This window comes from Helianthus annuus, chromosome 12, assembly GCF_002127325.2.
Source record: "Helianthus annuus cultivar XRQ/B chromosome 12, HanXRQr2.0-SUNRISE, whole genome shotgun sequence".
Classification (NCBI taxonomy): Eukaryota; Viridiplantae; Streptophyta; class Magnoliopsida; order Asterales; family Asteraceae; genus Helianthus; species Helianthus annuus.
The window spans coordinates 80,326,981-80,399,069 of record NC_035444.2 but is presented as its reverse complement, the minus strand read 5'-3'; the positions used below and the strand labels follow the sequence as shown (position 1 = coordinate 80,399,069).

General features: G+C 37.1%; 3 protein-coding genes across 10 annotated transcripts; 2 read left to right on the top strand and 1 right to left on the bottom strand.

Annotated features, from left to right (window-relative positions):
- Window positions 1-22,105: 22,105 nt before the first annotated feature.
- LOC110912020 (mitogen-activated protein kinase 9) lies at window positions 22,106-25,952 on the top strand. The gene is made up of 11 exons (XM_022156685.2): window positions 22,106-22,365; window positions 23,302-23,721; window positions 23,816-23,943; window positions 24,018-24,077; window positions 24,170-24,319; window positions 24,409-24,564; window positions 24,669-24,806; window positions 24,893-24,966; window positions 25,070-25,171; window positions 25,315-25,555; window positions 25,685-25,952. Exons 2-11 carry the CDS (start codon window positions 23,316-23,318, stop codon window positions 25,742-25,744), a joined length of 1,515 nt encoding a protein of 504 aa, XP_022012377.1. The 5' UTR covers window positions 22,106-22,365; window positions 23,302-23,315; the 3' UTR covers window positions 25,745-25,952.
- A 1,617-nt stretch (window positions 25,953-27,569) lies between these two features.
- Window positions 27,570-39,767, top strand: LOC110912019 (ATP-dependent DNA helicase homolog RECG, chloroplastic). 8 transcript variants are annotated; one of them, XM_035981111.1, is made up of 23 exons: window positions 27,574-27,810; window positions 29,594-29,705; window positions 30,674-30,765; window positions 30,867-30,936; window positions 31,430-31,550; window positions 31,804-31,884; window positions 32,530-32,612; window positions 32,703-32,838; window positions 32,926-33,423; window positions 33,497-33,609; window positions 34,123-34,357; window positions 34,922-35,085; window positions 35,190-35,271; window positions 35,355-35,444; window positions 35,529-35,762; window positions 36,895-36,966; window positions 37,058-37,210; window positions 38,037-38,180; window positions 38,284-38,442; window positions 38,515-38,598; window positions 38,675-39,247; window positions 39,329-39,508; window positions 39,600-39,767. In XM_035981111.1, exons 7-22 carry the CDS (start codon window positions 32,608-32,610, stop codon window positions 39,419-39,421), a joined length of 2,835 nt encoding a protein of 944 aa, XP_035837004.1. In that variant the 5' UTR covers window positions 27,574-27,810; window positions 29,594-29,705; window positions 30,674-30,765; window positions 30,867-30,936; window positions 31,430-31,550; window positions 31,804-31,884; window positions 32,530-32,607; the 3' UTR covers window positions 39,422-39,508; window positions 39,600-39,767. The 8 variants fall into 8 exon arrangements, with proteins under 8 accessions (XP_022012371.1, XP_035837004.1, XP_022012372.1 ...); XM_022156680.2 differs by having other exon boundaries at window positions 32,523-32,612; XM_022156682.2 differs by lacking the exon at window positions 31,430-31,550.
- Window positions 39,768-39,991: 224 nt separating this feature from the next.
- Window positions 39,992-42,724, bottom strand: LOC110912018 (tetratricopeptide repeat protein 27 homolog). Its single transcript, XM_022156678.2, has one exon. The coding sequence runs from the start codon at window positions 42,662-42,664 to the stop codon at window positions 40,136-40,138; it is 2,529 nt and encodes an 842-aa protein (XP_022012370.1). The 5' UTR covers window positions 42,665-42,724; the 3' UTR covers window positions 39,992-40,135.
- Between the last annotated feature and the right edge of the window lie 29,365 nt (window positions 42,725-72,089).

Genomic DNA, 72,089 nt, shown 5'->3' with positions numbered 1-72,089 from the left:
CCTTACCCCAAGCCCGTATAGGGAAAATAAGTTAAAAGTATTTACCTTAGTAAGTATGAATCACAATTGGCAAGTGAAGGTAGCTTTTACTGGGCCTCCTATTCTGGAACAAAGGTTTATAATAACCTATTAGATTCCTAACGGGTCTTTTATTTAAGCCTAAGCTTGACCGGTTAGTTTTAAGGACGATACGGTTCAAGCGCACGATTAAGCGAAGACCGGATAGAATGTGATTTAGACCCGACAAGTTTGAATACTTGTATAATATGGGTATACTAAATACATTCTGGATTTTGAGACAAAAATGATAACGTTTGACCCGTTTCGGTCAATTTATGCAAACTAGTTACATAAACCGAACCGAGCGCTAAAAGAGCGTTACGGGTAGCCAAAAGAGTCATATGCAAGTTCCCTGAGATAATATGCTTTACATATGATATAATATCAGCAAGTTATGTTCCATTATGCCCCGAATGAATTTAAACTCAATTTATGCCTTATAAGGGCATTTTGGTCATTTAAAAGATTATGAAAGGGTTAAATTGGAAATCTGAGTTACAGGTCTAATTTATTCAGTAAATATACTTAATTTGACATATTATAACAGTAGGGTATGACCCCTATACAAAACTTATCATTTAAAATCAAACTATGCACCTTAGGGGTATTTTGGTAATTTCACAAGGGCTAAAAATGTCAAAACTGGAAATCTGAGTTCAAAAACTTATACTTACTATTATTTTATAAAAATATGCTAAATACATCAGTAGGTATAATCCTTATATGTTTGTTGGTGCACTTGTGTCTGTACTTTGTCTGTATTTTGTAATGTATAAAACGATGTCTTTTGTTAGTCTTGTTTACGTTTTGTGTTTGATTTGTATATGTGTTGGAATGTATGTTTGACCAAGTCAACCATCCTCCTGGTTTGACTTGGCCAAACAGTCAACACTTAGTGTGTAAGATTGTTATGCTTCGAAGGATGTCATCGAAGGATGGTTTGTATCCTTCGATGACCTCGAAAGACAAACCTTCGATGGATTCATATGGACCTCGAAGGATACATCATCCTTCGAGGTATGTCTGGATCCTTCGGAATCTTTCGGTAGATATTCTGGTCGATAGATGATCCTTCGACCAGAACTCCTTATCCTTCGAGCATATTATCTGTTTATGGTATATATATACCATGTTATGGTTCAGTCCACACAAGTCTCAGAAGTGTTGTTGATAGTGCATGAGTGAACCAAGGTCTTGTAGAGAGCATTTCAGTTTGGTCAAGGGCTGTAACCGTGTCCACTGAAATACAAGAGAAAACTTTGATATATTGTGTGTCTACTCTTTCTCTTTGTAACTTGTGCTTTCATCTAAACTATCGGTTTGCACTCTAGCTTGGATTCCGCACTTGCTAGAGTGTTAAACATAACAAGGAATAGGTTTATCCTCAACCTCCGAGGGACCTACAATTGGTATCAGAGCCATGGTGCCCGATTTAGTAAATCTAACCGTTTACTAAGTCACATGTGCTCTAGATCTGTGATTTTTGTGCCTTTTGTTCAAGATGTAAAAATGGTGAAAATCAAGAAAAACTCAGATCTGGACCCGAATATTCAGATCTGTGCTGAAACGAGTGTTGGGTTTTATGTTTTTCACCTAAATATTCAAGTAATCATCATCAAAAATTGTATACAAAGTGCTTCATCAAATCTGCAAATTTTACACAGTCGCTGTGTTCTTGATGTTCTTATCATCTTCATATTTCGAAAGATCAGACAAATTTCGAAGGATCATCTATCTTTTCGAAAGGTCATCTTTTGTTTCGAAGGATCATCTATCTACTTCGAAGGGTCATCTCAAATCCTTTGAAAGATCAGATGACTTCGAAGGGTCATCTCAATTTCCTCGAAGGATCAGATTTGTTGTGCTTCGAAGGATCAACATCAACAATTTCGAAAGATCCTAATCTTCCACGATCAACAACATCGAAAGATTCCAGTTTTCGAAAGATATCTGGATCGATAGATACCTGGTTTTGAAAGATACCTGGTTTCGAAGGCTCATTAATTTCGAAAGATCACCTTTGTTGTGTATCGAAGGATCAGCTTTGTTCATCGCAGAAAGAGAAAAGTCAGACATGAAAGTTGTTGTCGGCTGAGTGTGTATCGAAAAAGCTGAAGAAACAAAGCTAGGTTTCCTTTCTGTTGGACCCACCATGGTTATTTGTTCACAAGATTGGGCCTATTTTCTTAGAATGATGATGGGCCTTTAATTTAGAATTGGATCTTGGAAGTCCAGAGGATTGGTTTGGGTCGGGTGTTCGCGAAAGATGTTTGAGTTGATTTTTAACGTCAAATTTGTACGGTTTGAGGGCGCGCGGGATGATGATAGATGATGAAAACTTGATTTTTGAAAAATGTGGGGTAGTCACGGTTACCGATGCAAATGGCAAAAATGGTGACGCGACTATAATGGGCCAAAAACAACACGGTATGTTCGCTTCCGCACGTCAATATTTATGATTGTTACCGGTTATTCGTAAATGTTCGAAAGCATTTTGTTTATTGTCATATTCTCGCATTTGAAAACGAACGTATGAACCTAGAACGCCAATACCGGTCCTAACGAGTTCACAAAGTCTTTGGAGGGATACAAGTCGGATCCTACGGGGTACTAGGCGAAATTTCTTTATCAACTAGAATATGCAACGAAGAAATATTTTTGTTTATTGTCATATTCTCGCATTTGGTAACGAATGAATGAACCTAGAATGTCAATACCGGTCCTAACGAGTTCACAAAGTCTTTGGAGGGATACAAGTCGGATCCTACGGGGTACTAGGGGACGTTCTTATTCAACTAGAATATGCAAAGAAGAAAGTCGTTTTCGTGAATTTTCGGAACCGAGAACATTCAATGAAGATTGATGACAGTTCCGCTCAGTGGAGGGAATTGGTGAACATTTGAAGATAAATTCTACTCAGTGGAGAGAATTTGTTATGTGAAATTGACGACAGTTTTCTTTGAAGTGGAAAGAATCTGTTAAGGTTTAGAGATTTTACCAAAGAAATGGGGGGATAAAAATTTTCATATGTTGAATTTCTTCGGTAAATTTCTAAACGCAATCATAGGTGGTAGAGTTTGTGATTTTCTGGTGATACAAACGGTTCTACGTGGAATGTTTTGCACAGACACATATTTGAGGATTTTAATTAATTCTCCAGCCAGCGTGAAGAGTTTTGCACGGAAACATACAGGTATCTAAAGTCGACAGTAGTGTCAAAGCGCTGTTTACTGAAGACCTGGGGAATCTTTATGGAAGTTGATAGTTCAAGGCTGAAGACTTGCAGGATTCGGTTTTGGGTTTGATGTTTCTTTGGGATTTTACAGGGATCTGGGGGTAACTCAATTCGTTGAGTTTGCAAACGATGTACTTGGTCAAGCTGACTTCCTGAGTACTGATGCTGAAGATCCGTAGTGCATTACGTGGTCAACTTCACAAAGGCGAGACAATGAGATCTGGATGTAGTTCAACTAAGCGTGCCGTTTGGTTGAGCTTGCAAGGGATACACTTGGTCTAGCTGACTTTCCTGAGTGTTGATGCTGAAGATTAAAGTGCATTACTTGGTCGATTCCACAAAGACGGTTTACAGAAGACAGTTCACCAGAAATCTCTATCAATGTAGTATGCTTGAAGATCAAGACTTGATGCAGTTTTTAAAGAATGGAACCCTTATCAAATGCCGGTTGGAGTATTGGAAGATCAGCGGAAGATCGGTCAATTGAGCCTTTTTGAGGAAATTGCACAACACCCAACACGGATACGCGTACTTTGAGGGGGAAATATTATACAAGGAGCATCAAGATACTACTTACCTGGATCATCGGTCAAGGGGGAATTTGTTAACACAGAGAAGATGAATACTTGACTGAAGATCGATTGCAGTTGCATTTTCAGCATTCGACAGCAACGGACAAGGGGGAATTTGTTGATGCAGATTTTGTGTCCGATGCTTGTCGAATAGATTAGTTATTATTGTACGCTGAATTTGTAATAGTTAGTGAAACGGTCAAACAAACGTGTATAGACCCGCTCGTTTGAAGTGGTCAAACGAGAGGGTTATTTGGTTGACCATGTGGGTTTTGCTAGACAAATTATGGTTGTATAATGTTTGGTGTCGAAGGATAAGGCATCGAAGGATTGTGTATATCCTTCGATGAGCTCGAAAGATATCCATCGATAGATGAAGATGGACCTCGAAGGATATGTCATCCTTCGAGGTATATGTGTATCTTTCGATAGCTGGATGATCGACAGATGATCTATCGATCAATCAGTTAGATCCTTCGACCATACAACCTTGTGTTGGGTATAAATACCAACACTTTGTCATTTGCAAGACTAAGAGAGAATAGGGGAGCTCATTTGAGAGTTCCCTGTGAGCTTCAGTGTGTCTGGGAGAGATCACCACTTGTGTGACAACTCGAAATCTAGAACCTTTCGTTGTAACTTGCTTGTATGTTATGTGATTAGTTGGCCGATTGAACTTAATGATAAACGTGAACCTTTTTACATGATATGTGTTTGTTATGTGTGCATTGTATATATTCATATGTATTATAAGTGAACCGAGAACCCGACACGAAACAACAAGGAACCCGACTCGAGACCATGAGGTCTCGAGTGAATAGTAATCGGTTTTGGGCCTTGGGCCGAGAACCTAGTGGCCGGTTGGGCCTTTGGGCCGTGAACCCCCACTCGAAACCCACTAAGGGTGCACACTTGGAACTTGACTATAAATACACCACCCCTAGTTACTTGTTACCACTTTGTTGAACATTAGAACACACACACACTTCTATCTTCTCTCCCACTAGAACTCTAGCACACAAACACATCTCCAAGACTCTCGGATCCACTCGGTTGACACAAGAAACTCTCGGATTTGGACTTTGGATCGGCACACACACACACATCACCAACCGGTTAGTATTTTTATGGTTAATTTTTGTTGTGTTTGTGCTTGAATGGATGTATGCATAAGATGATGTCTATAGTTAGAGATTACATGATGTTCTTGATGTTTATGATGATTCTAATATGCGCCATGTTGATAACCGGTTAACATATATTATATGGCAAGATGTGATATGTTGTGTCTAAATGAAGTTTGAACCACTTATGTTGATGAACATGAAATCGGGTTACATATGTCATGAAATCGGACTTGTATGAAAACCGGGTTATGTGTTATGCTTAGTGTTTTGATGCTTGTTCATAGTGTTGATTGAATAAGTGGTTAAAATGTTATGAACTTGATGAAGATGGGTTTGAATATTTGAAGAACACTTTGAATGATAGTTGAAGATTGAAAACCCTTGTGATTTTGATCCACATTTGACTAATAGCCTGATTAGGAAATATGTTAGTGAAATTCTATTGGTCATTTCCGGATTTGGGCCTGATTATATTGTACTATTTGGCTGATTACACCTGCATCAACACGTGAACGTGAAAATGACAGCTTACCGACTCGCAATCACCCGTTGCGACTCGCAACCACAGCGTGATGACTCGAGACCACGCGGTTGCGACTCGCAACCATAACAGGACAAGCCGAAACCACAGGTTACGAGTCCGGTTGCGACTCGAGACCTTAGCATGATGAACCGAGACTACGGTTGCGACACCGGTTGCGACTCGCAACCATCCATGATCAACACACAGCATGACTCGAGACCATGCTTGCGAGTCCGGTTGCGACTCGAGACCACACTTTTGGGCCTTAGTTAATGGGCCAGACTGATGGGCTTCTGTGTTAACTGCTTTTACGTGTTTGGGCCTAAGTAGTTGGGCTGAACTTGTGAACCGTATGTGCTACTGTTGACTGTTAACTGTTACTACTAAACGTGCTTGCCAAACGTGTTGAACATTTGTGCACTACTTGGTTCGAATCTGATTATATATCCGTGTTAGGACGTTATTGACTACTTGCGACTTGATTGACTTTCTGTGTTTGACTGCCGAGCAAACCAAGGTGAGTTCACACCCTTTACAAAGCATGGGATTCCCTGGGTTGGGAATGGGATTCAGGAACATGGGTTCCTCGTCTACCATTGGGTAGGACGTCAGTGGTTCAGGAATGTGATTCCTCGTCCGGATGGACGGATAAACGTACTAGACTAAAACTCTATCACGAAGTCCCTCCTTTTTGTATCGACTAATCGCCGGGCCAATGGCGAGCGGGTCATTAGTTAGATAGCGCTATTTAGGTCTGACAAGCCTCACACCGTGCCGCAGAGGACGGGCGTGAACTAATGGATCTGGGGCACGTCAATGATGATAGACATTGATGTTTTCAGGGCACATAAACATGACTACAGTCAGCAATCGATACGGTAACGAGTCTAGTATACACATGGGGTAGCCCCCACGGCTGGAGAGCCAGATGATGTACATGGGGTAGCCCCCACGGCCGAAATGCCTGATAACTACATGGGGTAGCCCCCACGGCCGGAGTGCCGGAGTAACTGGGAACGAACTGGTCACGTTTTTTAAAACTATGGGGTAACCCCCACGGCAGGATGCCAGATAATGTAAACTGTTTTCGAAACAACTAAAACGAACGCCCACCCGTGAACTCACTCAACTAGTTGTTGACTCGTTACTACATGCTTTGCAGGACCATAGGTACTCAGTGGGAGCTTGCATGGAGGAGGATCGTTGTGGGACAGGGATTGCTACAAGACTATGTTAAACTTGAAACTTTTGGAACTTATGTTATAACTTTAAACTTATGCTTCCGCTTGCAACTTAAACTTATTTGTTTTGGAACACCAATCGTGATGGTTAAACTTTTATAACTACTTATATGCTTGTTCAGTATGATTGGTGGCTGGATCCTGGTCAGTCACGCCTCCATGCGGTAGTACTCCGCAGGTGGGGTTTTGGGGGTGTGACAGATTGGTATCAGAGCCATTGGTTATAGTGAACTTGGTTTTAATAAAGGAGAAACGATTTTGTTAAAACCAGACTATAACCGGTTTAGTGCTCAACGGTCCACAACGACACTTCGCTCCTCATGCAAGGCTCGACGTTCTAGGTAATATGATGTATGTATATTGCCTACTTGTTAGTTGCGTAGTACATTGCTCATGGTATGCTTGATTAGTATAGCTACTGTTGTTTGAACACGTGCGTGCTTACTCTGTCTTACTATCGTGCTTTCGCGAACCTCTCTCACACGTATTGCTTTTATTATGAAGAACCATGTCTGGACGCGTTAACATGACACAAGCCCAGTTGACGGCTTTGATCAACGAGCGAATTGACGCAGCGCTCGCAGCTGCACGCGCAGGAGGTATATCCTGCAGTCCGAAATTGTTCTAGGATCGTTTGGATCCTACTCTCGTGAACCAACCTTTGTGTTAAACTCTGTCTTTTCTTCCACCTACCTTAGGTCAGTATGCTCAGGCACCGGTGTGCACTTTTAAGACCTTTATGGACTGTCGACCCACGACTTTTAGCGGCACTGAAGGAGCAGTAGGTCTCCTACACTGGTTTGAGAAACTGGAGTCTGTGTTCGAAATGTGCGAATGCCCTGAAGCGCGCAGGGTGAAGTATGCTACTGGTACTCTCGAGGGTTTGGCTCTCACGTGGTGGAATGCTCAGGTGCAGATGTTAGGGTTGGTTGCTGCCAACGCCACCCCATGGGAAACTTTCAAGGAAATGATCAGGGAGGAATACTGCAGTCGTGACGACATTCACAAACTGGAAGATGAGTTCTACAATCTTAAGATGTCGGGGTCAGAAATTGAGGCATACACTAAGAGATCGCATGAGCTTGCTTTGTTGTGTCCTACCATGGTGGATCCTCCCTACAAGCGAATTGAACTCTATCTCAAGGGCTTGGTGCCAGAGATCCAAAGTCATGTGACTTCAGCGAGGTTGACTACTATCCAGCAGGTTGTACAGTTGGCTCACCGTCTCACTGACCAAGCGGTGGAGCAGAACAAGTTACCGAAGCGCATAGGTGCTGCAACTACTTCTGGTGCTTCTAGTGGGGATAAACGAAAATGGGATGGAACTTCAAGCAGGGGTTCAACTTCAGTGCAAACTCAGTCTCAGCAGAGAAAGACGGACGATCACAAGAGCCCCAGTCAGCAATCGTCTGGTGGTCAAAGTCATGGTGGGTACAAAGGAAATCACCCCAAGTGCAATCGCTGCAGCCTACACCACAGTGGGCCATGCACCAGGGGCAACTGTCATCGATGCAACAAGCCTGGTCATGTTGCAAAGGATTGCAGAAGCGCATACCCCGTCAACCAGAATCGTCAGCAACCTCAGCAGAACCAGCGACAGCAGCAGGGTAACAACAAAGGGTGCTTTCAGTGCGGAGCTGAAGGCCACTTCAAGAAGGATTGTCCCCAACTGAACCAGAACAACAACAATCAGGGGAATGGTAACAATGGGAACAACAACAACAATGGTGCTAGGGGACGTGTGTTCGTGATTGGTCAAGGTGAAGCGAGGAATGATCCCAACGTGGTGACGGGTAAGTTCCTTCTCGACGACTTTTATGTTACAGTCTTATTTGATTCGGGTGCCGATACTAGCTATGTGTCACTAGAAGTTAGTAAGATGCTTAAGCGTATTCCTACACCCCTGAGCGACAAGCACACTGTCGAGCTAGCTAATGGTAAGAGTTTGGAAGCCTCACACGTAGTCAAGGGTTGCCAGCTTATTCTCGCTAACCAGACTTTCTCTATCGATCTTATTCCTATTGTCTTGGGTAGTTTCGACGTTGTCATTGGGATGGATTGGCTATCCCAACACCGAGCAGAGATTCTTTGCAACGAGAAGATCGTTCGTGTTCCTGGTTTAGGTGGTGAACCTCTCATGATTCGTGGCGACAAGAGAAGTGCTGTTGAGAACATCATCTCTCTTCTTAAAGCCCAGAAATGCTTACGAAAGGGCCACACTGCGATTTTGGCTTTAGTTACTGATACCACAGAAAAGGAGAAGAAGTTAGAAGATTTTCCCGTTGTACGCGACTATCCTGAGGTATTCCCTGAGGAATTACCTGGTCTTCCGCCCCATCGCCAAGTCGAGTTTCAGATTGATTTAGCTCCTGGAGCCGCGCCTGTAGCCCGTGCACCTTATCGTTTAGCGCCATCAGAGTTGGAAGAACTCTCCACGCAACTACAAGAACTCTTGGATAAGGGTTTTATTCGTCCTAGCTCATCGCCTTGGGGAGCTCCAGTGCTTTTTGTGAAGAAGAAGGATGGTACCTTCAGAATGTGTATCGACTATCGCGAACTCAACAAGGTGACTGTGAAGAATCGTTATCCTCTACCGCGCATTGACGACTTGTTCGACCAGTTGCAGGGGTCGAGCTACTATTCAAAGATCGATCTGAGATCGGGATATCACCAGCTGAGAGTTCGGGAAGAGGATGTCTCTAAGACGGCCTTTAGGACTCGATATGGGCACTATGAGTTTTTGGTCATGCCGTTTGGGCTGACGAACGCACCGGCAGTTTTTATGGATTTGATGAATCGAGTGTGCAAACCGTATCTGGACAAGTTTGTTATAGTCTTCATCGACGACATCCTGATCTATTCTAAGAGCAAGGAAGAGCACGAACAACATCTACGACTTATTTTGGAACTCCTTCGGAAGGAACAGCTTTACGCAAAATTCTCGAAATGCGACTTCTGGCTTCGTGAAGTCCATTTCCTAGGGCATGTGGTGAACAAGGATGGGATTCACGTTGATCCATCCAAAGTGGAATCTATTAAGAACTGGCCTGCGCCTCGCACACCAAAGGAAATTCGCCAATTTTTGGGATTGGCAGGATATTACAGGAGATTCATTAAGGATTTTTCTAAGATCGCGCAGCCTCTCACCTTACTAACGCAGAAAGGCGTTGTTTATCATTGGGGAAATGCACAAGAGTTAGCTTTTCAGCATCTAAAGGATAGACTTTGCAGTGCACCTATTCTTTCACTGCCAGAGGGCACAGACGATTTTGTGGTTTACTGTGATGCATCAATTCAAGGTCTTGGTTGTGTATTGATGCAACGAGATAAAGTCATAGCTTACGCCTCACGACAACTTAAAGTTCACGAGAAGAACTACACGACACATGATTTAGAGCTGGGAGCTGTTGTTTTTGCACTTAAACTATGGCGGCATTACCTGTACGGAACCAAGTGCGCCATCTACACCGACCACAGAAGTTTAGAACACATATTCAAACAGAAGGAACTGAATATGCGGCAGCGACGATGGGTCGAGCTGCTGAATGATTACGAGTGCTCTATCAGGTATCACCCGGGCAAGGCCAATGTTGTGGCAGACGCCCTCAGTCGAAAGGACACTACGCCTAAGCGTGTAAGAGCTTTACAACTCACGATACATTCTAGTCTACCTTCGCAAATACGAGCTGCTCAGATAGAAGCACTGAAACCAGAAAACGTTAGAGCAGAAGCTCTACGCGGGTCAAGGCAACGCTTAGAACAGAAGGAAGACGGTGCTTATTATGTAACAGGACGCATTTGGGTCCCACTCTATGGCAAATTACGAGAACTTGTGATGGATGAAGCGCACAAATCTCGCTACTCGGTACACCCTGGTTCGGACAAAATGTACCACGATATTAAAACCACGTATTGGTGGCCTAGCATGAAGGCCCACATAGCAACGTATGTCAGCAAGTGTTTGACTTGTGCGCGAGTCAAGACGGAATATCAGAAACCTTCAGGCCTACTTCAGCAACCAGAGATACCACAATGGAAATGGGAGCAAATTTCCATGGATTTCGTTACTGGCCTACCTAGATCCCAGCGCGGAAACGATACTATCTGGGTGATCGTGGATCGACTCACAAAATCCGCACACTTTTTGGCAATCAAGGAGACGGATAAGTTCTCCACTCTAGCGGAGATATACCTCAAGGAAGTTGTTTCGAGGCACGGGGTGCCCACTTCTATTATCTCTGATCGAGATGCACGTTTTACTTCGGAACTGTGGCAGGCAATGCACAAGTCTTTTGGCTCACGTTTAGATATGAGCACAGCATATCACCCACAGACGGACGGGCAGTCCGAGCGTACTATCCAAACACTAGAAGACATGCTTCGCGCTTGTGTAATCGACTTTGGCAACAGCTGGGAAAGGCATCTGCCACTCGTAGAATTCTCGTACAATAATAGCTACCACACCAGCATTAAAGCTGCTCCGTTTGAGGTATTGTACGGACGTAAATGTCGGTCACCCCTCTGTTGGGCAGAGGTGGGGGATAGTCAGATCACTGGTCCAGAACATGTGGTAGACACTACTGAGCGGATTGCTCAAATACGACAACGCATGGCGGCCGCTCGTGACCGTCAGAAAGCCTACGCCGATAAGGGCAGGAAACCACTTGAGCTCCAGGTTGGGGAGCGGGTATTACTCAAAGTTTCACCCTGGAAGGGTGTGGTTCGTTTTGGTAAACGAGGGAAACTCAAACCACGGTACGTTGGACCTTTTGAAATCATCGAGAAAATAGGCAAGGTGGCCTACAGACTGAAATTACCAGCAGAACTCGGTGCAGTTCACAACGTTTTCCATGTGTCAAATCTGAAGAAGTGTCTGTCAGATGAGACGCACGTAGTTCCTCTGAAGGAACTCACGATCGACGAACAGTTGAAATTCGTCGAAGAACCTGTCGAGATCACGGACCGGGATGTTAAGGTCCTCAAGAGCACTAGAATACCTCTTGTTCGAGTTCGTTGGAACTCACGTCGCGGCCCAGAGTTTACCTGGGAGCGCGAAGATCGGATGAAACAAAAGTATCCCCAACTGTTTGAGAACAGTACTAACGCTACTGAGGCTGAAGCTACGGAATTTCGGGACGAAATTCCAGATCAACGGGGGGTGGATGTGACACCCCAGGAAAACCGGGAAAACCTTGCAACCTAACTAGCTTCCTCAGTGAGTGCTATCAAATTTCGGGACGAAATTTCTTTCAACTTGGGGATGATGTGACAACTCGAAATCTAGAACCTTTCGTTGTAACTTGCTTGTATGTTATGTGATTAGTTGGCCGATTGAACTTAATGATAAACGTGAACCTTTTTACATGATATGTGTTTGTTATGTGTGCATTGTATATATTCATATGTATTATAAGTGAACCGAGAACCCGACACGAAACAACAAGGAACCCGACTCGAGACCATGAGGTCTCGAGTGAATAGTAATCGGTTTTGGGCCTTGGGCCGAGAACCTAGTGGCCGGTTGGGCCTTTGGGCCGTGAACCCCCACTCGAAACCCACTAAGGGTGCACACTTGGAACTTGACTATAAATACACCACCCCTAGTTACTTGTTACCACTTTGTTGAACATTAGAACACACACACACTTCTATCTTCTCTCCCACTAGAACTCTAGCACACAAACACATCTCCAAGACTCTCGGATCCACTCGGTTGACACAAGAAACTCTCGGATTTGGACTTTGGATCGGCACACACACACACATCACCAACCGGTTAGTATTTTTATGGTTAATTTTTGTTGTGTTTGTGCTTGAATGGATGTATGCATAAGATGATGTCTATAGTTAGAGATTACATGATGTTCTTGATGTTTATGATGATTCTAATATGCGCCATGTTGATAACCGGTTAACATATATTATATGGCAAGATGTGATATGTTGTGTCTAAATGAAGTTTGAACCACTTATGTTGATGAACATGAAATCGGGTTACATATGTCATGAAATCGGACTTGTATGAAAACCGGGTTATGTGTTATGCTTAGTGTTTTGATGCTTGTTCATAGTGTTGATTGAATAAGTGGTTAAAATGTTATGAACTTGATGAAGATGGGTTTGAATATTTGAAGAACACTTTGAATGATAGTTGAAGATTGAAAACCCTTGTGATTTTGATCCACATTTGACTAATAGCCTGATTAGGAAATATGTTAGTGAAATTCTATTGGTCATTTCCGGATTTGGGCCTGATTATATTGTACTATTTGGCTGATTACACCTGCATCAACACGTGAACGTGAAAATGACAGCTTACCGACTCGCAATCACCCGTTGCGACTCGCAACCACAGCGTGATGACTCGAGACCACGCGGTTGCGACTCGCAACCATAACAGGACAAGCCGAAACCACAGGTTACGAGTCCGGTTGCGACTCGAGACCTTAGCATGATGAACCGAGACTACGGTTGCGACACCGGTTGCGACTCGCAACCATCCATGATCAACACACAGCATGACTCGAGACCATGCTTGCGAGTCCGGTTGCGACTCGAGACCACACTTTTGGGCCTTAGTTAATGGGCCAGACTGATGGGCTTCTGTGTTAACTGCTTTTACGTGTTTGGGCCTAAGTAGTTGGGCTGAACTTGTGAACCGTATGTGCTACTGTTGACTGTTAACTGTTACTACTAAACGTGCTTGCCAAACGTGTTGAACATTTGTGCACTACTTGGTTCGAATCTGATTATATATCCGTGTTAGGACGTTATTGACTACTTGCGACTTGATTGACTTTCTGTGTTTGACTGCCGAGCAAACCAAGGTGAGTTCACACCCTTTACAAAGCATGGGATTCCCTGGGTTGGGAATGGGATTCAGGAACATGGGTTCCTCGTCTACCATTGGGTAGGACGTCAGTGGTTCAGGAATGTGATTCCTCGTCCGGATGGACGGATAAACGTACTAGACTAAAACTCTATCACGAAGTCCCTCCTTTTTGTATCGACTAATCGCCGGGCCAATGGCGAGCGGGTCATTAGTTAGATAGCGCTATTTAGGTCTGACAAGCCTCACACCGTGCCGCAGAGGACGGGCGTGAACTAATGGATCTGGGGCACGTCAATGATGATAGACATTGATGTTTTCAGGGCACATAAACATGACTACAGTCAGCAATCGATACGGTAACGAGTCTAGTATACACATGGGGTAGCCCCCACGGCTGGAGAGCCAGATGATGTACATGGGGTAGCCCCCACGGCCGAAATGCCTGATAACTACATGGGGTAGCCCCCACGGCCGGAGTGCCGGAGTAACTGGGAACGAACTGGTCACGTTTTTTAAAACTATGGGGTAACCCCCACGGCAGGATGCCAGATAATGTAAACTGTTTTCGAAACAACTAAAACGAACGCCCACCCGTGAACTCACTCAACTAGTTGTTGACTCGTTACTACATGCTTTGCAGGACCATAGGTACTCAGTGGGAGCTTGCATGGAGGAGGATCGTTGTGGGACAGGGATTGCTACAAGACTATGTTAAACTTGAAACTTTTGGAACTTATGTTATAACTTTAAACTTATGCTTCCGCTTGCAACTTAAACTTATTTGTTTTGGAACACCAATCGTGATGGTTAAACTTTTATAACTACTTATATGCTTGTTCAGTATGATTGGTGGCTGGATCCTGGTCAGTCACGCCTCCATGCGGTAGTACTCCGCAGGTGGGGTTTTGGGGGTGTGACAACTTGATCTCTCCCCGAATGTATACTCCTTTGGTATTAGTTCGGTTATCATGTAATCGGGCCGACTTGTAATGTTATACTACCGGATTAATACAAAGTTGTTTGTTTATCATCTCTACTCTCTTCCCGTCTTGAACATAATCATGAAAATCACGGTTTTGATCCCGAAACCCGGACCTACAATGTTTAATATGGGTATAACGCATACTATGCGTTAAAAACGCTTAGAAAGGCGATTTAGAGCCGTTTCCGGGTTTTCAAAAGAAAGCTGAGATTTTTATATTTCCAGAATGCTCAAAATAATTTATTTAACAAATAACATCAGTAGAAAAAGGTTTGGGGTCAAAAGGATGCATAAAACTCATTTTATGGCTTAAAAGGTCAAAACCGGCATTAACCGAATCAACTTAGAGACCTATGATACGATCAGCCAAAAAATTAAATAAAAATCTTCAAAAATCCCAAAATATTATATAACATCAGTGGTTAAAAAGTTTTATATCAAAACGTGGCCTTAAATAGGTTATACGCCAAATGCGCCGTTTATTTAACATAAAGCTTTAGTTTTACGATATCGGCCATAACTTTAAATCTGGACCTCCAACTGATATCAAATTTTCGGTGCAAGTTTATAAATCAGTAATAAAGGTTTCTACTCTTTCACTTTTCCAAAAATCACGTTTTATAGCAAAAAGGGCAAAATAGTCAACTTTAAGCATAAATCGGAAACATGCATATGAATCGGTTAAGCATGGAATCAAGTTGTAAAATTCCAGAGAGTTATACATAAATAAAAATGGTCCAAAATAAGCTCTAATACAGATCTCAAACATGCATGCACGGATCCGAATCGAGAGTCAAAGAAAAAGTCGTTTTGTAAGACTTTCGGTTCCGATCCGAGTTTATACTAAAGATTGTCGAGTTGATTATGATAAAACATATTCTTACATTCATTATAAAGTTATTTTTGATGATCAAACTGATTGCATGTCATCTACATTACCATTTATGCTATATTTTGTAAAAACAAGTTCTGTTGACTTTTTAAGAACAACTTTGACTCGACAAATAGCATGCTTAGAGTGGGAATCAGAGAATACCATTTTGAGGGTTTGTTTCCCACATAAATACCAACTTGTAGGTACTTTCAATTTGAGAAATGACTGAGCCATTTTCGTTTAATCGAAAAGTCAAACTAAAGTTACGACCGATTGACTTTCGGCTAATATTCTAAGCTAGAACGGATTAGAGAAGGTTATGAATGCTTACAAGAGTCCTAATGAAGCTTAGTGATCACTATGAGGTTGCCTTGTCGATCAGAAAGCTCCAGAATATCTCTTGTGAATTTTTGAAGTTTGTATGTGTTCTTGGTTACTACTCAAGATCTCAAAAAGTGAAGAATTGATCTGGTTTTAAGGTGTTTCTGATGTTGTAAGAGTGCCACAGGTGTCCCAACATGCATGTCCTTCGATTGGTGAGTTTTGGAGGTGGTGCAAGCTGTAAACCATTCATAAAACGGACCCAAACACTTCAGTTCGCGAGTTTCTGCATCTGGGCTCGGGTCGCGGCCCGCTTAAGGCAGCCCAGGCGGGCCGCCTGGGGTCTGCAGCTCCCAAACATTTGTTAAATGTTGCAGTTTTGGTCCCTGTTCTTTGCACGCGAGGTTTTTGCCGTTTATCTTGACTCGTAAACCTTCAAACTTGATTTTTAGGAACCTTGGGACTTTTACCAACATGGTAAAGTCCTCGGTTAACTTTGCGCTCACCCGAAAAGTCATGAAATTCGACGTTGACGCTTTTAACCCTTCAAGTACGGTTTTGGCCATAACTTTCTCATACGATAACGAAACTTCATGAAATTTTTACCACATATTCTAGTGAGTATATTTTATCATTACAAAGCTTCGGGGCTGCTAAAAGATCACTCAGAGGTATAAATTCAACATGTTGACACTTTTAGTCCCTATAGTTTGTAATTCCTCACTTTCGTGCATTTTCCGCTTCGTATGATCCATGATCTATCCGTTTAGAGTTATAAACACCATGTAGGGTTATTATAGAGTCTATTTATCCATTATTGACACTTCGGACCCTTATATTCCATAGTTTTCACTGTTTGTCAACTTTAGTCCCTCTAAAGTATGTTTTCGCATATGCAAAGCCTATGACACGTGTCAATGCATTATTGGACGTAAATTTTCGAGGTGTTACAGATGGTACCACACCTTCCTCTCCTTTCTATGTTAACGGTCGACATTACAGACGAGGCTTTTTTCTTATGGATGGTATCTACCCGTCTTGGTATGTTTTTGTGAAAGCTCCCTCATTTCCTGTCGAGCATAAAGAAAAGGTGTTTAAAAAATTGCAAGAATCGGCAAGAAAAGATGTTGAGAGGGCATTTGGTGTTTTAAATGGTAGATGGGGTATACTACACCGACCGGTTCGTGCTACGAGCAAGAAATCAATACATAGCATAGTGTATGCATGTATCATATTGCACAATATGATGATCAAAGAAGACGGACGTGCAATATCCCCGGATTGGGTGCCGGATCCTCCTACTCAAGTTCAAGTTCCACAAGATATCCATTTACAATTGCGTAACGAAGAAACTCACTTTCGGTTGAGATACGATTTAATCGAACTAGTAGGTTCTCTAGGTTTGGAGTTTCCGGATTCGGACGAGGAGTAGGTTTTTTTTTTAATTGTATGTTTCTAGTATGTTAAATTGAAGTAGTATGTTTTAAATTTAATGAAATTTTTAATTTTAGTGTTTTATTGTTAATTTCTAATTTAAAATAAAAAATTAAAAAAATTAGTGAAATTTATAATTTTGTTTTAAAATAAAATTAAAAATTTCTAATTTTAAAATGAAAATTAAAAAAAAATTAGGAGTGATAGAATTCCATCACTAGTGATACCACCCCCCCTACATTTCTATCACTAGTGATAGAAATTTTGTTGATGACATGGCATGATTTTATTGGACAGTGAGAGTAATATAATCTATCACTAGTGAACCACCCCTCCTCCCCTTAGTGTGGTTAGTTGATAATTGATTGTTAGTGTTTGTTAAATAGGTAAGAAAACAGTTCTGTTATTCATTCGAATTCTTTTCTGTTTTTCAAATTCTCTAGTAATGATGGTATCAATCCAATAAAAGTGTAATCATTGGTGAATCATCTTCTTCTTGTTGTTCTTAGTTTCAATGTCGTTTATATTTTGGTTAACACATAACTTAGAGATAAATATGTTTTTTTCGTTAAATTATATAGATGCAGATGTTCGCTCCGATGTTGTGATAGCTATAGGCCACTGCAAATGTCACCAAAATCAGGGAAGCATTGCGGGACTAGACGCCGATTCTTGATTTGACACTATTGATGAATTAAAATACTATAAATAAGCAAAATATTTGTGTTTATGGTTGTTACGGTATGCGCATATAATGTATATATATGTGGGCCCTCGGGAGGAACGAGCAAAAGTGAAAGTGCACTAATTTTAACGCTATTCTACTAATTTCGTGAAAATGACGTTAAAAAGCGAGGAACGGTTAATCATGCATCATGTGGTGGCTTTGATAATCGAAAGACAAGGGGGTACATTCACTAATCGGCTTTTGTCCCAATTGCTGAGTGTTATGTGTCTTATGTCCAAGGCTTGATGCAAAACTATTATCGAGCCGGGGGTCTCACTGGAAGCAGCCTCTCTATTCCTATGGGTAGAGGTAAGGCTGTCTACATCTTACCCTCCTCAAACCTTACCTTAGATTTGCTATTGGTGTGATTTACTAAGTATGATGATGATGATGTTATATTCTTGGATTTGGGAATTTAAAAAAAAAAAAATTTGGATTTTTCCTTTCTAACTCTAAAATTTCAATCTTTGGCAATGTAACTCTAAAGTTTCAATCTTGGGTAATATAACCCCTCTGATTAATTTGTTTTTCACTTCTAATTCAAAAGTTTTCATCTTTTGTAATTTTACCCCTTTGATTTATTTTACTTTTAACCTAAAATTTTTCATCTTTTGCAATTTAATCCAACACTTTTTTTTACTTTCAACTTTGGTCCCTTATACTTTTAACCTTTCGCAAGTTTAGTTTAACGTTTCGTTCTACATTTCCCGAGTCAACACGCCGCAACTTGCGTGTGCGGTTTAACGTTTTTTCATCTATTTTTTCCTGTTTGACAGGTCCGTCGCAGCGCGTCTATTTTTCTCCGTTTGATAAGTCTGTCGCAACGTACGGCTCAGAGATCGACTTAATTATTCTTTTCTATGTTTTACACACAGACTTGTGGTCATGGCAGTCTAAAAAAATCAGTTCAAAAAAGAGAAATATTAAACCTTAAAATAAGAAGACACAAAAAAGATCATATTTATAACCAAGTATGGCAAGGTTACAAGTGGAATTGACGTGATCAACTTCAACTTCGCCGTGAAGGTCTGGAAATGATAGATCATGTACGGGTTGAAGGGTTGCAGACGGTGATGCTAGTTTATAAATGTTGTTCTCCTGACTTTGACGAAAATTCTAAGTCACACCATTAACTGCTGTTTCAGAAAACGACAAATCAAACCTAACAGGTTGGTGCAGCCAAACTAACTAGTTAGACTGTCTAATAGCTCGTTTTTAACAGTTTAACGTATCATTTTGAAAAAATAAACACACCTTGGTTAATTTCCAACATATGACCACACAAGTACCCTCAATTTTTCCCGAGTAAACTTTCTATAGGTTATTATTCAACACTAATTTTTATCATCAAAGTATCCGTACGTCCGGATTATGTATACTAATTCTTATAATAATGCCAAGTGTCCGGATTATGTATACTAATCCTTATAATAATGCCAAGTCTAATATGTATCAGCATATCATCCAAATCCTTATCTACACCGACAACAAAAATAATATATACCATATTTAATGTGTATATTGTACGCGAGTAGAGATAAGGTAAACCATCACTCGTACTCTAGTGGTTGCTACGGGTATTTAAGTTTCATTTATGGTGGGCTCAGATGAGTTTTTCTCTCTAGGTCTCAAAATGATAGGAGTTTCTCATTGAGGGGTTTAAATTGGGGACCTATTGTACGAGAGGGCTCTCTAGCACGAACCCAGTTAAGACAACGTATGCTAGATCTCCCAATATTCACGAATAATTCACACGTTTCAAAAAAAAAAAAAAAAAGATAAGGTAGGGCGCACAATTTAAGACGATGCTTGCATCAATTCCTTTTTTTAACCTTTTCGAACTTTATCTATCCAACTGCAAGTTGTATGTTATTATTATTTTTTTTATAATATATGATTATTATGATTATTATATGATATATGGATATATTATATTATAATTATAATTCTTATCTATCCCCTGGATGTAAGGATTACGCGTATGCGGCCGACGGACCGTTTCTTGCGAAAGTGAATACGTGCCGTTGGATTTTGTGGATGGTGAGATTCGTGACTAGATTTTGAGTGTTTTCATTTGACTTTTTGTAAACAACTATTTGACATTGCTTGAGTGGACAAATTTCAAATGTGCCATTTTCTCGTTCCATCGTTAATCAACTTAATCAACATAATTAATTCTAACCTTTGGAGGATTTGGAAGGTCAGAAACTCGTTAATTATCGTAAAGAAAAACAGATCGCCTTTGAAAATAGCAGTCTTTTTAATTTTGACTTGGTCGGCATGGTGTTATAGTTTCCTTATTGTAGCTAGTATTTAGACCCACCGCAAGTTGTGATGGCGTCGAAACTTAAAGTAACTTAAACTTATACCATTAAATATTTGAGTTTATTCGTTTTCGAACATAATTTACGTCACACGTAGACCAACTGAAAACGCACATAAAAATAAGCATGGAAATGTCTTATATTTAACCTGATTCATTACCGAGAAAATGTACGTCGAAACGTAGACTGTCTTAGATTTATAATGAAACGTACTAAAAGATAAACACGTAAGAAAATAGTTTTTTTTTTTACATTAAAGAATTGTTCCACGCGTTGGGGCAAAGTCGAAACGTAAAGTAACTCGAATTTATATCGCCTAGTGAAAACGTATTATATTTGACCTGACTCATTTCCAAATAAAATATAGACCAACAAAAAAACGTACATAAAGAAAAAGACAAAAAAAAAGTTGAATGTTAACTGAAAAATCTGATAAGATTTTGTTTTTGGATAAAAATGCCAACAAAATTGAAACCATTGGAACCCAGATTCAAAAGGTTTAAGTTTTTAACTAATGTGGCAAAAATGACTAAACCTCATAAACTATTTTAGCAGTTTATTCAATATTCAAAAACAATCTAAATCTCCAAGACAAAGCAAAATAAAAAGACAATCACTCACAAAAAAAACACTAAAAATGTAAACAATCTAAGTCCCTAAAAAATAATAAATCAATAAAAATTAAAAGGCCAAAAGCAAAATAGAAGACAAAATTTAAGCAACATAAAAGACAAAATTTTGTAAACAATCGTTTGACATTTGATTGTGTGGACAATTTTAAAGGTGCCATTTTCATGGTCCATTGTTAACATAATTAGTTATAACCTTTGGATGTGTTTTCAATTTGGTTTAGTGGTAAGAGGTCTACTCTTCTCTAGTGAAAATATAGGTTCGATTCCTGCTCGGATCATTTTCGACGGGCATCTGGATGAAGGGATGAATTTGGGTTTTAATCCCGGGTTCGAACCTGACGGGGGGGGCGAAGGTTTACGGATTTCATCTGGTTCTCGCATATCAGGGGGTATGGTCTCACAGTGGTCGAGGAGTTGACCTTGGACATAGCCTCAAGAAGGATGAGTTTACACGTAATTTTCTTTGCCGTTTATTGAGGTCGCCGAAAAACTCTTTTTTGGCAGAAATTCAACATTTTCGTCTCAGACCTCTTTATAACCTTATTACGGACCTTTAGGAACCTTTTCTAGTAAAAGCATCAATTATTGAGGTCGCCGAAAAACTCTTTGGCCGGAAAACTCAACATTTTCGTCTCAAACATCTTTGTAACCTTAGATCAGACCTTTAAGAACCATTTTCTTGCCAAAAACATTTTGCCGGCGACAGGATCTCATATGGGCGTTAGGTGTCAGTTAGTCAGGGTCCATTGGAGACCAACATTAATAGTTAGGACTGTCAATAGTTATTTTAAAAGTTGAGACTGCTGGCGGCCAATGACAAACAATTGAGATTATTAAAATCTAATATCCCTATTAAGATAAACTTTTGTTCCACGTCATATTAAATTATTACTTTTCTATATATATCTTTTTTTTTTAAATTGTAAGTATTTTCTAACTCTAATTAATGTTTTTCTAAGTATTTTCTAACTCTAATTAATGTTTTTCTAATTATATATATTTTATGTAGTAACAAAAATAGTAAAGCAATCAAAATCAAAAGTCAAAACCCACCAAAAGCAAGATAAGATTAAAGACAAAGGTTAAGGAAAGAAAAAGATAATAACATAATTATTTATCAAAAGAAGTGTCTTTGGAAATTACAACATAATAAAAGTGGAAAAAACACAGAAACGAAAAGCATAAACAATATATAATAAAAAAATAAAAATGAATTTAATTGATGCTGAAAGATAGATTAAAAACCAGGAAAACGTGTTTCTAAATAATTAATTCAACGGATGCTGAAAGATAGACTAAAGACTTATTCTTTAACAACTTGGTTGAGCCGTATATATTAGTAGGTTTGAATGTTATTCTGTTCTCGGCTTTGTGGCTGCTATCCTCTGCAAAATCAGACGCATTTTGATTGGAGTAACACCATTCTTTTTTACCCTTTATTCACCGCCGGAGAAAAATTTCTTGCTAAGCTCATCTTCAAGGTTCACTTCCTTCTTTTCTCCTTTTTCTCTTTCAAATTTCGTACATCTTACTGCTTGATCATAGATCTGTTGTTATTAGACAGAATATATTAGTTACGGTCTGTCTGTCGTAATCATATTACCATAGCTAGAACATGTATGTTTTATTCGTGTGTAGATCTGTTATTAAGAGAGAATATATTAGTTACGCTGAATTACGATAATAATATTATCATAACTAGAAGATATATATGATATGAGTATGTTTTATTTGTAAGCGAGATCGAATATTAAGAGAATACATTAGTTATGGTTTATTGTAATTATATTTAGTTATTTACCATATCCAATATATGATTGGCAAATTGGATTTAAATAATCTCAACTTTTTCAATTTGGCCGATGCCGATAATAATCCGAACTGCCCCACTTGGCCGATAATAGTCTGTGTTAAAAATAGCTTAACGGAGTTGAGTTTTTTTTCCAAATTACAAACCGATGTTTTAGGCTTTTGATTAGAACGAGGATACGAATTGATTGATGTAAAATTTACCTCGAAATACTGCCCGAAACAACGAAAATGGTGCTTCAATTCGGGTGTTTAAACTTCCAATTAACAAAAATTAAGCCGTTTGGAGCACCGTTTCGAGGTAAGTTTTACATAAATCGAGTGAGTTTCATATATGATTATGGGCAAATAACCGAGTTGAGATTATTATCGGCCAAATTGAGAAAGTTGGGATTATATAAAATCCAATTTGCCATATATGATTTGAGTAAGTTTCAGTAGTTGATCAATAATACGCAATACTGACGCAGTATCTAATATATGATTTGGGTATGTTTCATTTTGTATCTTCATTGTATACGTATATACATTAGTTGATCAATAATACACAATACGGACGGGGTTTTATTTATTAGGATCAATAAATTAACCTTATATGTTGTTTTCAGAATCAGATATCATCATGCTTGGCAAGGAGTTTTTCACCGAGTATGGTGAAGCAAGTCTGTATGAGATTCAGGAAGTTGTTGGGAAAGGAAGTTATGGAGTTGTTGCAGCTGCGGTTGATACGCACACAGGCGAAAAGGTTGCTATTAAGAAGATTAATGATGTGTTCGAGCATGTCTCGGATGCGACTCGCATTCTGAGAGAAATTAAGCTTCTTAGGCTGCTTAAGCATCCGGATATTGTAGAGATTAAACATATCATGCTTCCTCCTTGTAGAAGAGAGTTTAAAGATATTTATGTGGTGTTTGAGTTGATGGAATCTGATCTTGATGAAGTGATCAAGGTTAATGACGATTTAACTCCTGAACATCATCAGTTTTTCCTGTATCAGCTTCTTCGCGCTTTGAAGTATATACATACAGGTCTGTTGTTCTTAATGTTTCGATCTGGATTAAGATTTTAATCATTTGATTATGTTGAATTAATTACTTGCCCTGTTTTTTTTTTATTTTGCAGCACATGTGTTTCATAGAGATTTGAAACCGAAGAATATCCTGGCTAACGCAGACTGCAAGTTGAAGATATGTGATTTTGGTCTAGCGCGTGCTTTGTTAGATGATACCCCGTCAGCAATTTTTTGGACTGTATGTGTGTCAACATTCATCGAAGCGTAAATCTTTGACGGTTTGCTGATGTTTTGATTTGTAAATCTTTACAGGACTATGTGGCTACTAGATGGTATCGAGCTCCTGAACTTTGCGGCTCCTTTTTCTCTAAAGTAAGCGTATACGCATATATTCGTTAACATTTAATATCTGAAACATACGCATATATTCGAGTGTTGGTTACTGAATTCGGATTTTGTTTCAGTATACTCCTGCAATTGATATCTGGAGCATAGGATGTATATTTGCGGAGATGCTAACCGGAAAGCCGTTGTTTCCTGGAAGGAACGTTGTGCACCAATTGGAGCTCGTCACTGATTTGCTCGGTTCTCCTTCTCCTGAAATCATTTCGAGGGTTCGTTTAAAATCTTCGGTTCTAGACTTGTATCCAAAGTTTATTACATTTTTAGCTTCTGGATAACGCTAGTTGTTAAAACTCTACAGATACGAAATGACAAGGCTAGAAGATACTTAAACAGCATGCCAAAGAAAACCCCTATTCCATTCTCACAAAAATTCCCAACTGCTGATCCGTTGGCACTTCGATTGCTTGAACGATTGATTGCATTTGATCCTGCAGACCGCATATCTGCTGAAGAGATAAGCATTAGTAAAACTTTACGCTTTTCTAGTAATTAACATGATGAATGCTTCAAGTTATTATTACATGTTTATTGATATTGTGAAATGTTTTATATTTGCAGGCCTTAGCTGATCCGTATTTTTATGGGCTAGCGAATTTGGAAACTGAACCATCCAAAGAGCCGATTTCGAAACTTGAATTTGAGTTTGAGAGGCGAAGATTAACTAAGAATGACGTACGAGAGTTGATTTATAGGGAGGTATGGTCATAGTATATGATCTTTGTTATCTTATTAATTCTGATTTACTTATCATCCGTTAATTAATTATTTATCGTCGCATACAGATCCTAGAGTATCACCCACAAATGCTGCAAGAGTACCTTCATGGCGAAGAACACATAAGCTTCATGTATCCAAGGTCAGATTAGATATTTTCTTTAAAATTTCAATTGGTAAGAAATCGTTCGACTATTATTAGACGCCTAAAAACCGAAAACATCCACCCTTTTATCCAATTTCAGTGGAATCGAACGATTCAAGCAGCAATTTGCCGATCTTGAGGATCAGGAAGGGAAGGAACGAAAAAACTCTCCGCTTCATAGGCACTACACATCATTGCCAAGGTACAATTTAAAAGAAATCGTTAGGAAACCGTTGATAATAACTTACTAAAGGAAATTTAGTTTATAGGTGTATAAAGAGGTTGATGTATTAATATATTATGGTACAACTATAGTGTGATAATTGTTGTGATATTTTTTCAAAGAGAGCGGATATGTGTACCCATAGAAGAAGCTGTTGATGAAATCAACACCTTTGAAAGGCGTACGAATGCTGCTATCGCTAGCTCTCTCGAAAGCCCACCGAGATCAGAAAGGTGTAACGAATCCAAAACTGTTAAAAAAGATTCTAACATTATCCCAAACAGCCGTAAAAATCCAGACTTGCCCAGAAGTTCTTGCACTAACACACCCAAATATGTAGGACCCAGCAACAGGAGTTGCAAGGTAAGTGTTCTGTACCTCAGTTTCAGGCTGATTTATAGAATCTCAAATATTTTTTTTATAAAAAATACTGCAAGACTTTATACTGTTTTGCAAGCTTCATCGTTTTGACGTAAATGTATGTTTTTTCAGGGTCAAGGAGATGAGGTGAGCAGTGTTCTGTCACAGAAGCTAGCAGCACTGAGTTCTTGATCTGTGTATCAAGGCTTTGATACTAGATTTTGACAGAATCTAGTATAAACTCAACCATGTAATATTACTATTGTGAAGTTTGATAATTTACCTGCTGCTGATATTTGTTGGTTGCTGTTGAAGCTTTGTTATTTCAAACACTGCTACCTTGTTGCAATAACATGTACTTATTGTAGTATAATTTGAATTCAGTTCTGATGATCCCTTATTATCGTCGGTCAAGGTCCGAATGATGTTGTCTTTGCGTAGTCTAAACGAGTTAAATGATTAGTCTGACTAGTTTTGGTATAATTTTTAAGAGCAACTTCCTGATGTTTAGCTCTTTGGATTTGTTACAAATGAACAATGTTTGTGCACATGTTAGATGTTCATCGATACTTTTGTAATAACAATATAACATAAAAGTACTACTTATAACCAGCTTGGAACCGGTTTTGGTATTGCTTTGGCACCCAAAGGAGCGACAAGCTATCGCAAAGCATCTGTTCACCGCGATCAGGAAGTTAATTGCTTTAGACCAGTTGTTAAAATCTCTCCTGGTGTTAGGATCTGGTCATTTTGTGCCAACTGATCCGGCTGTCTTTCACTACGAAGGGCCACTAACGGATGCGCCACGAACGGCATCAGTGCCGTAGGTGCATAAGCTTGTGGATGAGCTAACTAACTTTCCATTAAAGATGCTTTTAGTGATAACTTGGATTGATTTACTATTTTGAGGCATAGAAAAGTCAGAAGTTGTTTGCCATAACTTGTTAGAATAGTTCATTAGTTTGTGTATAGCTTACTTACATTTGAGTTTTGAGACAAGGAATGGGATCAAATACAAACACTTAAGTTTGTAAGAACCATAAGAACCAATACATAATTGACAAGTGTCCATCAATAAAAAAATTAGTTTAGGGGTAATTTAGACTTTTTGACCATATTTATTTATAACTAATTAAAAATAATTACAAAAAATATAATCAGCACAACACTATATAATTAGCACAACATCATTAATCGTTCTTCATTATCAGCACATCGTCCTCGAATCGTTCTCCATTATCAACATAAACGACATTAGCACGACATCTTCAATCGTTCTCCATTATCAGCACACCAGATGTGCTGATTATATCTACTTTTGGTGTTTGTTTGTATTATTTTGTAATTAACACATAATCAGCACCTTATTAGCACAAATATAAAACATCTTTTGTTAACTTTTTTTAAAAAACACTTTTATAAATACAAAAAAGGTATAGCAATATGGTACTCATATTAAAGATAAAAAAATACTTGATTTTATGGTATATATTTTTAAAAAAAATAATGAAGTATATAAAAGTTATTTTAGTTTAAAAAACCTTGGTGGAATTTGTATTTAATAGAAAATGGTCAAATGATTAGCAATTTTACAAAATTACCCCTAATTTGTTAGTAGTAATTTTTAATTATAAGAGTTTTATTTATAATCAATATCAACCCTTGATTTAAATTAACAATGGTTCAGATCTGTTCTTACGGTTCTTATAATTAGCACTGTTTGTACAGGATCTCAACCCTTTGAGACAAAACAATATTTTAAAAACTGAATTTAAAATCAGTTCTGAAAAATTCTAAAAGAATTGAGTGATACACTCGTTCCCTTTGGTATTATTCTTTCAATAGTCATCATTTTATTAATTAATGATGTTGTGATTTTGAAAAGTCTAGCATTCTTAATGACTGATTAGTGACATTTAAGAACTTGTGGTTGAGAATTTTCATATACACCGGTCATACTATGTGGTTTATCATAGTTCTTATAAGTGTGTTTAGGGTGCATTAAGCCCACCGCGTCGACAACTCTGGAGTGAAACACCACAACGCAAAAGCGCAAAGGGCATTTTATATATATGTGGTTGAGAATTTTTATATGCACAGGTTATACTGTATGGTTTATCATAGTTCTTATGAGTGTGTTTATGGGGTGTTAAGCCTGCAAGGTCGACAACTCAAGAATGGAAGACCACAATGCAAGAGTGCGAAGGGCGGGGGTGCATTAAGACCATTGCATGTGTGAAGGCTAAGTTATTTTTTAGGTAATAATTAATATACAAACCAGTTATTTAGTTCCACTCACCATTTCTATTTTAGCTTTTTTATTACTCTACCCATCATATTTTACATTCCCATGACAGATGTTCTTGTGTGTGAAATGTGAAAGTGACTCCCCCCCCCCTATGTGTCATTTTTTTTACATGTCACATCTACCACAAGGCCCACAACACATAATCAAATAATAGTATGGACTCCTAATCAACCAAATTCACATCTCTTCACTAGAATTCTTATGCAACCACAAAGTTGAAGTGGAATGACTAAACCTAAACAATAGTTAAACTTAAATGTCGATCTAACCTATAAACTCAGGTTGCCGGTTCAACTAGAATCATAAAACTCAACCGATCCAATGCAAGACATTCTATGTATCCAGAAATAAACTTGCACAATCATCCTTGAAAAGTTCAATCCAATTTTAAAAACATTGGTCACAAGCTAATTGAATCGTCACAAGTTATTGTATTTAAATAATGCACAACCATGCGTGCAAATATTTTTTGAGTAAATTACAAGTTTTGTCCTTTATGTTTATACCAAATTGCAGACGCTATCCTTTAGCGCAAAAGTTGACAAGTTTTATACTTAATGTTCCAAAATCTTGCATGTTATGTCCTTTAGGCCTAACTCAGTTAGATTTTTTAGTTAAGTTTGTTCATATGGACCCCATATAAGGGTAATGTTGTCTTTTCACATCTTAATGTAATAAATAAACCCCTTTCCTATAAAATATATAAAAACCCCTTTCCACCCAAACTATCCTCTCTCTCTCTCTCTCTCTCTCTCTCTCTCTCTCTCTCTCTCTCTCTCTCTCTCTCTCTCTCTCTCTAAAACGTAGACATCCTCCCCCCTCTCCCTCTAAAAACCCACCATTAACACCACCAATTGAGCACACAAACACTTTGAACAAATAAACACAGTGAGTAATTGAACATGAACTTCGTTCTTCACACAACATATACAAATCAACTGAACAAGTAAATACACCTTCAATCGCTTCAGATTTATGCACAAATTATACAAACAAACACTCAGTTCAAATCATTCATTATACGCACAATCAATCGAACAAACAAACTCAAACACGATGAGTAATGGTTCTTGTGCTCCAAGATCTGTTTCAGACTTTTAGGTGCGGCGGGGGAGGTTGTGGTTGCAGGGGAGCAGTGATGGACGGCGGGTGCAGGGGGAGCGGTGATGGACGGCGGGTTGCAGAGGGAGGCAGTCAAGCAGGGGTGGTGGTGATGGTTGGTGCAGCAAGGTTGGGGTGGTCGATAGGTGGGGGTGGTGAAGGTTGTGGGGTGGTAGTGGTGGTGGTGGGTTGAGAGAGATTAGGTTGTGGTGGTGGGTTTAGATTAGAGAGAGAGAAAGAGTTTATATATATTTTTTTAGATTTGTAGATATACTCCGTCAATAATAAGTGTTTACAAAATAACCCCTAGGAAGAGGAAATGACAAGTATGTCCTCATGTGCAAGGCACATGACCATACTTAACCAAAAAGTTTGACTGAGTTAGGGCTAAAGGACATAACGTGCAAGATTTTGAAACATTAAGTACAAATCTCGTCAACTTTTGCGTTAAAGGACAGCGCCTGCAATTTGATATAAACATAAAGGATAAAACTTGTACTTTACTCTTTTTTTTCTAAATTGTGTTGTTATAGAAAAAGCAAGATCATTTAAATAGTTTTTTTGTCTTATGTTATTAAGTATATTTTCGGTACCAATAATTCAGTACTGTTGCCGTATATTGCCAAAATTAGGTACCGGTACCGGAATTTGAAGGTAAAAACAGTAAAATATCAGTGCCGAACCGAAAGTATCGGCATCAAAATAATTCGGTAAGGGAAATTCGGTACCAGTATCGCCGTATAGGTACGTTACCCAATAAATGTTCATCCCTACTCAATTTCAAAATCCTTTTTTTTTCTAAACGTGTAAAGTATGGTATCATATAATATATAGTGTGGCTCATTGAATAAAAAATAGTACATATCCTCTCTCTATAAATCATAGTAGGAGACTTGGGTTTTCCAATGGAGACTCAAGTTCAAATCTCACTTGTGTCATATTGAGGTGGATATTGGGCAATGATGGTGACAAACCCACCGAGGGGGGTTCGATCCTGAGCCGCACCCCGGTTTTCATCCGGCTGTTACTTCAACGAGGCAACTCGTGTGGAGGCAGTACGGTTTTCGGGGAACGCCGTAACCAAGTCTGGCCAACCCAGCGCGGGCCCGGTTAAGACAACGTAAGTCTGGGCAGACTTGGCTAGGGCTGCCGATTAGGCGGTATGACATTGGGTCACTCAAAAATAAAGTCACCGTTCAAAAAAATAAATAAATAAATAAAACTCGAAGAGACAAGAAGGTAGCATCAAAACCTCCTAGTAAAGTACATATACTCTCTACTCTAAAAAAAATTGACCTGATCCAATCAAAGACGCAAATTGCATTTTACTCTTAATTTTTATTCATTCAGTGAAATCAATAACCATGTTTTATATCGTATGCTTATTTATTTAGAAGTAGGGCTACAAACGAATCAAACGTTTGGCGAAAAGTTCGTGAACTGTTCGACGGGAAGCTCGTTTGTGTTCGTTCGTTTATTAAACAAACGAACATGAATAAGAAATTTCGTTCGTTTAGTTAAATGAAGACTAGTTTGTGTTCATCAATGTTCGTTTTTGTTCGTTGCCTAAAATTAATAAACAAACACAAACAAGTTCATTTCCTTAACAAACAAACACGGACAAGTTCATTTCTTTAACAAACGAACACGAACATAAAATCTCGCTCGATAAGTGTTCGTGAACAGATATATTTTTTAAAAACGTTTTGCAGCCCTGTTTAGAAGGTAAAGACCCTACCTAATGTTAGATTATCCAGGACGGTCTCAATGTTCTGAATCACTTCCCAGTTTCATTCCAACCCAAGTAAGTGTTGGTGAATTTGTTCAAATCACGTTTCAATAATTCTATCAATTTTATTGATAATCATCAATTACATTACCAATTTCCATTTCGAATCTGTACAGAAGAAGATTATAAGCTCTTCGTCGTCCGCAACTGCTACATAGTTTATCAGTTAAATCGAAGCTGAAAGCTGTAAGTTTTGGTCCTTTTCATAACTGCAATTGCACACTTTCAATTCTGTTATTAAATTGATTACCGTTTCCATCTTAATTGATAATGTTTGTGTCATATTGTTGTTCATGCACGCGTTACTTTTTCAACTTTATTTGCCCTAATTTACACGTGCTCAGATAGAATGATTTGAATTTGATATGGATAGATTATAGGGCAATGTTATTTGAAATGTTAGTCCAACATTGTGTTATGATTATAGCTAAATAGGATCCAGAGGTGAATTCTATCATTTCTAATCGGTTTGAGATGGATGCATATGTTACGATTAGCTATGTCACATGTTCAATCCATAGCTGTCCAAGGCACAAGGCGTTTTAGAAGCGAGGGCTTTTTTAGGCGAGGCGTATGGTATAAATATACGATTTTTAGTGGTTTTAGTCATGTTTAAGGCTTCTTTAGGGCTAGTTTAGGTTGATTACAGGTTTGTTTAGGGTTGGTATCATTGTTTCAGATGATTTACGGCCAAAATTTTCTCGGAACTTGGCCTGGGTCTCTTGAAGTGAAACGAGAAGGCTGCACTGGGACTGAAAAGTGGGCCTAGGCTCGCGCCTGGGTGAGCCTTGACAACAGAGGTTCAATCTATACATTGTGTTTGTTTGTTTGTTTTTATATTAAAAAAGACGGACTCACTGTCTGTTCAACAAATAGGTTTATTCTCAATTTCCAAGTTATCTGATCTTAATAATGGCTTTCATGAGTTACTGCAGATTTTTCATTGAGATTAGTATTGATTTTCTTTATGAAATATGATTATGCTTTCATGATGAAGAACAGCTTTAAGTTTGCTACAATCATGGTGACTCATGATTTTCTTGATGTTAATAGTCTGTTCCTGGTAGCTGCTTAAGTATCTTCTAAAAAGAGAAAAGAAATTAATCCTCAACCTGCAAATAGATTTATAGCAAGGTACACATTATCACCTTGTTACTATTTCAGTTTTATGGAGTTTGCATACTTGGTTTAAAAAAGCGTGCCTTAAGCGCAAAGCGACCCTAGGCGCAAAGAGCTGCGCCTTGTGTGATATAAGGCGAGCTCTGTACAAAAAGAGCACAAAAAGCGAGCTTTTTTGGAAAAAGAATCCCACTGAGGCGCTCGCTTCTTGTACAGAAGGTATTTTTTGTGCATTAAACCGTGTGATTTATACATTAAATCATGTATAAACCTAATTTATAAATATATTTTGGGTTAGGGATGCTAAAACCTATAGGATATATAAAACATATATATTAGCACCTTGCGCCTCGCGTACGAAAAGCCCTCCACTTTTGTGATTTGCGCTTTGATTTTAGACCTTGTCGCTTTGTGCGCTCCGCGCTTTTTTAAACCAAGTTTGCATATTGTTTTTGACGTGTCAATGGCCAGAAAAAAAACACGAGATCATTATTTGCAAATGGTTCATTCATTCTAAATGTAGCGTAGTGAATGGACATCCTTTATAAGTCCATGTTATCCGTTAGTAATTGGTAGCTTTCGCTTGCAATTGAATATTTTTTTATAAGTAGATTGAATGATATTATTCTCTCTCTAATCAAGGAAATTTTTAGCATGCAGTGTTTAAGTGAAAGATGCTTGGCACGTGCAAATATCTTGCAAGCTGCACGAGGATATAGGCATGTTTTGGGTAGAAAAATGAGGTGCATTTACTGTAATAACAATCTTCTTGTTATATGTAGGGAGTAAGCAGAGCAATTATGGCAAAGTTCTAACTTATCGAATTCTTGCAGGTTTAATGGTCTTCTATTATGCAATATATCAAAATATATCTCTCCATCTAAACATAGATTAACAAAGAATGTGTTTAACATAGTAGATAGTTATGGCAGATCAAGCAGGTGGAACCGACGGAAACTGTTCACAAAGGTGTGTTTTTCTGTAACATCAATTGCGCTCATTGTGCTTTACTTTTCTAAGTAAAAATCAATTTAAAATCATCTCATTTGCTTGTAGGTATCCCCTGCTATGTGTCATGACGGTTTTGACGAACAACTTGATCAAGAAAAATATTATTTTGATGCATCGTTAGTTCGGAATCAGTTTCCTTCTATCATATTAGGGCAATCTAGTCCAGTAGAGTTATACGACGGAATTTCAGATGACCCCGACACCGATAGCATTTTGACCTCAGATAGTTCTATGGGTTCAACAGTGGTGGACCCCAGTATGTTGTTTGACTCATTGGGTTCCGTAGCTCACGAGTTTAACAGTTTTTCTTCCTACGAGATTGAAAGTATATCAGATCAAGGTAGTCCGGGTCCAACAACCTCTCCATCCGTTACCCAAAATGGGAAATCATTCACTAAACAAAATAAAGAGAAATCGGATCCTCAATGTGTTGTTGATGATCCTACTGCACCATTTGAATTGGTTCTTGATAAACCGATCAGTTGTGTGCCTGCAATAAGCAAGAAGAAATGCAGTCAGTTGGAAAGCTGTGGTTTTCATACGGTTGGTTTTTTTCAATAAATGGCCTTGTATTCTTTTGTGGTCATCGCTTAAATTTTAATTTACGTGTATGCAGATACGAAAGTTGTTGGGTCATTTCCCTCGGACATACGCTGATCTACAAAATGCACAAATTACGATCAATGATGGGCAGTACTTGATATTTATCGGAAAAGTTATATCATCCAGGTTAGAGGTTTTTTTTTTTTTTTGAGTAAAATGTCATTTTTGTCCCTGAGGTTTTGCCAGTTTTGCGACTTTCGTCCAATGGTTTGTTTTTCCGCATATGGATCCAAAAGGTTTAAAGTCTTGCCATTTTCATCCGGCTCGTTAACTCCATCCATTTTTCTCCGTTATGTCAGGGGTATTTCTGTCTTTTTGCTAACTTAAAGGGCAATTCGGTCTTTTTCACTTTATGTAAAAAGACCAAATTCCCGTGAAAAAAAAGCCAAATTGCCCTTTAAGCTAACAATAAAGACGGAAATACCCGACTTAACAGAGAAAAATGGATGGCGTTAACGAGCCGGATGAAAATGGCAAGATTTCAAACCTTTTGGATCCAAATGCGGAAAAACAAACCTTTAGACGAAAGTCGCAAAACTGGCCAAACCTCAGGGACGAAAATGGCATTTTACTCTTTTATGTGATATAAAAGTATTTTTTTCTTTCTTTTGATGTTTGTTATATGATGTTGAAATGTAGGGGAATCAAGGCAAGTTGTTCGCTATCATTTCTTGAGGTGATCGTTGGTTGTGAGGTTGCTGAAAGTGGTTCAGCTTCTGCCTGTACAGTTTCCGAAAAGAATAATGGAAGCAAGAGAACAATATTTTTGCACTTGAAGAAATTTTTCCGTGGGACACGATTTACGTATCAACCTTTTTTGTATAGTCTTCAAGAGAAGCAGAAAGCCGGAGACATTGTTTGTGTCAGTGGTAAGGTGAGTTAATAAGTGCCTGCATAGCATACACTAATATGTTTCTATATTGTTATAGTCTAAGCAGTTAATGCGGTAAAATATCGGATATCGGTCACAGACCGATATTTGATATATCGGTTATCGCGGTGGGATATCGATAATTTTAATATCATGCTATATATATATATAGCAATTTAACATAACAATTCAGTATACTCTCCTATCATTAAAAAATTAAACTTTTGCAACTTGCAAAACACTAACAATTTTAGTAAGTAGGAACTGATGAAGACTTAAAACACCAACATTTAACGCCAACAACTAACAATTAAGACTTAAAACACTAGTAGCAGCAATAAGAAGAAAGACGAATGGTATCGAGAAAATCGGTGATATATCGGTCAATATCGCCGATATTATCGGTATCGATATTCTGACTGATATTTTGCACCCAAATATCTCACTCGGGGACTGATAACCGATATATCGCTGATATATCGGGATATTAACTACACAGGTTGTAGTTTTAAGGCGGTACCCATTGAAAATAACTCTTAATTCATGTTTGGTGTCCCTATAATTTAGGTGAGGAGTATGCGTACCAAAGATCATTACGAAATTAGGGAATATAGTCTTGATATAATACGAGATGACGACGATGAATCTGCATGTGCTGAAGGGAGGCCGTATCCGATATATCCTTCGAAAGGCGGTCTAAATCCAAAGTTACTTGGTGACATTATCGCAAGGTTCTGAATTCCACCTGTTCATCGCTATTAAAGTAGCTTCTGTACTATTATTGTTTTCCTTAGACATTTGTAGTCGTATTCATTTGTTCATTTATGTCTTCCAGTGTTCTAGATGCATTGCCGCCTGACATAGATCCTATTCCGAAGAATATTCTTCATATGTTTGGACTGAAGAGCCTTCGTGATGTAAGTCTGTTAAATTTCCATTTTTTTCTTTTTTCTCTAACCTAAATGCATATAAAATCTATGTTGGCTACTTATTAATGCAGGCGTATATTGGGATTCACCAACCAACAAATTTTAACGAGGCTGATTTAGCTCGCAAAAGGATTATATTTGATGAGTTCTTTTACCTGCAGGTAAGGTTGTTTTATTTAACACTACTTTTTTCGTTCTTTTTTTTTTCTTTACTTTGGTTTTGACAGTGTATAAACTTATAACAGTTGGGCCGTTTGTTTCAAATGCTCGAAGGAGTTGGTACGAGGATCGAGAAGGATGGATTGTTAGACAAGTACAGAAACCCCGTAACAAACGCGGTAGTTGCTGAAGAATGGTGCCCTCTAACCAAACAGTTCCTCAAGGCTCTACCGTATTCGTTAACGTCTAGTCAATTAAGCGCTGTTTCGGAAATCATTTGGGATTTAAAACGCCAAGTGCCAATGAACCGACTTTTGCAGGTCTAAATTTAAGTAAAAGTCGTAATTTGCTTGATTTTTAATGGTACCATTAGGCCTGTAAACGAACCGAACGAACACGAACGTGGGCATGTTCGTGTTCGTTTAACTTTAACTAAACACAAACATATAATCGAACACATTTTTTTGTTCATGTTCGTTCAATAAGAAAATGAGCATGTTTGTGTCCGTTTATGTTCGCTCGTTTAAAACCTAAACGGACACAAAGAAACAAAATTATACGACCATAATTAACGAACACAAATGAACATAATTGACCAAACATAAACGATCAAAAAGTATTTTCTTTTATATAAATTATTGATTAAGTATGATAAGTTCAATTCGAAAACCCACTTTTTATTACTAGGAAGCCCAATTACTAATAGCTATTTATATATAAGTAGTAAATCATCTCGTTTAATGTTTATATTTATATAACTGTAACTACTTATGTGTTGATTAAGATTTAAACTAACATAAATGAACGAACATTCACGAACATAAATGCTATGCAGTTAATATCAGTGATATATCGGTTATCGGTCCCTATGTAAATATCGGTTAGAATATCGGTACCAATATTATCAGTGATATTGACCGATATGACGGATATATCACCGATATTTGACCGACATAGCCAATATATCTCTGAATTGTTATCGTTAAATTGCTATATATATAGGGTGGGGTTCTAGAGTGAACACTAGTGTATTTATGAACTGAGTGAACAAATCCTGGCCATTGATTTACATCATCAAATCGTAAAATACACTGGTGTATTTTCATCATCAAATTCTGATCAAATCCTGGCCATTGATCTACACTTATGTATTGATAATCAAGGGCTAGGATTAGTTCACACAGTTCACTATCATATCGGTCCTTGACCGATATCCGATATTTTACCGCATTAACTGCATAGCATAAATGAACGAACATAAATGAACGCTCACTAACATAAATGAAGGAACCAAACGTTTGTTCATGTTTTCATTTTATAAAATGAACAAAAATATTGTTCATGTTCGTTCGTTTATTTAAATAAACGAACTTCCCGCCGAACAGTTCATGAATGTTCGGTTCGTTTACAGGCCTAGGTACTATTTCAATTTAACCTACTGTCTCTTTGCAGGGAGATGTGGGATGCGGGAAAACCGTGGTAGCTTTCTTGGCGTGCATGGAGGTTATCGGTTCAGGATATCAGGTTTAATTCGTTTTATTCGCTCTCCTAATTGGTAACTTTTTCATAAACGTTGAAGCATCGGTTTATCTGGTTGTTTGTAATAAATTTTTAGGCGGCTTTCATGGTTCCAACTGAGTTACTTGCGATCCAACACCACGATCTCCTCCTTAATTTGCTGGAGAATGTGGAAGATGTACCTTGCAAACCATCCGTCGCTTTGCTAACGGGCTCAACTCCAGCCAAAAAGGCCCGTCTAATCCGTGAGGTTTGAGCTCATATCACCACCCTCTAGAAAAGTTATTATTATTATTATTATTAATATAACAATTGTGGGTGCTTATGAATAGCACCCACAATTGTTATATTAAATAAATTTTGTTTTTAGTGAATAATTTCATTTATACCCTGTCCTTTAATAAGTTTAATGTTTGGCCTCTCAACCTTATTAAGATATATTTTTCTTTTTTTTCATCCTTTTTCTTTAACCAATTCAAACTACAACCCCTAAACTTTAATAAAGTTATCATTTGAGTTTTTAACGAATTTCCTATTACATGATTTTTTATGTGTTTCGTTTTTTATATCAACGCTCCACACGAGTTTTTATCCAAGTTTCGACGTGAATTTTCGTAATGTTATTCCTAAACTGACCGGTTGTTTTAAACGTTTTTATATAAATCGTTCGTTTTTTAAACATCCTGGCGCCTATCTCTAAATACACCATTGCGACGTGTTTTTTGTTGTGAATTTTTCTTAACGTTGTTTTTAAATTGACAGGTTGTATTAAACATTTTTTAAACCATTCTTTTTTTAAAGAGCCCGGCGCTTATCTCTAAATACACCATTGCGACGTGTTTTTATCTACATTTAAACTGACTCGCTGTAATACACGGCTGTCGTGTTTATCTTTATATATGTTTTGGTGTAAATTTTGTTCGAATAACTTGAATTCGTATACAACGACGTAACTTTTCCGTGATTTTTGAGTATACCATCATGATGTGGTTTTTTATAGTTACGTTTGCGATTTGCTTATTTTTGATATATCTCATTGATTTGTTTCTTAAACAAGGGAATATTTCTACTGGCAGGGTCTCCAAAGTGGCGAAATTGCAATGGTGATTGGGACCCACAGTTTAATCGCTGATAAGGTGGAATTCTCGTCTCTAAGAATTGCTGTGATAGACGAGCAGCATAGATTTGGTGTGATCCAGAGAGGTCGATTTAACAGCAAGGTACTTTTTATTTACCGATTGTTAAAGAATAAAGATATTCTCGTTTAAATTCCCCTAATTTGGTATTGCTATCTATTAATATATTGTTACTGAAATCTTGCAGCTATACTGTAACTCATTAACTTCCAGATTGGTTGAAAATACTTCAAATGGCAACGCAAAAGGTGAAATAAGTATGGCCCCACATGTTCTTGCTATGACTGCGACCCCGATCCCGAGGACTCTTGCTTTAGCTTTGTACGGAGATATGTCTCTCACACAAGTATGTTATCTTGCTTCCTTTTTATGTATTTTTAGCGTATTTTAGCGTGCTTACGGGTTCAATTGGATTTAGATAACTGATTTACCTCCTGGGAGAAAATCTATTGATACATTTGCGGTTGAAGGAAATGAGACGGGTTTCGAAAAAGTGTATCAGGTACTTGTTACTATTATCCCATCGTATTCATGAAAACGAGTATTTTATGTTTTTTTTTTTTCGGTTTTAACTACAGATGATGAGGGAAGAATTAGATTCAGGAGGGAGAGTGTATATAGTTTACCCGATTATCGACCAATCAGAACAACTTCCGCAGCTTCGTGGTGCATCGGCTGACCTGGAAGTAATATCAAACAGATTCGAAGGGATCAGTTGCGGGTTGTTACACGGGAGAATGAAAAGCGATGAAAAAGACGAAGCTTTGAGACGGTTTAGATCAGGAGAGACGCAAATATTGCTTTCCACTCAAGTCATCGAGATCGGTGTGGATGTTCCAGAAGCTTCTATGATGATCGTGATGAACGCTGAGAGATTTGGGATAGCTCAACTGCACCAACTTAGGGGACGAGTTGGGCGTGGGGCCCGTAAGTCGAAGTGTGTACTTTTGTCGTCAACAGCCAGTGGTCTGCCTAGATTGGAGGTGCTTGCGAAATCGTCAGATGGTTTCCACCTGGCGAACATGGACCTTCTTTCACGGGGCCCTGGTGACTTGCTTGGAAGGAAGCAGTCGGGACATCTTCCTGAGTTTCCGGTTGCTAGATTGGAAATTGACGGAAATATCCTTCAAGAAGCACACCTAGCTGCACTGGTACTACTCATTCCCATTTCCATAAACCAAAACGCTTCGCTTTTTTTAGGGTTTTTTAAAATAAACATGCTTGACGTGCAGACAATTTTGAGCGAGTCACATAATTTGGAGGAATTCCCGGCACTTAAAGCCGAGCTCAGCATGAGACAACCGCTCTCCTTTTTAGGTGATTAAATTCCGGTTCCAAAGGCTTGTAAATAGTATTGAAGCTGTTTCCGCGATGTGGCAAGTGATTCCATGCAGTTAATATTTTTGATACGGGTACGCACTTTACTATATTTTCTCTTATACAGGCTCGTCAATCATATTAACTTGACTGAGTTTGTCTTATTATTTGCCTTGTGAATTTCAGGGAGACTATATGTTACCTAGACATTTGATGCTTAATTGAAAGCTTGTGGTTCAAAAGTTTGGTGATTTTCTCAATCCATTTTGTTCTATTCGCCTTTTCAATGTAAAATGTTGTTAGATTTTAAGTTATAATCCAAGTTATGTTTGCATTGATTAACGTTCTTTTTTCTTTGCTCGAGCCCCGAGTATGTCTCATAGACATATAGGTTTGTATGTAGAACATTCGGTTCGTTTGCAGCCCTACTCGGAGGGTTGTGTTGGATCAGGGTTTTAAGCGAATGCTATGTTCATCGATGAATAGCCACAGGATGTAAATGTGTGTAAAATCATTGATGCCCTATCAACCGTCTGTAAATTGCTGGCACGATAATCAATAAGCGGAAAAGGCAAGGGTTTTAGCAAGCAACGACCAAACATGTTGGAACAAAAAGATCGTAAGCAAAAATCTTTAATATCACATACAAACCACCAAATAAATAGAGTAAATCAGTGACAACATCAAGAATATGAACTCAAAATCCATTAACATCACCTCTTTTACGCAGAAGGAACCGAATTAGCCTGCAAAACCGCTTGCAACTTTTCAAAAAGAGACTGGAGCTCCTTAAATTCATCAGTATCCGAAAACCTCAAAGAAGCCTGTTTAATAGTGCTCTTGAGATGCGTCTCAGCCCGTTTAGGTGACCCACTTTCAACAAAAACATTACACAGTTCTAACGAAGCACGTGCATATTTCTTGAAGCGTTCCTTGTCTACCCATAACTCAGATCCTTGATATGATCTAACTTGCTTTAATAACGCTTCCGAATACATTAACAGATCCCCTTTGAGTTTATGCCACCTTGCGAATAATCCCCAAATCTCCCCGTCCCCACCACTTTTGGCAATTTGCTGCAAAATCTTACCGATCGAATCGGTTAACTGCTCTATTTCTCGACGTCTTTCTAATACCAACTCACCATCACCATTTACAACAGAATCTACATCATCGGTTTTGTTTTTCCCTTCGATCTGGAGCATTATACTGTCTAATAACTTAACATCGTATCGTTTATTGTTGGTCAAGGTCAACACTTTCTGGGTAGCTTCCAATGCAAGCCCGAAATTGCCACTATCTACTGCAACCTGACTGTAATTCTCCCACATTTGCCAGCTCTCTCGTTTGAACTTTAACGCTTCTTTAAACGCAATTAATGCCTCTTTGTTTCTTTTCTTGGTCATATGCAAACAAGCGATATTGTTCCACGCCTCCCCGTTATCAGGATCGATCTGAACCGCTCGTGTAAAAGCATCCAACGCCTTTTCAAGATCCCGAGCCTTCAACGCCGCTGCACCAAGTGCAAACCACCCATCCGGGTACAACGAATTTAACGCCATCGCAGATTCCCATAAAAGTTTTGATTTTTTGTATTCTCCTCTGTTGTAAGCACTGCGTGCAAGTGACCGTTTTGCCCTTACGGACTTGTTTTCAGAAACTTGCAACGCTTTCTCGTAACATGAATCGTTGTTCGTAACATCACCCAACGAACACCACAATCTTGGGTCATTTGGTCGTTCCAAAAGACGCGTGTTAATCAGCTCTACAGAAGCAGCTTTCTTTTCTAATAAACGGTAACAAAAGATAACATTATCCCATAGTTCGAGATTCTCGTATATTTTCACAGCCTCACCGATTAGCCCACAACTAACCAAAAGATCTGCATATTCCTTGCGAAGAGACGGAATAGCAGGTAAATCGACACAAAAACAATAACGTATTCTCTCTGCAATGTTAGGTACAGACTCGTAAACTCCTTGAACCAATTTCTCCATCATCAAAAGAGCGCGTTCTTTGGTTCTGCCACGCGTTTTCTCCCATCTTATACGCAACAAGTCACAGAAACATCTAATAATATACAAAGACGAAGGCTGAGAATCGATAGCCTCTATATACGGAGCCATATCCCACCTCTGCATTTCATCATGCGGAGTGTTCTTTTCGATTAATAAACACTGCGCCAAAATCAAGGCTTGTTGAACCGGATTCAAACTACCGGAACCTTCATTGTTATGCTCTAAAAACCTAGGAGTCAACAACACATCAGACGCTTCGTTAACCTGACGATCTTTATCCGCCACAAAACCGTTGACATCAGATAGACCGGTTTTAGAACCCGAACTATCCGCGAAAAGACGAAGCTGCGCTTTCGGATCCACTTGATGCACAGTTCGAAAACCCATCGCACCACTAACCGAAAGCGAAAGCCCAGACGCCTTCTCCGCTGTTTCAAAATGCACCTTCGATGAATCAACACGCCCATATCTAAACTCAATAATCCCCAATTCCAAATGCACCATAGACACAATATCACTCAAAACCGTTTCTTCCGCCCCCACCCAATACGTCGCCACTTTCTTCAAATCACCGAAATGACCCAAACTTTCAGCAGACACCTCTTTCAACTTCTCATATATAACCGACGAATGCCCATCAAGAAGCTTCTGCTGAACCAATAACACCCTAGCCAACCACAATGAACTCGTTGCAAAACCGACATTAATATTTTGTTGCAAATAATCTCTAACACTCAACAACAACAATTTAGCAAAAACAATATATTCCAAATTAACAAACTTCCCCAACAAATCAGACCCGCTTGCCATAACCTCATTTCTTGCCCAAACTTCCACATCCTCTTTAGCCATACCCGAAAACAAACCCGGCAATGTTTCGGGTGGCCCTGTGACATTCGACTGTATGAAAGCTAAAAAGGCTGAAACTGCAACAAGAAATACAAGAAATGCTCTTTCTTCAGGGCTTGTTGAATCGGTGGTTTGTGTAATTAAGAACGAATTGATGTGATTGGTGATTGAATTGGAATATGGGGGAGATGGGTTGTTGAGATTGAAGAGGAAAGGGGCGGAATTGGGGGTTAGGGTTTTGGTGTATTGGCCTGATTCGATTGATTGGAGGAGGGTTTGGATTGAGGTTTGAAGGGGAGTGGAAAGAGGTGGGGCTTGATTGGGTGAAAGTGTGCAGTGGAGAAGACGAAGCTCGTAGGTGCGGAGGGTTTGCAGGATTGCCATTGAAGAGAAGCTTGAGTTAGGGTTAGGGTTTTGGGTTTTAGGATTCGTAGAGGGGTTTAAGGGGGTGTTTGGCCTAGCTTTTTTAACAAACGAGTAAATTACAAGTTTTGTCCTTTATGTTTACACCAAATTACAGGCGTTGTTCTTTGTCTTTAAAATTGATAAGTTTTGTACTTAATGTTTTAAAATCTTGCATGTTATGTCCTTTAGGCATAACCCAATTAGATTTTTTTTTGTTAAATCTGATCATGTGACTTGCACATGAGGGCATACTTGTCTTTTCATCTTTTCAGGGACTAGTTTGTAAATGTTTAATGTCTAGAGATTATTATGTAATATAATGAAAAAAAGATATATAATTTAAAAAATATAAAAAATTGAAGCTCACACACTCTCTCTTCTCTCTCTAAACTTGTCTCTCTGTGTGTGTTAGGAGTACAGCAGAGCATAAAATAAAACAAGATGTGAACAGAATCCAACAACTCTCCACCATCACTCACAAAACAACTATTATTCTTGAATATCATAAGCTACAGACGCATTATTGTTACTCTCTCCAAACGAATTTCTCCACATTTCGCTTTGGATTTCATTCTTGGTGATCTCTGTGACAGGTTTGTGGTGATTATTAGCAACCGATGGGGTTTCTTCGTCAATTGAAGAGTTGAATGTGATCGAAGACTACTAGTTTTCTATGGCGTCAAGCGAGTGATCGATATTGAATTGATGTTAGGATTTTGGCCCCCAGATTCTTCTTCGTCGGAGAATGATAAAGAACTCGAATCTGCACTCATTGAAGGGTCTGATCTGTTTGATTTGTGACGCTATCACTGGTGGTGGTGGGTTGATGATGGTGGTGGTGGTCGGAGGTGGTGGTGGGAGGTGGTAGTGCCCGCAAATCTGGATGAATCGGACATCCCCCATTTGATTTAGGTATTCACTCGTCCTTTCCACCCTTGGATTCTACCGATTTGGATTACGGGAGTCCGATTTTGGAAACCCCCAAACAGGGCGTTCATGTTCAACCCACTAATTGAGGCTCTGTTGGCTTATACAAGGGCGGATCATGTTGCATAAATCACTAACTGAGACATTAAATTTGGATAGAAAAAATCATCTAAGGGTTGGCCGACGGTGGTGTTGCGACGGGAGGAGGTGTGACCGATAGCAGTGGTGGCGCTCTGTAGGTCAGACTGGTCAGAGAGAGAATACAATTTTTTTAAATTATATATCTTTTTTTTTCATTATATTACATAATAGTCCCTAGAGATTAAACATTTGCAAAATAGTCCATTGACAGTGAAAAGACAAGTATGCCCTCATGTGCAAGTCACATGATCAGATTTAACAAAAAAATCTAACTGGGTTATGCCTAAAGGACATAACGTGCAAGATTTTAAAACACTAAGTACAAAACTCATCAATTTTAAAGACAAATGACAGCACCTGCAATTTGGTGTAAACATAAAGGACAAAACTTGTAATTTACTCTTAACAAAGCTTATAGGCTTTTTAGTTTTTTTTTTTTTTTATAAAATAGAGAATATGCCACAGAATAGTAATGAAGTTTTAGGAGTGTTCCAATTAGGTCACTAATAAAATTTATTGTTCTAATTAGATCATTATACTTTATTTTGGTGTTCTAATGCTAGATATTTTACCTGAATAGCAGGTTATAGTCCTACATGGCATTTATTTATGGTTAGTTGTTTATCTTCTTTTATAACTATAATTTAAATGCTTTTGGTGTAGGAGTAAATTAGTACTTTCTTTCATTAAAAGTTTACTGACATTTAACTATTTTTTACGATTTTATAAAAATTTTGATACCTTTTTAGAGATTTTGAAAAAACAAATCACATTTTTTAATTTTTTCGCATTTTTTTTAACTTTTCTATAATTTTTTAAATCTATTTCGCATTTTCTTCTAACCCATTTGGCATTTATGTGCCATGTCAACAAATTTTTTTAAATAAAAAACCTAAATAAATGTCATGTAGGATGGATGACCTTCTATTTAAGTAAAATATCTAGGATTGAAACATCAAATGAAACTTGAATGACCTAATTGGAACAAAAAAAATTATGAGTGACCTAATTAGAACACTCTTGAAACTTGGTTATTATTGTACAAAGTTAACCCTATAAAATACTAGGTTAGAATCCCGTATATTACACGGGTTGAATAAATGTAATTTTATATACAAAATAATAAAAAAAATATATATCTTTAAAAATCTCATTTATTACACGAATTGAATAAATGCAATTTTATATATCAAATAATAAAATAATATATATTTAAAAATCTCGTTTTTTACATTGGTTGAATAAATGTAATTTTATATATTAAATAATAAAAAAAGTTATATCTTTAAGAATCATGTGTATTGTATGGGTTGAGTGAATTTAATTTTATATATTAAATAATAAAAAAAGTTACATTTTTACGAACCTCTTGTGTTATATGGGTTGAACACATGTAATTTTATATATCAAACAATAAAAAGTTATATCTTTATAAACCCTATGTATTATATGGATTGAATAAATCTAATATTATATACTACATAATAAAAAGTTATATTTTTAAAACCTCGTGTATTACACGAGTTGCATAAATGTAATTTTGTATAGTAAAAAATAAAAATGTTATATCTTTAAAAAACCTCATTTATTACACGGGTTGAATGAATCTAATAAAAATTTATATCTTTAAAAATACTAACGGATACACTCGATATACGATGAATGAGGTGATTGCGGTGATGGTTCTTATAAGTGTCACGTAAACATAGTGATTACCGTATTTGAGTTGAGAATTGAACACGAAAATAAAAGTATAGAACCAACAAACATTGATTAATATTTTTGTCACACCCCCAAAGTACCACTTTGCGGAAACACCGCAGGACGTGTGACGTACCAGGATCTAGCCACCAATCACATTGAACTCATAACTATATTTAAATAAAACTTTCATTCATTAACATAAAGTGTTACAAAACGTTAAATGTAATTCATTGTATTTAAATAAAACTTTCATTCATTAACATAAAGTGTTACAAAACGTTAAATGTAATTCATTGTATACAGCGGAAGCATAAATCATTTGTTAAGTGTATCATAAACCACATGTACGAAAACCATTAGACTTGACTTGCGATTCCATGTATCTCGACCCATGACCACTCCAGCTTCCTAGACAGCAAGTTCCAATAACCCTATAGACCTGCAAGCATGCAGACAAGTGTGTCAGACGACGTTGGTGAGTTCAAAGTTTGTTAACACGATTTAGTTACCAGATATAAGTATAAAACATTTCAATGATTTGATGTTGTTAATAACTCGATTACCGCCGATGGCTCCAGATTATTTGCCCTATTCCCCAATGCCTCTATCAAAGCAATGGTCAAGACTGGGGTCATTAGTTCACGCCTGTCCTCCCCGGTACGGTGTGAGGGTGCCAAACCTAAATAGTGCTATTAACTAATACCCCGTTGCCTCCCCGTCAACAAATCGGTAGAAGGGACTTGAATGATAGATATGAGTGTATTAACCAACATCCCAGGTTTAACATACCTGTCAAACCCCAATTACCCGACATTCCTCCCCAGAACGTTTACCAGATGTCCCTCCCTGGGACGCATGCTTAGAAAAAGAGCAATGAACTCACCTTAGATTGCTCGGCATGTTACGTTACATTACCCATTCCAAGTTAGTTAACCAAATCCTACCGTGGTTACCAAAGATAATCAGTTACACAATCATTCACGTCACATATATGCACACATTAAATCACGTATTGTTACACGGATTGCTTTTATCATAAAATCATTGCATGGCATGTATCAGTACTCAATTCTCATGCAAGACCATATCCTATGTGATTATCACAAATCAACACATCAATAGACAAATGTTCTAACCATTCCAGACAGGCCAGGTTTCCTGTTCTTAGTCCATATTAATACCATGCACAAGTAACTGTTATAGACATAAGTGTACACCAACCATAAGCATCACAATACTGTTTACTATTCTGTTCTGTCCAAGGCACGGCGAAGAACCCTGGCGACGAAGTATACATTCTTCGTCGACATCATTGGTAACGAAATACCTGTCTTTCGTCGACATCACAGGTGACGAAACACCTATCTTTCATCGAGGTCACATGCGACGAAATACCTATCTTTCGTCGTGACTGGGGGTCAAGATCACAAAGTAACTGCTAACATGTTTTCAGCAGGGTTAATGGATCAATCATCAGTTTCTTTACAAGTTCTACAAACCCTAACTAGTGATCAATCGTTGACAACACGGAACATAACAGTTTCCTTTAACATGCCATTCTAATCAAACACTAATCATAGAAATACACAAGGATCATTATCACGTTCATCGTACCAACCCTAGTGATAAACAATTACCGACCACCCAACACAACAGTTTCATCATTTAACATATAAATCATTGACTATACAATCAGAAGTTTGCCTATCATGAAATCAACTCATTACACAGAATCTACCAAACCCTCATACGAACAATACCGCATACAAATCATTGAATTCTTAACATAACAGTTCCAGGTTTACAATATTTTAATGAACCCTAATCATATACAAAATCACAACATCAAAACTTCATCGAACAACAAGGTTAAACACTAACCGTGATACCGAAAGGCTGTGATAGATCGAGATGGAAAGAATGCTTCGAAGTTTCGTGTTGCCGTCGCACGGAGAGTAGGGAGAAGGGGCTCTAGGGTTTTGTTTACGTCTCTCGGTTGCAAAGGTTATATGAACACATAATCTTACCAGTTGGGCCGCGAAACAGATTGGGCCGAAGGCCCTCATTGACGAAAGACCTCCTTCGACGAAGGACCCATTCTTCGTCGTAAACAGGGATGGCGAAAAATCCTATCTTTCGTCGATGAGCATTTGTGGCGAAAAACCTTATAAATAAGCCTTAATTAACTTATATTTTTCACCACACATAACACCTAACTATTAATCAGTCACATAAAGTACACATTTAACATTTAACACCCAAGCACAAAACATTAATCAATTAGATAAACTACAAACGACACCACGTAAACCAAATTGTAAAAACAGGATTGTGAAGCCAGTGATGTGTATGGGAAAGACCTTGAATTCTCGGATTGTCACAATTTTTGTTTACCCCTTTAAGCATTTTTGAAATAGGTTATACCCTTAACTACTTTAGTTTAATAAAACAAAGAATAAATTGCCAAAATCGTCCCTGAGGTTTGGGCATGCTTGTCACTTTCATCCAAAACAACTTTTTTGTACCATATAGTTCTTCATTTTTTGGATTTTTTGCCATTTAGGTTATACCCTTAACTACTTTAGTTTAATAAAACAAAGAGTAAATTGCCAAAATCGTCCCTGAGGTTTGGGCATGCTTGACATTTTCATCCAAAACAAATTTTTTGTACCATATAATTCTTCATTTTTGGGATTATTTGTCATTTTCGTCCAAACGTCTGACTTTTTTTGCCAAAATCGTCTCTGAGATTTGAGATTTTTTGTCATTTTCATCCAAATGTTTGATAGAAAAAATAAAGCAAATTAGATATTTGGATGAAAATAGCAAAAAATCTCAAAAGTGAAGGACTATATTGTATAAAAAAAGTTGTTTTGGATGAAAATGGCAAGCATGCCCAAACCTCATGGACGATTTTGGCAATTTACTCAAAAATAAATAAATCATTTACATTAATTTCAGTATAAATAATTTTGAAATCTGATAAATATTTTAAAATATTATATTATCTCCTATATGAATTGTTTAAATTTATATTAAATTTAATTGTATAATTATCTTTTAATTCATATTAATTATCTATAAAAATAAATGGCTTCAATGAATGATATGCATAGCCCATATTGACAGAGAGTAAAAAAATATAGTACTAGCGGTAAGACCCGTGCGCAAACACGGGTCGTTTCTTAGAAAACCATGCATAGCCCATATTGACAGAGAGTAAAAAAATAATTAGTGCAGACTTATAAAATTAATATACACTAATGATCAATAGGTTTATTCAACAGCAATTCCATTATGTTGATAGCAAACTACTTTACAAAATTACTTAAATGATAGGGTGATTTGGGATTTTGTAAAAATGTTTGTTTTTGTACTACTTTACAAAATTACATAGAATTCAAGAAAACGAAACAACAAATTAAACTGATGTTGAGTTATTGAATGTTCTGTTGAATGATGTTGACCAAAATTCAAACAAATGTTGACCAAAAGTCAATCAAATGTTGAGCGATAGTCAAACAGATGATGACCTTAAACAGATGTTTGGTTTAAGGCCACACATCTGTTTATGGCCAAACATCTGTTTAAGGTAAAACATCTGTTTAAGTCCAAATATCTGATATAGAAGGCCAAACATCTGTTTAAGGCAAAACATTTGTTTAAGGTGAAACATGTGTTTATGGCAAAACATCTGTTTAAGGTGAAACAACTGTTTAAGTCCAAACCTCTGATATAAAAGGCCAAACATCTGTTTAAGGCCAAACATCTGTTTAAGTCTGAACAGATGTTTAACGTAATCAGATCTACTGTCTTCTCACACTATTTTCCTCTTCAAAACACTGTTGAACCTAACATGGGTTTCCATTAACTATTGACCAAAAGACAAACAGATGTTCAAACCACTGTTTGTTATTGTACTTCTTTGCAAAATTACATAAAATTCAAGAAAACGAAACAATGACTTAAAAAACTATAATTTAACACATAATCTAATCGGGCAAAGCAATCTATTATCTGACAATTCCCTGGTTTTTACAACATGAAACACAACATCATCATGCCAAATGCAGTCATATATATCCATCCATTATTCTGAATTCATAAACCCATAAATGCAGAAAAATGTCACATTTGCGATTAATAAACCAAGTTTCTACTAATTGCAGTTACTATTAGCAAAAAGAAGCATGATATCATCTATATATAAAACATAAATTGATAATAATAGTGTTTTATCATTTAAGCTATACATAGCAACAAAACATCAAGTTAATAATTAAAAAAAAACATACAACATCACCATCAAAAAATTCATAGTTATAATATCTGATATCAGAACATACTTAAATGTCGTTGTTAAACTGAGGTAACTTGATTTAGTACGATCTTCTGTTGCGAAGACACGTATGTGAAGTGCAACATATCACCAAACCTCAAGTTATTCTCAGTCATAAACTTTCGCCAACCATCCAACGCATAACGTGGCTTCAATTCATTTAACTCCGACTTAACATCATAAACCTCCACAACTCCAACCATGTTTTGAACTTTCAAAGGATGAAGATCAATAGAAAGACCTGCTCGTCTGGCAACTTCAACAGGGAGACACTACATGTATTTTGTAGAAAAAAAAATAATAGTCAGATAAATAAACATAAATCATTAGTTTGTTATAAAAAATGGTATACCAGCCTATAGTCTCCTTTGCGATCAAAATGAAAGAACTCAGGGTCGAGAAGATGTCCAGAATGTTTTTTTTTGCAGTCGTTGTAATCTTATTTCTACAGATAAGCTTTTTCTGAACGTGGGCGGCTCTCTTCCCTTTGATAAAAAAGTAAACATATAAATGTGAATTAAAGATATGTTGAATATATGCACACAAAAAAACAGTTTATATAAGATATACTAATTAAGTGGCGAGCATAGATACCTTAACTTTGTGAGCATATGAAGAACATCCAATATGATCACTTGTGTTGACATGTAAGGCAGTATTTCCCTTAGTCATATTCTTGACCGTCTCCTTTCTCTCAGAAGTAACTTTACCTTTCTTCTTAACCTGTTGTCATAGAGTAACTTTAATAACCATAGTAATATAACAATCTTTAAGATGATAAACTTACATCTTGTGTTTTATTCACTCGTGAAGACATGCGTCTCTTCGACGTGCATTCGGCATTGGTTGGTAACTTCTTCTAAATAGTACGTTATTGGATAAATGTAACACTAGTAAAGAGCATTACTAATAGTTGTAAAAACATTAAATTCTTATATGTGTTAAATTAAAAATAAATAATTTTAATAATTTAGTAAGTACCTAAGTAACGGTTCTTCCTTCACCTACAGACACAACTTCTTCATCCTCATAGATGTCCTGGTCAACATTAATGAAATAATTAATATAATGCTAAAATAATTAAAACTTTTACTGCTAATGCTAAATACATACGTACCTTGAATACATTCTCAACATAATCAGCCTTCGATATCTCAAGTACACTATCATCGTCAGATTCAGGTTTCTTCGAAAAGCAAATCTCAGTCTCATCTCTATAAACTACTACGTCAAAAACAACATCATCAGTTCTGCTAAACACAAGCAAATCATCCTCCAGTATCCCAACATCGTTGCACATTTCCGGCCATCCTCTAGCAAATACAAAGTTGGTATCAACCTTAGACACCTCAACATTCCAATAGGAACCCTTATAACAGATTTGAAATTTGCCACTTGGTGGGCTGTTTACGTAAAATTGTTTAATGAAGCAGTCTTCAATTACCTGCATAAAATTAAAAATAATGAATACTATACGTGAAGTATGTAACTTATGAGAATAAGTGTTGACACATTTAAGATGCAAAAGGATTCAAGTTAAGATCAATAGTCATACCGTAAAACCAAATCTTGCATAACGATTAAACGTGAAATAAGATTCACCACACATGCCATCAATAAAACATGAAAGTTCAAGCCCAAAATCCCCTAACGGTCTGAAAACCAACAAAGTACCCCTCGGCAAATTGAGATCTTTAACAACACTGTCCCAACCGTCAGTTATTATTGGCGTTGAATTTTCTGTTCTAACCCTCACAACCCATTTTTTACCAGACTCATGATAGATTCGCAACTTATTTTTTTGCCAACAATCTCCCCACTTTTGATTAGCAAAGCCTATAGGTACATCCTATATATAATTTTTAAGTAGTGTAAGAAAATATAAACCATAACAATTGTTAAACATATATCTCAATAAAAATAAATTATGTAAATAAAAACATGTCATACCAGTTTCAAAGAATCTTGGTTATCAAGAAACTTGATAAATGTAGTATACATGATAAAACCTGAATGAGTAAAGATGTTAAAACATTGAAATTAAAAAGTTGGCTTCAAAGATGAACATTAACTTTTTATATTAACAGAGTATCTACTGAAATTAATCATAAAAACAGAGTATGAGTTAAAAAATTTCTGCAAATAATAACTATTTTAATATGTTCTCAACAAATGATTTAAACACCTAACTAAACCCTTCTTGGATGTATAGCAATAAACGTTTAAAATCGTATTTGTAGCAAGATAGGATTTGATTTTTTTTTGAATTAAAATCGGTTAAACAATATAAAGTTCATTACAATATGAATTTACATACCAGTTGTTGAAGAAAAAACAACAAAACCTCCAGTGATTGAAGTGCAGAAGACGGAGAATAAGAAAGTTGAAACCCTAGAAAATGACTGGGAAGAAGAGATTTTTGAAAGAAGTCAGATGATAGATGTTTGATGTGTAATGATGCTAAAAAAAATAATGACGGTTGTGTTTTCGTTTTCCCATATTTTCAACAAATGAAAAATATTTACACATACACCCCTTATTGAATTTGTTATTTACATTTACATTGAAAACCATGCATAACACATATTGATAGAACATATAGATACATGTATAGATATTATACGAAAATGTGTTATCTATTATAGTTAAAAGACAACTATAAGTAAATATAAAACATATTTAACAAACTTAATAAAAGATGTCTAAAAGATGTCTAACAAAATGTGTTTGGAAACCTCTGTTGGTCGTTGGAAATAGTGTGAGTCAAACAGTCGTTAGATAAACAGAAGTTATGAGAACAGATGATAACTTTCAGCAGTTGTTTTATTTTTAGCTAACATCTGTCCATGTCAGAACCTCTGTTGTCATAATGGATGACAGTCAGCACTACAGTAAATCAACAGTCATTAGGATAAACATAAATTATGACAATAGACGGTACCATTTAGAAGTGGATGTATTTTTAGGCAAGCATATGTTTCAAAAACAGTTGTTTTCAATCGGTGTAACTCAACAGTCGTAAGTCTAACATCTGCTATTAGCCCAACCACTGTTAGGAATGACTGAAATAATTAAAATGAAGATGCGACAACAAAGATTAATACTATTAAAATTTATTCATTTATTCAACAGTGGTAAATCAAACAGTCGTTAGCATACACAGTTGTTTCATCATCAGCAGATGTTCTCTTTTACCAAACTTTAACTACAACAGACCTTTTACACAGTTGCTTGGAAACCTCTGTTGGTCGTTGGAAACAGTGTAAGTCAAACAGTCGTTAAATAAACAGAAGTTATGAGAACAGAGGATAACTTTCAGCAGTTGTTTTATTTTTAAAATTTTGAATTGAATATCGATCCAGGATTTTGAATCGTTAGAGGTTTAACGCAGTGGTTTGATGGCAGGCATTTGAAATATGAACCTTACGCCTTTTGTTTTATCTTTGCACTCTTCTGTTCACCATCAAAGCAATCCTTGATACTATTAAACCTCTGTTGACTTACCAAAGAGATATTCAGACACAATTCAACATCAACATAATATGTTCACCATCAAACCAACCGTTGATACTATTAAACCTCTGTTGACTTACCAAACAGATGTTCAGACACAATTCAACATCAACATTATCTGTTCACCATCAAACCAACCCTTCATACTATTAAACTTCTGTTGACTTACCAAACAGATGTTCAGACACAATTCAACATCAACATAATCTAAATCAAACTCAAACACTAAATAAGTAAAAATAAAACACAACACAGATTCATAAGACTAAAATTTATTCATGACATTAAAAGTCCAATAATTACATCACATACTGAACAACATTAAAGTTTAAATCTAACAATAACAACAAGAATTAAGAAACTTTAGCTTCAACTCCATCGATTGCTGAACCTCTTGATGTATGTCCTACAGCATCGCCATGAACTCCACATCTCTATCACCGCACTCTATATTACTGACAACACAAAGCTCATGAACGGAAGTTGAAGGCATCCGCATAAGATCTCTGGAAACCTGCTCTCTAGTGAACATGCCAACTTGCAATCCATCAAAACATCTCTTCAACTCTTGAAGAGTAGCCCTATCTTCATACACCTGTTCCTCGATTTGCCTGACAAAACGCTGCTTTAAATCATCTGATTTTGCATTTGTGAATGACGTCATTTGAATAAACTATATTACTCGACTTTCCTGAAAGTATGATATCTTCGTAGGAAAACGTGATGAAAAGCAGGTGAAGTGACTATGAGTTTATATACTGAAATTTGTAATTATGAAAACGTGTAGATTTAATATATAAACATATTAATTTATATTTCAAACAACAGTCTTTTAATGCAAAAAAAACCTTTTCAAACCCCAACTTTTATGAGAAAACTGTAAAATTAAATACCAAGAAAGCCAAGGGACAAAATTTCGAAACTCAAAGAACAAAAGCAGATTATCACAATTACAATTAATCTCTTCATTTACCATGTAGACGCGTTTTTAAACTCTATAAAAGACCGATGATTACTTTTGATTCAAAACATCAACAAATTGTCCTACAAATCACTTTCTGTCAAAAATTGTTCCAAATCAGAAAACCAACAAAAAATCTACATGGCAAAGAATAAAGAACAGACCAAGAACTAAACAGGAAAGTCGACATAATCAACGACACTAATTACAACAAAACCTGGAACAGCATAGCATTGCTCGATGAAGTCCTCCACTCTCCTCCATCAGAGTTCCAGAAGAATGCAGAAGAGTTTCTGACACAACTTCTAGAACAGGATTAGAAAATCTGCAACATGCTAACTGACCTGAAATTAAAAAGAGAGCATGAAATCACATGGAGAAAGGCCAGAGTCTACGAAATCTTAGCAAGTGTTAACCCTAGCGTGTAATACTTTATAAATACTTCATTAAATTCCTATTTTTCTATGTAGCAGTTCATTTTAATAATATAAACATGCATGTTAACATATTCTAAAATGTCAGTGTAAATAAAAACTCTCAACATCATCAACAGTTAATCAAAATAAGAAACAAACCTAAAATGCAAAGGTCTCTTCTCAACTGTTGTAGCACAACTGACCTTTTCACGATAGAAGATATATATCATCCATTGAAGTTGCAACTCTCCCATCAAAGAAGGTAGCACATGCAACTTTTCACGATGTTGCAACAATTATACTGCAACATCGATATTGAAAGGTTGATGTGTGATGGGAAGTTTCATTAAAACGACGATGTTAGAACAATGATACTGGAACGATAACATGTAAACAGAATCATCAAACATTCGAACAAAGAAGTGTAATCGGAGAATAGCGGCTGAATCACGAGAAATATGCATTTCAGAGAGAGAGACACGTTCGCAGATATCAGCGAGAGAGATTTGAATGTGAAGCCAGATAATTATGTCTTATTTATAGGACTAGAATTAGAATATATGGTTTGAATTTGAATTTTGAATGTGGAGCCAGAATTTTGAATTGGGAACATATTTTGATTATAAAATGTTGAGAGCAGATGTTGAGGGAACTGGATTTGAGGGAGAGATGAAAGTGTGGAGCCAGAATTTTGAACTGGGAACAGATGTTTGATTATAAAATTTTGAATTGAATATGGAGCCAAGATTTTCAATCGTCAGAGGTTTAAGGCAGTGGTTTGATGGCAGGCCTTTGGAATATGAATGTGGGCCAACTTTGAATTTTTAAGGCTTTTAATATTAGGCATTATGATGTAATAATGACATAAGAAAAGCCTTGTTGGACATGCTCTCCTGCTGACACATCAGCTTTTCTTATGTCACTGGGATTTCTCCTTTTATAGAAAGTATAGATAGATAAGCTTAGATTAGTAAATTCCAGATAAGGGTTTTTATTAGGGCTTACATAATTGTGCGGTTGGTTCGGGTTCGTATCTTTACGTGTTAACAAGTTTATGAATTTACGTGTTTACAAGTTATAATTTTATGTATGTACTTTGTTACCTAAGTTATTCTCTTTTATGTTAGAATGACTGCATACATGTCACTGTAACATAGGATGATGTGGCGTCACTTGTGGTGGTGTGTTGAAATGACGGCATCTTAGTTTGTTAGCTCGATAAACAATTTGATACATTATGAAGAATTTGAAGAGGTATGGATTGATTCCATGAAAAAATAAATATGATCTCATATATAGTAAAAGGTTGGTGTGAGACATTCATAGTTGAATTGTTTATACTTCGGGTAAAGAGGTATATGGTCTTATATTTGTTCATAGTAAATGCTTTGATTTATATTTGTTGTTTTATATGGTCTTATTTTTGCATCTGAAGCCTTTTTAATGAAATAAAACGTATCAAATATCATTCTATTACACTCTTTCAGCTCTTTGCTCAGGTTACTATTTTGTTTTTCTTTCTTGTATATCTGTAGGTTGTTAGGTATATCGGGGATGGGACATGAAGGAGTGCTCAAGGGTTTGAAAATTAATATTGTTTAAATGAGTTGAATTGTATTTCCTATTAAGTTGTTAAAACTTGTAATGTTTGAAGCATTTTTTTTAATTATCTTTGTGATTTGACTTTTCTTATAGTGACATGTCACCCCTTTCAGAGCGGCTTGTTACATTTTCAGACTAAATTCTCTTATCATTGCTTCTGGTCATTATAAATGCGCCATTCGGTAGAGGTTCCTGTTAAAAGGGGCTAGTGTGTGAGAAGTGTGAGAAATATTCTCGTGAGAACATGTATCAATCATTAATATTAAAGATTAATGGTAAGATTGTAATTTACTCCAAAAAAATTTAAAGATAAAATATTCATGTAACCATCTAAGAGTTATTTAGGATAGAGATAATTCTTTTTTTTTCACATTGATCTTATAACTGATACATATATCCTGTTCGTTTGTTGTTTTTTACGATCGTAAGAGTTTTTCTGGTTGTAAATCTTTCGAAATTACGAAAACGTGGAACCAGGCGATGCAGGTACCCGTGTGGTGTTTTATTGGATGAAACTGTTTTGTATGATGTCGTAAATATCTAGATTGCGTGAAAAGAAAATAGAAACCGTAACCGCTTTAGGAGATAATTCTTTTTTATGTATCAATAACTGATCATGGTGTTTAACATCTAGAATGTTTTTTGTTATTTTGCAGGTATAAAACACCAGACAGATTCCAAAAACACCATGACTTGAATCGTAATACAGCCATGGTGTTTTAACATCTGGAATGATTGTATTGTTATTCAAGTCATGGTGTTTTAACACCATCTGCGAATAATTGTATTGCTATTTCAGATGTTAAAACACCATGACTTTAATAGTTGTAGGATCGTTTGCTGACCCGAACGAGTCGTTCAGAGGTTAACTCTTGCAATTCAGATGCGGAATAATAAGAAAAGCAAGTAGATATAGCTTGTACTTCCTTCTAACTGCTGGTTTTACTGAATAGAAACGTTTTACAGCTCAAACATCACACCGGCAGAGCTTCGGCGTGGAATACAATATGTCGATTACCTAGGATCGCTCAAGACACACCTATATATAGAGTTTTGGAACCGCTCATGTGGACATGTGACACATGAGCGGTCCAGTCTAGTTCACATAAGCGATCCACACGTGTCAAATAAGCGGTCCAGAACTCTTATGACCCTATGAGCGACCCAGACTCCTAAAACCTATACAGACTCTCGTTTTCTCGTATTTCGAGCCCTATGCTATACAATACAATGTAAGACCTGATCCTAGACACCTAGACGGAATCAACAGATGTAGTGCACCAACAGACTCCCCCTCAGATGTTGATGGAGTCGACTATTGAGCACCGTCTTCTCATCTTTAGTCTTGATCAGTCTCTGGGCTTTCACTTTCTTTCTATCTTCAGACTCCCCCTCTCGATTTACTGGCATTCTTTTGTTCTTCAGTAACATCTTCAGGATCTTTGTCTGGCATTCAAACACTATAATTCTCTTGATCAGATCTCTTGATTCCTTAAATTCATCAGCATCAATTGATAACCAAGATCTTCAGAATCAGAATCGATCAACCTGGCTCTCCTCTAATCTTTTAGAAACAAAACCTGTTTACCTGCACAATCTTAACCTAGAAATAAATTTTCTAATTTTATCACATATCAAATACCTGTGCACCAACATATGACTCCCCTCAATATACTCTATGATGAACCATTTGAAGAAGGTTAGATTTAACAAATACAGTTAGATTTACACAACACTCCCCCTCAAGTTCTGCTCATCATGTTTAGCACTCGGAATTTTGAATATCAGTTTTCCAACATCAGTTGTCGAAAATATTTTTGACTTTTCAAAAATTAAACTAAAACACACTAAAATCTTTTTGGATTTTCTGAGAAATATATTCTGACACCACTTGAAAAACAAAATTATACAGAAATATAATATTTACAGACAATATTTTTGTGAGTTCGTGCAAGAGGATCATATCAGTTTTTGAGACCAATCACTAACACCGTTAAGCTTGATTTCATTTTAAGCTTTAAACAATTTACCTAGATTGTGAGTATGTTTGTCCTCTTAAATTTTCAACACAAATTTCAATTGATTCGAGATACGATATTAATGTTTTAGAGACTTATACTTAATTGTGTATCACTCCACTTGAATATACTCCCGTATCCAGATCCCAAATATTCAGTCTTACAGGTGAGTATACCACAGCTGATATCTGTAAAGGGGTTAGGTGCGAAACCGTGAGAGCTCAGGTCAGAACTTCCGTTCAGCAGAGAGATGACGGCTCGACTTTTGGTGGGTCCCCTTTAGAGGATCTTTTTGCATTTCAACAGCAGCGACTATCAATTTTATTGTTTCATCAGCATGCTGAGGGCGACGCTTTTTCAAGCATTTGCAGAAAGTATTATCCGGGGACTAGGTCAGAACTTCCATTCAGCAGAAGTCCCGGGATAATACCCCAGATATCACTGAGTATAAAGACCTAGTATCTCAGAATATGGGACCTTTCAAACAAGATTTCGGGGGTTACCCATATATTCAAGAATAGTTACCCACGAATTAAGCAAGTTTGAATTTAGGTTTATATCTCGTTTCAATTTACTAAATGTGCGAAAATCTACTGACACATCCACAGTAAGATTGTTTAACACTTTTTAACTTTACATTTCTTTAGCGTGCCGTGATAGTCCACTGATGTACTATCATTTCCTCTTTTTCGCAACAAACTCATTTTTGATTTTATAAAGTTTTTGGCTTTTTCAAATTTTCAAATGTTTTTGGATTTTCTGAATTCCCTACTCCCCCTAAAATGCAAACACATTTTAAAGAAAATTTGAAAAATTTCAAGATTCTTGACCTACTAGAAACATAAAATGCAAAAACAAACTGTACAGAAACTTGACAACTGACACTGAAACACATCAAATCGCCATTCACTAGGCATAAACAATCTGAACTCCCCCTATCACAAATCATTTTCTCATTTAGATTTCAAAACACTTAAGTTTGTTTTAATCAAAATGATTTTTCCGGAAAATGAATTTGTGTTGATAACAACCACATGTAGATTTATCAATGTTAAAAACGAGGATGTGGTTCATCATCTTGTCTATCTTTTGTCATGAATAGTAAATCAAGTACAAATTAATGTCCCTGATTTACCATTTGCATCTAAGAACCTTCTGTACCACTTGTAAATGTAATTACTTCAAAGTAACCAAGCATCTCAAAATTTAACCACAAATACCACCTGTGGGATCAAGATTACCACTTGTAGATACTCAAAAACTACCATGTGTAGGAATATTACGTCTACATCACCATATTACCAATCAGGATGCCGATTCCTGCTTCGCAATTAACCACCTGGAAGCTCCGGCATAGTCCTTTCACCAGTAAAAAAAAACATCCAAACATTAATCACAAACATTCAAACTTCTCAAATACTAGAATGATGCCGATTCCTGATCCACGATATAAACTTGGGATCTCCGGCATAGTCCTTCGACTATTCTGGGAAATAAACTTCCCTCCAAGTCTTCTCAGACTTGAGGGCTTTCAACTCTTCAGCTGTAGGGTTATATGTCGCTTTTTTAGTTGCGTAAAAATCTTTTACCCCTTTAGCTTTCCCATTCAACATTTTCCCAAATATCTTTTTAACATTCCCGTTGAATGTTTTCTCAACATCAAATTCTTTTTCATCATTATAAAATTGATTTGAAATTTCAATTTTGCCAACTTTCTTTTTAACCTCTTCAAACTTCAGTGATGGAAAAACATCATCATTTACTGAAACTTTCTTCACAACTTGTGGCTCTTCTGGATTTGTGGAACCAGATTCATCGCCGACTTTTTCTTCTACCCTTTTAGCAACCCATACTTGGTTGTCATTTCCCTTTCTTTTGTAAAATTTTTCCTTTTTCGAACATTCCCCAACTTCATTTTTCGAATTTTTAAAAATTTTGGATTTCTCAGATTTTTCAACAACTTTTTCTTTTAACTTCTGAGATTCTCCCTGTTTTACTTTGGTCTCTTTTGAGCAATTCGATGCAATGTGACCAGCTTCACTGCATTTAGAACAGGTTTGAGTATTTCTCGGATGAAATACTCCAGTTCCATTCTTTCTCCTCTCAGCAAGAAACTCTTTGTTAGTCTGTCTCCAAAATGATTTCTGCTGTTCATCTTCTGAGTTTCCACCTGTCACAAATTCAGTGTTTGATTTAGAGTTGTTCACATTTTTGTAATATTCTGGTGGAACAAAACCTAAACCTTTCTTTTTGTAGCTACGATTTTGGTTGGGTCTCTTTGGAAAACCTGGACCAAAATTGTAACCTTTTTTCTTGTTTAGACGTTGTTGAACTCTAGAAGTATATTTTTTAGGTTTATCAAAACTTTTCAAAACTTTTAATTCAGGAATATTAACCTCTATTAGTTTAAAAGTTTTGTTGATTAATTCCGTTTTGATACTCATTATCGGAAACTCTTTGTTGTAATATAATTTGTCAGAACCATTCAAAGTATACACAACTTCAAATGTTTCATCATTCAAATCTGCCTTTGATAACAAAAATTCTTTACTATAAAACCGTTTAACCGACGAATTTTGACTGTTGACAGACGACTTTGGCTTTTCAGACTCAGATTTCGACTCTGTCTCCTCATCAGTATCCAACACCTGATCGACCACCTTTTTGATTATTTCAGACTCATGATCAGTATCGGATGATGTAAACGTCACATCAATGTTTTCTGGTAAGACGTCAGTTGTGTCGGTTTTAAGCTTTATATTGACTGCTTTTGCAAGTTGCTCCTCATTTGGTTTCCTAGGTGAATACCCATCCCAAATTGGAGGCGGACACTTGTTATAGCTAACAGTTGTTTTCTTACCACAGTCTTTCTTTTCTTTTGGCTTCTCGTCTTGAAAAGCTTCCATACCTGCAACAGTTGGATAAACACGATCAATGAGATAATCAGAGGTAGAATAACTCAATAATAACCTCCTAATCCTCTCATTTTCAATTTTTTCAGTTTCCAACTCTTGCTTCCATTTAGCACTTTCTTCAATGTAGAAATTTATAGCTTTTTGCATTGACATTAAAGTTGCATTCATCATCGTCAGCGCCTGTTCTCTTTCTGTGTTTGTCTTTTGGAGACCAGTTACTGTTTTGTTCAAGACATCGTACGATTCTTTCACATAATTAAGATTGAACAATAACTGCTCTTTCTTCTTTTCGTACTCAGCTATGATGTCATCTTTTGCTGCACACTCTTTGCAGGCTTCCAAACACTTCTCACATGGCTTAACGACTTCAACAACTTTTTCAACTTCGATTGTTTTAATATCTTCAATCACTTTTTCTACTTCGATCACCTTTTCTATTTCTTTCACAACCTCACCAATTTTCTCAGCAACATTTTCAGCATTCTGAACATCACCTTCAGATTCAGATTGTTGTTCTTTAGCAGCTTGTTTCTCTTTCAGTTTCTCCATTCTTTCTGCAAAATAAAAATGAAAACTTTCAGGAGACATATGAGATTTTGCAATATTTATATGTTTCTCTTCCTCATCATCACTGCTACTATGATCTGGTGATTGATCAAACTGTACAGATTTTTCAGAATCATCATCAGAAACACCAGAATCAGACGGTGTTTTATCAAATACAACTTCCTGTTCTTGAACAGTTTCATCTTGTACAATTTCATCTGAACTATCTGAAACATCCCCAGAGTGTTCTGAAAATCTATCAGTACTATTTGAACTTTCATCAGATGACACAGACTTTTCATCTCCACTTTTCACATTCTCTCCGATAGATCTCATCCAAGTAGTAAACAAATTTGGCTATCGGACGATCTTGGCAATGAAAGCTTTAAAACCTCCCTTTTCATCCACAAACATATCCCAACTGAAACCTTCTGGTAGTGTCTCATCATCTTGATTGATAACACGTTCTGCTGTGGCTTTAGATGATATGTAATCACTCCAGCTGAAATCTACAACACATGCTCTTTTGGAGTCTTCAATTTTTCTCCCATGAGCTGTCTGCGGTTCTTGGGATTGGCCGACTTGCTGATAGATAGCTTTTTGGTAGTAATCATCTTTCCCAAATGGATTCTGTGCTCCGCTAGCTTCTCTTCCTTTGCACTCCCGCTTGAAATGGCCTTTCTCCCTGCATCGAAAACATGTAACTTTAGATTTATCAAAACCTAAAGTTGAAACATGAGCATCTAAAAAGTCATTTCTCCCGGTAATGGTTTTGAATTTCTCAGCTCGACGAAGAACACTTGCAAGACACCATTTGATATCCATAAGTTCCATTTCCTCGGCGTCTATTTGGTCGTAATCCTCTTTAGTGAGCATAGGATTTCCGATCCGACCAGCAACAAGACCTTCATAAGATAACAGAACTGAACCCAGAAGTGCCATGTGGTTTTTAGCAGTGTGTTTAGAGAAGCTTTGACCTTCTGGAAGATTGAGAGCTATGTTGCATTGAATTATGTATCCATTTCCAGTTTTTGTACTCTGAGACTGAAAGCTTGTGTTAGTCTCTTTCGGATTCACACTCGGAAACGATGAAAACCCGCTGCTGCTCTTGTTTGAACCCTGATCAACTTTGTCTGATGAATCTCCAGCACTGAAAGCGGTTTGAATCTTTGGGCTTCTTTCAGCTTCAGAAACTGGAACACTACCTTTATAGTACATTTTAACATCTTGTTGACCACTAGGATTATTCATCCTCGCGATCTTTTGCTGTTCTAGATCCTGACTCTCAATTTTCTCAATAAATTGACCAATTGTTAGTTTGTCATAAACACCCGTGTTTTTCAGTATCATTAAATACGTTCCCCACTCTTTCTGAGGTAACGCATCAGCCAACTTATCAACCCATTCCTCACGACCTTTTTCAACTCCCAACATCGATAACGAACGCACTAAGTGACAGTATCTCTCAATCAGCTTTTTAGTATCCTCTCCCGGCAAACTGCTAAACAAATCAAATTCCTTTTTAAGCAATGCCTTCTTGCTTTTGATCATACTTTCACTACCCTCGAATTTTACTTTAAGAGCATCCCAAATTGATTTTGCAGTTTTGTCGTGTTGTAGCAGAATGAATATATCTTCTTTAATCGCCTGCTGTAACAAACTGATCATCATTTTCTCTGCTCTGTACATTGCACGTTCTTGTTCTGAGAATTCAGATATCTGTTTAATGACTCGTAACTCTGTTCGAGGTAATGTGTACTTTTCCAATATGCATTCCCACGATCTGAGATGATTTGCCTGAACCCAGTTTTCAAAACGATCCTTCCACCCGTAGTATTCTTCAATACTCATCAGTTTCGGGGGTTTCTGGGTGGTTCCAGTCTCATTTTCCAGGTTCATAGCTTGAGCAATCGCGGCTGGTGATGATGATGTAGCAAAGGCGTTGTAAAACTCAGAATTCATGATGACTTAGCACAATTCAAAACAACTGACAGAAAAGCGGTTCTACAGTGAACAGAAAAGCGATCCAAAACAATTCTTTGGAGCGATCCAGAAATCTTAATCTAAGAGCGGTCCTCAAACTGATTTTGAGCGATCTAAAATCTGTCTTATAAGTGATCCAGAAATAACTACTCGAGCGATCCAACAATGTTCACAAGAGCGGTTCAAGAGTAAAATTTCGAGCGGTCCATGAATGTAATATGAGCGATCCAGGTTATTAATTTTGGAGCGGTTCAGAGGCAATTTTGTATGAATGAGCGGTCCAAAAACACTGAATTATGAGCGGTTCACGATGACGTCATCCGAGCGGTCCATATTACGAACAAGTTTTGATCTGTTTTCAAGCTCAATTTTGGTCTGAAACTTCCAAGGGCTTGTCTCGGTATGATAATGAACAATCTGTGAAAATTTGAACGAAATTCAACCGTGAAATCTCCTGGAAATGATAAAAGAAGGTGTAGAAGTGAGAAGAAACAGTGAAATCCGGCTATAATCTGCAGAAAACCTCCTCCCAGGCTCTGATACCACTTGTAGGATCGTTTGCTGACCCGAACGAGTCGTTCAGAGGTTAACTCTTGCAATTCAGATGCGGAATAATAAGAAAAGCAAGTAGATATAGCTTGTACTTCCTTCTAACTGCTGGTTTTACTGAATAGAAACGTTTTACAGCTCAAACATCACACCGGCAGAGCTTCGGCGTGGAATACAATATGTCGATTACCTAGGATCGCTCAAGACACACCTATATATAGAGTTTTGGAACCGCTCATGTGGACATGTGACACATAAGCGGTCCAGTCTAGTTCACATAAGCGATCCACACGTGTCAAATAAGCGGTCCAGAACTCTTATGACCCTATGAGCGACCCAGACTCCTAAAACCTATACAGACTCTCGTTTTCTCGTATTTCGAGCCCTATGCTATACAATACAATGTAAGACCTGATCCTAGACACCTAGACGGAATCAACAGATGTAGTGCACCAACAATAGCAATACAATGTTTTCCAGATTTCAGATGTTAAAACACCATAACATGTATCACAATACAATGTTTCTAGATGTTTAAAACACCACGTCTTGAATCACAATACAATTGAAAATACCATTGTATGAACATAGACAAAATACCATGGACTAAAACATCTGATTGAAACGTAATTTTCTCTTTATATATAAGTATAACAATATGGTACTCATAATAAAAAAAACGCTCGTTATTATGGTGTATTTTTTTTTAAATTACATATAAAAAGTTATTGATGTTCAAAAAAGATGGGTGGAACTTGTATGTGCATTGAGGTTGATGACAACTTTTTTTTTTAAACAATACAATATAAAAAGACAGCATTACACCTAATCTAGCCAAATTAATCAAAAAAAAAAAGTTGCATTTTAAGCCTTTTTGATCTCAGCTATTAATACAACATCTAAAGGTATAAAACGCTTCTTACACTTCTCACAAAAAAACTTGTTTACAATATCTAGCCAAATTAGTTAAAAAAAAAACCTGTGCCATTCCATTGTTTACAATCACCCATCTGTTGACCTAGAAGTAATATCAAACAGATTCGAAGGATCAATTGCGGGTTGTTACACAGGAGAATGAAAAGCGATGAAAAAGGCTAAGCTTTGAGACGGTTTAGATCAGGAGAGACGCAAATATTGCTTTCCACTCAAGTCATTAAGATCGGTGCGGATGTTCCCGAAGCTTCTATGATGATCGTGGTGAACGCTGAGAGATTTCGGATAGCTCAACTGCACCAACTTAGGGGACGAGTTGGACGTGGGGCCCGTAAGTCGAAGTGAGTACTTTTGTCTTCAACTGCTAAGGGTCTTCCAAGATTGGAGGTGCTTGCGAAATCGTTAGATGGTTTCCACCTGGAAAACATGGACCTTCTTTCGCGGGGTCCCTAGTGACTTGCTTGGAAGGAAGTAGTCAGGACATCTTCTCGAGTTTTCGGTTGCTAGATTAATAAAAGGTTGGTTTTGTTGGTTGTTCAAAAAAAGGTTAATGTTTGGCGCTTGTTGTATTTAAGGTAGCTTGGAGCATTCACAATCCTTCTTGCAAATTCCGTAAGGGAGGTTTTTATATTATAAAAAGTAATTGAAAGTGGAGGTGAAGAGAATGTTACTGTTTATCTTTATTAGTTCCTAAGGGGATAGCCCGGTGGTAAAGTGTGTTTCTCAATTAAATGGTTGTGTAAAAAAAAAGTGAGATATGATTTAGCCATTAAAAAATAAAAATAAAAATGAAAATTATAATAAAATAAACTCATATGTATCCCCTTGGATTCTTTCAAAGAATAAGGGGGATTTGTAGAATTTTATTTTCGGATGGCCTAATAATTAATTTGTCGAACGTGGATTTGTTTTCCGGTGGCCTAATAATTAATTTGTCTAAGGTGGATGCTTCATGTGATAAGTCAATGACAAACCTTTTAGATTATTAAAATGGTTTTTGTTCACTTTTGAGTATTCACCCCATCGTATTAATGCATGCATGGATGGCATACTTGGTCGTGTTTATGGTGAAAGTATCTTTTACTAATAATTTCTTATTACTCACCACTTTTGATTATATAAGATTTATTTTTGTATAATATATACTAGTTGCAGTGGCGGACCTAGAAAAAATTTTCAAGGGGTACGGATGTTGATGCATATTTTGTCTATCGCCTTCGTCAATCCGAGTCGTAGTGAAAAGCCGGAAGGAATCAAGTGCATAACGTCATATTTAGTTAGAAATGGCAAGGTGGCAAACTTGTAATTAGTGTAAACTTTCATTTAGTTGCCTTGACCATATAAATAGGAGATATGTCATGATTTTAGTTAGATTTTAGTAAGAGATTGAAGACTTTTGGAGAAGATTTGGAGAAGACTTGAAGAAGACTTTCTAGAGAGAGAAAGTAGAGAGAGAAAGTTGTGTATTTGTGATTCTTGTACCGTACACGTCAAATTTAGCAATGGAATCACATTAGTAGTACGTTATCGTGTGTTCGGTCACGTTCGTTCACGGATTCCGCACGTGAAACGTTCGTTACGCAATCGAACGGTGCCAAAACCGGTCCTACAAGTGGTATCAGAGCTAGGAGCTCGATTGCTTGATCAAACACGTTGTTTTCGTACTGATTCAGAGCCGATTCAGATCCAATTTCGTCGATTTTTCATATTCTACTCGTTCTTTTCTGAAAAACGTCAAATTGAACAGGTAAATACGGTCCAAATCGTCTGATTTTTGGATATAAGGTGCGTTTAGACCCGATCTACAACCCTACCAAGTTTCAGCCCGAAACTCCAAGCCGTTTTGGAGCAATCGTGATTTTTCTGTCCGAATTTACGAACATCTGGAACCGCTCGTATTTTAGTTCTGGAACCGCTCCAAAGTTAGATGTGGAACCGCTCGAAAATACTATCTTGAATCGCTCGTAATTGATTGGAACCGCTCATACGTCAACAGACTTGGGCTCGCTTATAGGAAAAACTCAGAACCGCTCCAAGTGTCAGTTTGAATCGCTTTTTAGTCATCTTGTTCACAAGATTGTCTGAACATGTCTAAACATTAAAGGTTATCGAAAAACTAGATCCATGTGCTCCACCGCCAATTGAAACCCAATCACCTTTCTAAGACCACTGCCCAAACATACTTAAAAAGATGTCACCGACCCATTATTTTTAAGGTCCTTCAACTGCTGCCCATTGTAACCCAATCCAAGCCCACCGCCAACTTACCATTTACCAAATCATATTATATTGACTGCCAACTTTTAACTAACCGTCATTAACCCACCGCCCACCATTTTGTCATTACATAAAAATTACCCACCGCTCAATCATTGATTACATCGCCCAATTGACCCAACAAATTTCACTGTCACCACCGCCCCATTAGCTGATATTAATTCACTGCTCACTCCTAGTATTAATCTGGACCGCTTATTCGGATTGATTTGGATCGCTTTTTCAGACAAATTCTTTGAACCGCTTATTCGAACATCGGTTGGATCGCGTATTCAAACATCGGTTGGATCGCTTATTTGGCAGTTTGAAAAACCGAGTTAAGAAATCATGGGTTTCAATGTGTTTAATATGACTCAGGAAACAATGGATAAAATAAGGGAATTAGAGACAGAATTTGATTCGTTTTCAAGGTTTCCAGGAGAAAATACAAAGAGTATCATTAAGAGATATATCCATCTTGTTAGTTCAATGTCTGATTTAGATATTACAAAAGAACCAGAAGAGTGGGTTGAAAAAATTATCAGTGCTTTACCGAAAGAAGAATGGGAAGATTATGTCTTGAACTTGAAAAGTTCTAGAGAATTTTCTCAACTGACAATTACTCCACTCATTAAAAGGATTGAAGAACAGATGGTGATCAAGGATGAGAAAAGGAAAGAAAAAGCTGTAAAAGTCAAAGAATCTGTAAAGAATGAATTGTCAAGGTCTGCATCAGTATGCTCAAATTGTCACAATTTCAAGACAGTCAATGCCAAACTTGTGAAGGATGCAGAAAGTTTAGCATTGGAGATCAAGAAGTTGAACAATAAGAAGAAAGCTGATGAAAAACAGATTCTAGACTTACAGGGTATTTGTGAGAAGTTGAAAGTCGAAAATGGCAAACTGTTGGGTAGTGTGAACAGTTTGACATTAGAGAACAAAGGTTTGAAAGAAAAAGAAAAGGTTTTTGAAAGCAAACAGAAATCATCAGAAAATGAAGATTTCTGGATAAAATTGGAGAACAAAAATCTGAAAGCTAATGAAGTGAAACTTCAAGAACAGATAAATGTTTTGGAAAATGAAAAATCTGTTCTTGAAAACTTGAAAAATGAAAATGAAAATTCAATCAAGTCTCATCTTGAAAGAATATCTAAGCTTGAAGACGAAGCTAAGAGTTCAAGGATCAAGATTGATGAACTTGAAAAGAAATTGATCAGTTTTGCGACCAAATCTGACAAGTTGAATATTCCTTGTCCAAAACTGATCAATTCAGTTCCAATAAGTGACTGCGTCACAAACTTTGACTCTGTCAAAGTTGAAGATTGTGATGATGCATCCGATGATGAAAATATTAAAAAAGAAAAACAAAAATTGTTTTTAAATTTGAAAGAAAAATTTCAGAAAACTGTTTTGCAATCGACCGAAAAAGGTGAATGTTCTAAGCAAAAGCCTTTGAAGAAGAAAGCAGAACAGAAACAAAAAGATAATAAAAGTTCATCGGATTGATCATCCAATAAAAAACAAAATTTACAAAAAATAAAAAATGTAAACTCAAAAAATGTTGGTAATAAGTGGTGCAGGTCAGACCACAGTGCTAAAACGTCAAATCCATCAAAGTTGAGGAAGGAATATCACCAGGCCAAACAGTGTTACGACTTGAGTGTTTGGTACAACGGTGATAACTGGTACGATAACAGAATGTGTTACAGCTGCGGCTATCATGGACACATTGCTGTTAATTGCCAGTACTGGAGATATGAGACCAGGAGGTGCTATAACTGCAACATCAAAGGTCATATTGCCCGAGATTGCCCGAGGAGATCAATGGGAAGATCAAGGGTTATGTCTCAGAAAGTGGCAAGAATTCCAGTCAAGGTCAAGCCCGAAGAACTAAAAGTTCGAGAACCAAAAGTTCAACAACCGAAAGTTCTAGAGACGAAAGTTAAACTTTCTCAGGGGCAGAAAGACCGACTGAGGAAGAAGAGAAAGAAAGCGAGAGAATATCTCGAGAAGATTTTGTCCTCGGGTTCACGGGACAAACAGATTAATAGTTCTGATGAATCTACTCCTTCATCTGCAAAGTCGAGCAAAAAGAATTCATCAGATACAAATCTGAGGACAAAAGAGGAGAAGAAGAAGGAAAAGGTCGGCGATGAATCTGACAGATCAAAGTCGGACAAGCCACCTGCAGGCAATGATTCTGGTATGGTAAAACCAGAGGAGCCATTGGTTGAGGTAAAAGTTGAGAATTCTAGTTTAGCAATGGATGATGCAAATTTTCCACCATTGTTGAGCAAGAATTCAAAATCACCCAAGGTCAGTCAGGCTTGGGTGAAATTGTTTAAATAGAAAAACCTGACTTGCCGGAGATCCCAAGATGGTATCGTGGATCATGAATCGGCACATTTCTTGAGAAATTTCACTTTGGTGATTTTTCACCTCATAAGTGGTAAATCAGGGACATTAATTTGTACTTGATTTTCTACTGATGGTTTATGATCAAACTGGAAATAATAAATCTTTAAAAGGTTTGAAGAAAACAAGATGATGAGATAACCCCAAATCTACAAATGGTTGGAACACAAACTAATTTTTCTGGAAAAACCATTTTGATTAAAACAAACTTAAGTGTTTTGAAATCATAATGGGAAAATAGTTTGTTGTGAGGGGGAGTTCTGATTGTTTTTTGCACGAGAATGGTGAATTGAGGTAATTCACATAATGTTGTTAAATTTTTGTATAGTTTGTTTTTCAATTTTTCCTCAGAAAATCAAAATTGAAACATATTTTGATTTTAGGGGGAGTAAGAAAATTTTGAAAAATTTAAAAAAATTGAAAAATGAAAATGAGTTTTGTTGCAAAAAGAGGAGATGATAGTACATCGGTGGACTATCACAGCATGCTAGAGATTTGTAAAGACAAAATTGTTTTTAAACAAGTCTTACTAATGATGTGTCAGTAGGCTTCACACAGTTAGTAAATTGTATTCGAGATATAAACATATAATCAAAACTTACTTATTTTGTGGGGAACACTACTTGGATATGTAGGTAACCCCTGAAATCTCGTTTGAAAGGTTTCTTATTCTGGAATACTAGGTTCTTGTACTCAAATGATGTCTGGGGTATTATTCCGGGACTTCTGCTGAACGGTAGTTCTGACCTAGTCCCTGGCTAATACTTTCTTCATATGCTTGAAACATAGCATAAAGCCCTCAGCTGATTAGACAATAAAATTGATGATCAGTTGTTGTAGCTGAAAAGATCCTCTAAAGGGGACCCACTGCTAAGTCGAAGCTGATATCTCTCTGCTGAACGGAAGTTCTGACCTGAGATCCCTCAGTTCTCGCATTTTCCCCTAATTTATATACAGATATCATTTGTAGTTATACTTACCTGTAGATCAGAATATTGGGATCTGGATACGGGAGTATATTCAAGAGGTGGGACACTCAAATAAGTTTAAGTGCTAATACATTAAATACGTATCTTGAATCAATTGAAAATTTGTGTAGAGGTTTAAGTGGACAACAATACTGACAATCAGAAGTAAATTTGTTTTTAACATTTGCTGATTAATCAAGATCAACGGTGTTGGTGATATGTCTCAAAAACCGATATGATCCTCTTGCACAATCTCTCAAAAATAGTGTTCATTTCTGTATTGTTCAAAATTCAAAAATCCAAAAATATTGTATTTTTGTTTGATATTTGAAAATTACAAAAAGATTTTCGACAACAGAGTGTGAAGAACTGATATTTGACATTTCAAGTGCTAAACATGTTGAACTTGTGGTTTGGGAGAGTATGTTAAATTGTGAAGATTTGAAATGCAAATTTGGTTCATTAACTTGATGAATAAGTTGAATGGTAACCTACAGTTTGATCTTCATAATTTTTCTTATATGATTTGCTGATTCATTAAGTTGAATTGCAAATTGTATTAGTTTGTAATAGTATGGTTGAGTTTTGCAGGTTTCTGATCCTGTTGCTACGAATAGCCAGGAGATACATCAGAACCAGAGGAGAGCTTAAACAGAGAAAGCCAGGAGTTGATTTCAATGGTTATAACGATTTCCAGACAGAGATCTCAGCATTATGTTAGGGGGAGTCTGATGAAAGTTAGAGCCAGAGAATGATCCAGGCATATGATTCCAGGAAGGAATTCCTGAAGAAGATATTATTCCAGGCTGAGTTCCTGAAGAAGTTCGAACAAGATTGAGGTGCTGTGAATGATTGAAGACTCTCACTAAAGATTCCGTCAACATTCAAGGGGGAGTTTGTTAGTGCAGTTGTCTGTCGACTACATCTTAGTTCGAGTCTTAGAGAGAGAGAGAAAGACAAGTCGTTACGAGTTTCACTACGAGATTGACTACGGCAATATCCAAGGGGGAGATTGTTGATGCATATTTTGTCTATCGCCTTCGTCAATCCGAGTCGTAGTGAAAAGCCGGAAGGAATCAAGTGCATAACGTCATATTTAGTTAGAAATGGCAAGGTGGCAAACTTGTAATTAGTGTAAACTTTCATTTAGTTGCCTTGACCATATAAATAGGAGATATGTCATGATTTTAGTTAGATTTTAGTAAGAGATTGAAGACT

What these genes read in the sequence shown, in the direction of transcription:
- LOC110912020 (XM_022156685.2), top strand. Translation starts at nt 23,316, where the DNA reads ATGCTTGGCAAGGAGTTTTTCACCGAGTATGGTGAAGCAAGTCTGTAT. An exon ending in CTCCTGAAATCATTTCGAGG is followed by an intron (nt 24,320 to 24,408) that starts GTTCGTTTAAAA and finishes AAAACTCTACAG; the next exon opens with ATACGAAATGACAAGGCTAG. An exon ending in CACTACACATCATTGCCAAG is followed by an intron (nt 25,172 to 25,314) that starts GTACAATTTAAA and finishes ATTTTTTCAAAG; the next exon opens with AGAGCGGATATGTGTACCCA.
- LOC110912019 (XM_022156679.2), top strand. Translation starts at nt 32,524, where the DNA reads ATGCAGTGTTTAAGTGAAAGATGCTTGGCACGTGCAAATATCTTGCAA. An exon ending in GTTTTGGGTAGAAAAATGAG is followed by an intron (nt 32,613 to 32,702) that starts GTGCATTTACTG and finishes GAATTCTTGCAG; the next exon opens with GTTTAATGGTCTTCTATTAT. An exon ending in TTATCGGTTCAGGATATCAG is followed by an intron (nt 36,967 to 37,057) that starts GTTTAATTCGTT and finishes ATAAATTTTTAG; the next exon opens with GCGGCTTTCATGGTTCCAAC.
- LOC110912018 (XM_022156678.2), bottom strand. Translation starts at nt 42,664, where the DNA reads ATGGCAATCCTGCAAACCCTCCGCACCTACGAGCTTCGTCTTCTCCAC.